Genomic DNA, 51,920 nt, shown 5'->3' with positions numbered 1-51,920 from the left:
AAGAAAGAAAGAAAGAAAGAAAGAAAGAAAGAAAGAAAGAAAGAAAGAAAGAAAGAAAGAAAGAAAGAAAGAAAGAAAGAAAGAAAGAAAGAAAGAAAGAAAGAAAGAAAGAAAGAAAGAAAGAAAGAAAGAAAGAAAGAAAGAAAGAAAGAAAGAAAGAAAGAAAGCGAAAAGTTGTCATGGGATTGGAGCAAGTCAACTTTGGTTTATTTTATCTGTGAAGAATTGCATTACATCAAGATTGCCTTGAAAGGCAATGTGGTCTAAAATGTGGTCCATCACAAATTAAGTTTAAAAAACAAAGCATCTCTTTGAGACAAGGAGAACAAGGAAGCAAAAGAACTTATCAGCTTGGGGAAATGGTGTAATGCTAACAGACATTTGAGAGAAAACCATGACTCAAGGTCCATTTTAGTTCTCTATTTCATATCAAAGAGAATAATTTTCTACTGGAACAGATCAAATAAACATGGACAAAAAAAGGAGTGCTTGGGGGGAATTCTGTCAATTTTTGGTTTTCCTTGTTCAGTTGGCCCATTTCTTCTTGCATCACTTTCCTTTCTTCTTTCATCTCTTTCATTTCTCTTTCTCTTCCCCACTTTTCCTCTACCTCTCTTCATTGATTTTTGAAGTCTTTTTTGAGCTCTTCCAGACTCTGGGTACAATCTATATTTTTCTTTTGGACTTTGGGTGTGTTTCCTTTGCTTTTGCTGTCCCCTTCTGTGTCTGTACCTTGCTCTTTGTCTCCATAAAAATTGTTTAGAGTTAGGTGCTTTTTTGGTTGTTTGCTCAATTTTCCTATTCGATTATAGGTAGGCTCTGTTTTCTGGGAAGCTGGGGTACCCTCTTAAACTTCAGTCTTTCCTTGGTGCTATTTTCAGTCTTAACTTGATCAGGTCAGGGGCTGATCAAATGCTAGCCCCAGGCTTAGGTTCAAGTTTTTGGTCTCTAGGTATTCTTGATTCAATCAGACACACCCTTGATTGCCCTGTCCTGGAATTCCACCCTTAGTTTGGGGCAAAATCGATGCCAGGGAGGCTCCCCCTGAGAACTATGTCCTCTCCCCAAACCATGGATTATATCCTCATTCCAAGCCCAGACTGGGATTCCTGGCCTTCAACCCAGATTGCCCTGGGCTGGGACTCCAGACTTTGGAGGGGGAATTCTTGCCTGAATGTAGATTGGGCTAACTGGACTTGAGGCCCCTTCCTCCTGAGACTCAGCTAATGGAATCTCGTGATGAACAAGGAGATTTAAAAAAAGAAGCCTTAATGACATTCAATGAATCCAGGACTCAAGAACTAAAGATTAAAATGACCTATCCTGACTTTGCCTGTCTGGTTGGCCACTACAAATAGCTGAGAAGCTGGCAGTGGCCCCGGGTTCCAAAAAGCTACAACTGGAAGGCTTTCGAGAGGCATGAGGCCAATTTCCTCAAGTTGAGGGAGGAATAAGTGATTCCCAGAGATGGGAGAGTGAGTTGCCCAAGGCCACTGAAACTACAAATCGTTGGACTGGGCTTCAAACAGAGGTCTTCTCTGTCCAAATCCAAGGCTCTCTCTAGCAGGCCATGTGTCTTCCCTCCTGGTGTGGTCTTGGAGGTACAGTGGAGAGGAGGGGAGGAAGCAGAGGCTCGAGATCGCCATAATTTCTTTTCTTTTTTAATGACTAGGAAAGTCGATGCACAAAAGCTAAAGCATGGAGTTTGGCATCCATCCCCACTAAGATCGTGGACTAAGCTGTTCAATAGATGGGTGATGAGCACTTAGAGAAGGAGAAATCAGGAAGAACCGATGCCTTGACTGAGTCAGGCTGGAATAATGATAACAGCCAGCATTTAGAGAGCCCTTCAAATTTTGCAAAAAAGCCCTTTACAAATATTACCTCCCTCGATCCTCGCGGCAATTTGGGACCAAAGTGCTGTTGTTATCCTCATTTTAAACCCGGGGAAACTGACGCAGACAAGGGGGACTGATTTGTGCAGGGTCGCTCAGCTAGGAAGTCTATGGCTGGAGCGGAGCTCAGGTCTTCCTGACTCCTAGTTCAACACTACCCACACTATCTATAGGCTTCTGAGTTCAACACAGTCCTGTTCAAGAATCCCCCCTATTCCTCCTTGGTCATCCAGCCTCTGCTAGGAGACCTCTAGGGCCTGGCAGCCCATTTCACTGAGGAACTCTTACTGCTGGAGAAACAGTTAGGTGGCTCAGCAGATTGAGAGCCAGGGCTAGAGAGGGGAAGTTCTGGGTTCAAATCTGGCTTCAAACACTTCCCAGCTGTGTGACCCTGGGCAAGTCACTTGACCCCCATTGCCCAGCCCTGACCACTCTTCTGATTTGGAACCAACCCACAGTATTGATTCTAAAATGGAAGATGAGGGTTAAAAAAATAACTCCAACTACTGGAAAGATATTTCTTCCCAGTTGAAGGAAATCTCTCAGATGGTCGGTGTATGGCTGGATTTTTCTGCCCTGATTGGTTCCCTCTTAAGAGATTTCATCTCCTGGATGATGCCTGCCACCCACCCTCCAGAGTCATGACCTCCAGCTGTCTTGGCATCCTGGGTTCCTTGTTTGAGATACACTTCAGCTTATCAATATCCTTCCTAAAATGAAGTGCCTGGAACTGAATGCAGTACTCTCATGGAGTCTCACCTGGCAGAAGACAGAGGGATCATCCCCTTCCTGGACCTGGGGGCAGAGCTCCTCCAGGCAATGAAGGGCAGCCTAAGCTCTTCCTTGGCACTGTTATTTTCTTCTATTTTAAAAAAAACCTCCCCTTCCACCTCAGATTCAAGACTGTGGATTGGTTCCAAGGCAGAAGAGTGGTCGGGGCTAGGCAATGGGGGTCAAGTGACTTGCCCAGGGTCACACAGCTGGGAAGTGTCTGAGGCCAGATTTCAACCCAGGACCTCCCCTCTCTAGCCCTGGCTCTCAATCCACTTACCCACCCAGCTGCCCCCCCAGTGCTATTATTTTCTTAATTCATATAGAGTTCACAGTCCAGTAGACACCATCCCCTCTAATCTATTTCACATGAATGATTGTCCACTCTACCCTCTTCATTCCTGCTTTTGTTAATCAATACCTGTTCTAAGTCCTTCTCAGTGCTAATATCTCCTTTTTTGAGGTCCCTCCTAGCTCTGGCCTTCCCTGTTCTAAAAACCCTACCAGCTCTGACTTCCCTGTTCCAAGGACCCTCCTAGCTCTGACTTTCCTATTCCAGGATCCTCTTAATTCTGACCTTCCTTGTTCTAAAGACTCTCCCAATTCTGACCTCCCTGTTCCAAGGACTCCTAGTTCTGATGTTCCCTGTTCTAAGGACCCTCCAGGCTCTGAATTTTCCTGTTCCAAGGACCCTCCAGGCTCTGACTTTCCTTGTTCTAAGGATCCTCCCAGTTCTGACCTCCCTGTTCCAAGGACTCTCCTAGTTCTGATCTTCCCTGTTCTAAGGACCCTCCAGGCTCTGACTTTCCTTGTTCTAAGGACCCTCCAGGCTCTGAATTTCCCTGTTCTAAGGACCCTCCAGGCTCTGAATTTCCTTGTTCTAAGGACCCTTCAGGCTCTGACTTTCCTTGTTCTAAGGACCCTCCAGGCTCTGAATTTCCCTGTTCTAAGGACACTCCAGGCTCTGAATTTCCTTGTTCTAAGGACCCTCCAGGCTCTGACTTTCCTTGTTCTAAGGACCCTCCAGGCTCTGAATTTCCTTGTTCTAAGAACCCTCCAGGCTCTGACTTTCCTTGTTCTAAGGACCCTCCAGGCTCTGAATTTCCCTGTTCTAAGGACACTCCAGGCTCTGAATTTCCCAGTTCTAAGGACCCTCCAGGCTCTGAATTTCCTTGTTCTAAGGACCCTCCAGGCTCTGAATTTCCCTGTTCTAAGGACACTCCAGGCTCTGACTTTCCTTGTTCTAAGGACCCTCCAGGCTCTGAATTTCCTTGTTCTAAGGACCCTCCAGGCTCTGACTTTCCTTGTTCTAAGGACCCTCCAGGCTCTGACTTTCCCTGTTCTAAGGACCCTCCAGGTTCTGAATTTCCTTGTTCTAAGAACCCTCCAGGCTCTGACTTTCCCTGTTCTAAGGACCCTCCAGGCTCTGACTTTCCTTGTTCTAAGGACCCTCCAGGCTCTGAATTTCCCTGTTCTAAGGACCCTCCAGGCTCTGACTTTCCTTGTTCTAAGGACCCTCCAGGCTCTGAATTTCCCTGTTCTAAGGACCCTCCAGGCTCTAACTTTCCCTGTTCTAAGGACCCTCCAGGCTCTGACTTTCCTTGTTCTAAGGACCCTCCAGGCTCTGACTTTCCTTGTTCTAAGGACCCTCCAGGCTCTGACTTTCCTTGTTCTAAGGACCCTCCAGGCTCTGACTTTCCCTGTTCTAAGGACCCTCCAGGTTCTGAATTTCCTTGTTCTAAGAACCCTCCAGGCTCTGACTTTCCCTGTTCTAAGGACCCTCCAGGCTCTGACTTTCCTTGTTCTAAGGACCCTCCAGGCTCTGAATTTCCCTGTTCTAAGGACCCTCCAGGCTCTGACTTTCCTTGTTCTAAGGACCCTCCAGGCTCTGACTTTCCTATTCCAGGATCCTCTTAGTTCTGAACTTCCCTGTTCCAAGGACCCTCTGGGCTCTGACCTTCCCTTTTCCAAGGACTCTTCTCACTCTGACCTTCCCTGTTCTAAGGCCTTCTAGCTCCAATATTCTGGCTTCAATTAGAAATGGTAACACAGTGCTTTTCTCCCAGGTAAGCTCCTTATTAAAGCGAACATGTCACAGAACAGCTTGTTTTTCTTTTCTCTTTTAGAATTACGTGGAACAGGAAGACCGCCTGCCTGCCTGCCTGCCTGCCTGCCTGCCTGCCTGCCTGCCCGCAACACTGTCTTGCTCAACCCTGGTAGGGGTTGACTGTTATGTGACTAGCATTATCTCAGAGAGAGGCCTCCGCCTGGTAGGGAATGTCTGGCCTTCGAACGCCTCACCCTGCCCAGCCCAGCCTGGCTTGTCTTCCTCTTAGCGTGGGCCCCACCGAACACGACTTCTGTATCTGCTGCCCAGCTTCTCCTTCCTTGCTCCAGCCCGCTGGGTCTCTCTTGAAGGATTCAGTGAGATCAAGAGGGCCAAAGCCTTGGGTCAGTTGTAGGGACTCAAGGGATTGTTTTCCTTCACAAACTCCCCAGAATAGGCTGGGCCACCACAAGTAGAGGAGACAGAAGAGGAGGAGGAGGAGGAGAGGGAGGGGAAAGGAGAGGAGGGAAAGGGAGGAATAAAGGAGAAAGAAGGGGGAGAAGAAGAGGAAGGAGGAGGAGGAGGTGGGGAGAAATCAGGGAGAGGAGGAGGAAGTCAAGCTGCATGGAACCTTGGGATACTCCCAAGGAGCCCAAGCTTCGCCTTGGAGCTCTGCACACCCCAGAGCTCTCCAGGTGACAGTGGGCTCCATGGCTGTGATGTAAGAAGGGTCTTGGGATCGCCACTGCTTTAGGTGACCCAGAAAGCAATAGGAAGGCAAACAGTGCCAGGGAGCGGATAGGAGGCAGCTCAGTGTTGGGGAAAGATGGCAGGATTTGGATTAAGTGGCTCTGCCACTCACTAGCTTAGGAAAATCTCCCCAGGATCTCAGTTTTCTCCTTTTTTTTAAGCCCTCACCTTCCATCTTGAAATCAATACTGTGTATTGGCTCCAAGGCAGAAGAGTGGTAAGGGCTAGGCAATGGGGGTCAAGTGACTTGCCCAGGGTCACTCAGCTAGGAAGTGTCTGAGGCCAGATGTGAACCCAGGACCTCCCGTCTCCATCCACTGAGCTACCCAGCTGCCCCCAGTTTTCTCCTTTTTTAAATGAAAAACAGATGACCTCTCAGGTCTCTTTATCTCTCTGTGAGAGATGAAGTTCAGTAAGATGGCGGACTTCTTTCAAAGAATCACCAAGAAGGAATCAGGGAGTCTTTCCATCAAATCAAGTTAAGAGTCAGGTTCCCAACCTAAGCCCTATTTCAGATAGGTAGGACTGAAACAGTTCTAGTTTTGATTGGTTAAAACTCATTTGAATAATTAGGATAATTGGTTTTGTAAATAGCATGTTCCCATTAGCTAGCTTTCAGGATAAGATTTTAACTCTTAGGGGCAGCTGGGTGGCTCAGTGGATTGAGAGCCAGGCCCAGAGATGGGAGGTCCTGGGTTCAAATCTGGCCTCAGACACTTCCCAGCTGTGTGACCCTGGGCAAGTCACTTAACCCCCATTGCCAAGCCCTTACTGCTCTTCTACCTTGGAGCCAATAGACAGTATTGATTCCAAGATGGGAAGTGAGGGTTTAACAACAACAACAAAAAGATGCCTCTTTTCTGGAGTGCAGAGGATGAGAGGAGCTGACAAAGGGGCTCGCCACCTCATTGGTCTGCCTCTCTCTTTGCCTTCTCTCCTCCCATTGTTCCATCCCAGGTACCAGGATTCCCACGAACATCTCTCTGCTTCAGAAGAAGGATGGAGATCATCATACTAAAATGCAAGTAGCCATGGGGGCTCCAAGGATTTATGTGGCATCGAATTGGATCCTCGGAACAACCCCAAGAAGCAGCACGATGCCCTGGAGAGAATGCTGTTCTTGCAATGCCCAAGACCTGAATGGGAATCTCACTTTGGACACCTGTTGGCTGTGTGGCACCGGGATGATCACTTACCTTCTTTGTGCCTTAGTTTCCTGGTTTGTTAAATAAGGGGGTTGGGCGAGATGGGCATTGAGACTACCTAAGCTACAATTTCCTCATCTTTAAAGAGAGGGACTGTTCGAGTGGGTGATTTTGAAGGATCCTTTCAGTTAAATTGAATAAGAAAATAGCACCAGTTAGCATTTATGTAGCACTTCAGGTTTGCAGTATTATCTCACTCAGCCCTCAGGACAAGCCTTTGATCGAGGAGCTGCTGTGCTGCTGTTCAGTCATTTTCCATCATGTCTGACTCTTCCTGACCCCATTTGGGGTTTTCTTGGCAGAGACACCAGAATGGTTTGCCATCTCCTTCTCCAGCTCATTTGACAGATGAGGAAACTGAGGCAACCTGGGTTAAGTGATTGCCCAAGCCACATAGCTAGTAAAAGTCCAAGGTCATATTTGAACACAGGTCCTCCTAACTCCAGGGATGGCACTCTATCCACTTTGTCATCCAGATGCCTAATCATAGTGCCTTGGTAGTATTGTGAGCCCCATTTTACATATGAGGAAACTGAGGCAAAAGGTAAAGGCAATTGCCATGGGTCACTTACCTAGGCAGTGTCTGAAGCAGGATTTGAACCTGACTTCAAATCTAGAAATCAATCTCTATGACTCTAATAATATACTTGTGTAGATGTTACTATTATCCTCATTTTACAAGTAAGGAAACTGAGGCTCAGAGAAGTACTGATCCTCACTGTACTTATTCTGAATACACTTACACATGTATCTGCAGAATGTAAGCTCCTAAGCAGATGAGCTCTTGCTTTCTTTACCTTTGTATCCCTCCCTGCACAGTGCTTGGAACACAGCAGGTGCTTAATAAGTGCTTGCTGGTTGACTTGAACTCATAAAGCAAGTTAGGAACAGAACTGAGATTCGAACCCAGGACTTCTGGTTAGCTATCCAGGGCCCTTTTTAGGGTGCCACACACCCAGAAACACACAAGCATGACACATAGAAGCCTACACAGGATGACACACAGCGGCCCATGGAACATGATATACACATAAAGGGACCCACCCAGCAACACACAAACACAACACCCAGGAGGATACAACATCCACACAGGGAGCTCCCATTCCCTGGGAGAGATGCCCACCCTCTGGGAAGGATCTAGGGAGCCCCACAGACACGCCTAGGCTCCTGCAGGCACTCACATACACATGGGCACAAGTACAGGCAGAGGAACGGCTCACCCACTCAGGAACACCCCAGGGAGGCAAAGACACCCAGAAATCTTTGCTTCCCTTCCTCTAACAGGCTCTAAACTCCCCCAGAGCACACAAGTTATAGGAGAGGGCAGAGGACAGCCACAGAAAGACATACAAGAAACTTCAGGGAAACCCATACAGAGGCACAGCTGGGTAATCTGGAATGAGGAGGTCCTGAGTTCAAATCTTACCTCACAGACACTTCCTCTATGTGTGTCCTTGGGCAAGTCATTTAATGCCAGTCGCCCAGCCCCTATCACTCTTCTGCCCAGAGCCCATTCTCAGTATTCTAAGACAAAAGGTGGGGGTTTTAAAACGAAGGAAAAAAATGAAACTCCGGCAAAGATATGAAAAAATCAAGACGTGGAGGAAGATGGAGATAAATGGATGACTTCAATCATGTAAATGGAAAGAACCAAAAAAGATCTATTCTAGGGTGGCCCAGCTTGGCCCCAAGAAGAAATGGCTCATTTCCTGCTCCCTTCTTTGTAGAGGCAGGCGACAGGGATGACTGAGAGATGCTGCCTGGCTCGTGGCAAAGGAAGCGGAGAAGGAAGACCAAGGAGGGGAAGGGAGAGGACAGGAAGCAGCCTGGAAATGAATGCCGACAACGACCCTAATAGTACTAGACCTTTATTTGGGGCTTTAGAGCGACCAAGTGCTCCATGGAAAGTCTTCCTTTCATGTGCTCATGGAACCCCTACAAGCTAACGTAATACTGTCCTTGTTCACTGCAGAAGAAGGAGAGATCCAGAGAGGGGAGACAGGCTGCCCAGGATCACACAGCAGGGAATGGTGGAGTTGGGGCTCCAGAGCGGATCTTCTGGATCCAAGTCCAAGAAAAGGACTACGCGGCGGGCTTGATTTTGACATACACATCGGCATAGGGCTCCGACAATTTCTAGTCAACGAAAAGAAGGGCAATGAGAAGTGCAGGTCCAGTGGCTCCATGGTTGGACCCCAACACCTCTCTCCCTCTTGACCCCTTACCTGGCCCCTAGAAATACAAAAGCTGGTTTACAGAAGTCACACAGAGGCTACCTGACCTCAGAGTCATGGGCAATATAGGATAATAGACCGGGGTCTTAGAACAGAAAATATCAGCATTGAGAGGAGTCTTAGAACAGGGAATACAAAAGCCTAGAGGACATGTAGAACAGGGAACGTGGGAGATAGGAGGGCCCTTAGAACAGAGAATGTCAGAACTGGAAGGAGCTTTAGAACAAAGAAAGTTAGAGATAGGAGGACCCTTGGAACAGAGAATGTCAGAACTGGAAGGAGCTTTAGAACAAAGAATGTTGGAGATAGGAGAACCCTTAGAACAGAGAATGTCAGAACTGGAAGGAGCTTTAGAACAAAGAAAGTTAGAGATAGGAGGACCCTTGGAACAGAGAATGTCAGAACTGGAAGAGGCTTCAGAACAAAGAATGTTGGAGATAGGAGGACCCTTAGAACAGAGAATGTCAGAACTGGAAGGAGCTTTAGAACAAAGAATGTTAGAGATAGGAGGACCCTTGGAACAGAGAATGTCAGAACTGGAAGAGGCTTCAGAACAAAGAATGTTGGAGATAGGAGGACCCTTAGAACAGAGAATGTCAGAACTGGAAGGAGCTTTAGAACAAAGAAAGTTAGAGATAGGAGGACCCTTAGAACAGAGAATGTCAGAACTGGAAGGGGCTTTAGAACAAAGAATGTTGGAGATAGGAGGACCCTTAGAACAGAGGATGTCAGAACTGGAAGGAGCTTTAGAACAAAGAAAGTTAGAGATAGGAGGACCCTTGGAACAGAGGATGTCAGAACTGGAAGGAGCTTTAGAACAAAGAACATGGGAGATAGGAGGACCCTTAGAACAGGGGAAGTCAAAGCTGTGAAGGCTCATAAAATAGAAAGACTAAGAGCTGGAAGTGTCATTGGGACAGAGAATGTCAAAGCTGGGGGAACTCTTAAAACAGAGAAAGCAGTAACTGAGGAGGACTTTAGAACAGGGAATGTGAGAGCTAGGAGGGATCTTAAAATGTCAGAATAAGACTATGGAATAGAAGGGCCTTACAGCAGAGGACACAGACTAACAAAAATGGAGGGAACTTAGAACATGGAAGAACATCGACCATGGAAGGTCAGAGTTCTAAAGGTCCTTTAGAACTCCGACCTTAGAATATGAAAGTTAGAAGGGATCTTAGATACAGAATAATGTGGGAATGTAAAAGCCAGAAGCATCCTTAAGGGAATACCCGACCCTGTCCTTCCTCCCCTCTACAGAATGCCTATCCAGCTGGCATTTGAACATTGTTGGTGACGAGGAACTCCCTACTTCCCAAGGTAACCCAACCCATTGTCTTTAAAAGACAGCTCCGGTGGCTCTGCTAAGTCTTCTCTCCTCCAGGCTTGATGCCCCAGTTCCTCTGGGTCATCCTTTCCAGCCCTTTCCCCTGCCTGGTTGCCCTCTTTGACACACGCTCCGGCATGTCAGTCATGCATACGACTGGACACGAGCTTTTGGATAGGGTCCAACTGAGCCGGAGGGTTTTCGCAGCACCAGCTCTTGATCCGGACACCCCCCTTCGACTCCTCTGGTGAGATAATCAAGGGATACCCGGGATAGTGTTCTTCCAGCAGCTTCAAAGACTTCGTTCTCCCTATCCACATACCTCATAGAGTGACTCTTCTTCTGGCCCAGGGATCCTGGGAAGTGGAAAGTGATTATCTCTGCCAGGCAGTTCTCTCTGTACAATAAAGAAGAAGTCAGGTGACGAGTCCAGGAAACAATCTGTCTTAGAATCGAGCCTTCCTTGGAATCCTGGGAACTCTGCATCACAGACTCTTGAGAATCACAGCACCTCCACATTTCAGACATATGCTCAGACTGACATTCAGAGCCTCAAGGGATCTTAAATGTGTATATTTTAGCCCTGCAGGATGGAGCTCAGAGCCCAATTCTCTGACGCAAGGGTCTCCCCACTGCCCAAAACTGTCTCTCACAGCCAGTTTCCCCAATTGCCCCTGAAGAATCTGGGGTGTTTGTCACCCAGCCCAGCAGCAGGCTACCCACATCTTCATTCTCCATCAGCCTGACACCTTGGCTAGTCACCGAAGTGAGAGCACACAGCTGTTCTCCAGGGCTTTGGAGGTCATAGCGCCATTTTGTGGGGTTGTGACCGATGAGGAAAGGTAAGGGACTTGCCCAGGGTCATACAGTTAGGGAGCGTCTGTGATGGACTCTGAGCCCCATCTCCCGGCTTCAAGGCTGAAAGCATTTACTTATTTCTTTTCCCCCCAGAGGAAGAAAATTAAATATAATTGATTTAAAGTTTTTCTAATATATAAAAGATTTGCTTGCTAAACAGCTTCATAATAGTTAAATCTCTGAAAGCAGTTATTAAGTGCCTGCTGTGTGCCAGGCACCATGTTCAGTGCTGGGGACACAAAGACAGAAACAGTTCGTGCCCTCAAGGAGCTCCCAATTTAATGTAGGGGCCAAATGGAAGCAACCACAGAGAGGATAAGCTGGAGAGAATGGATGGAGAGAAGGCGCTAGAATTAAGGGAGACCAGAAAAGCCTTCTATTCAGGAAGGCCCTCAGGGTTCCTGCCTTCAAAAAGCTCCATTCTAATGGGAGCTAAATGTTAGCTGTTGGTATTATTCGTTTTACTTTCTTTAATTCATTTAGACTATTTCCCATGGTTCCATGGTTCCTCTTCTTTCCCTTCCGTAGCCAACGCGCCATTCCTCTGGGTTGTACATGGGCCACTGATCAAGACCCATTTCTATACCATCGATATCGGTTAGCTGTTATTATTAATGATTATAATATTGATACTTTACATGTGTTTTCCACACGTGACCTCAGCTGGACCCATGCATAGCAACCCCAAAAAGGCAGTTCTTTAGGTATTATCACTCAATTAACCCATCAACTAGCATTTATCAGGGGCAAACTATAATCTGGGCACTAAGGCTACAAAGACAAATTAGGATCCCCATTTTACAGATGAGGAAACTGAGGCTCAGAGAATTTAAAGGAAGTGCCTTTGGACAGGCAGCTACAAAGTGTAAGAGATGGAACCTGGACCTTTGTGAACTTCAGAAGAAAAGAAAGGGATCCTGGAGTTGGCCGGGGGCAGGGGGGGGGGGGGTTGGAGAAAGAGGCCCAACAGGGAGGGAACTATGTGACTGCAAAGGAAGATGGCTAGGCCATGGACTGACTTTGAACCCTGACTCTACTACAGGGCAGCCATGAAGTCCATGGACAAGTCACTGAACCTCCATGAGCCTCAGTTTCCTCAACTGGGAAATAAAGAAGTTGGGCTGGAGGGTCTCCAATGTCCCTTCCAGCTTGTCCTTCTTTGATGTAGGAGATTCATTGCCTCTCATTCATTGGGGAATTTCATCTGTCTTCCCACTCCCATCCCAAGCATTTCTAAGCCTTCCTTCCAAATAGATAAAAGGAGGGAGGAGTAGAGGCTTGGGGAAACTCCTTTAGACCCCTTCCAAGACCCACCTCCCTCTGAACATACCTGATAGATGGGGTTATCCTGTGGGCCCTGGGGAGACAAATTGAAAATGTTCACATCAGGGGTTGGGGATGCCACTGCATGTGAGTGTACCCCAAGTCCTCATTTAGGCCAAATTCTAAACCCTCGGACCCTGGCCCTGTGCATCAGGGAAAGTCAAGGTTTGGGCCTGAGGACAGCAGTGTATCTCCCAGAGGCAAATAACCAAGGAGAGCAGACCCCAAGGGAGTAAGGGAAGGAATCCAACCAAGAGGAGCTGAGACCATGCCACAAGGAGAGGACCAGTCCTTGGATGGGGAAGGGGTTGGCTTCATGTCCCACAGAGAGAGGAGGAGAATCCCAAATCAGGAGGTGGAAAACATCAGGCACTGGCAGACAACCAAGAGATGGAGAAAGAGCAGAAGGACGCCTGTAGCTTTTCCACCTCTGTAGATGAGAAAAGGGGCCCCAGGGAGCTTTCTCCACCTTTGGAAATGAGGGAGGAACCAATGGAGCTTTTGGTCTAGGCGTGACGGGTCTCTGGCGATCTGGAAAGAAAGAAATCCAGTATGTCCAGAGGCAGAAACTGGCCCTGGGGAGAGTGTCCTTGGAGATCATTTTGTTCAGCCTCCTCATTCAGGGAAACTGAGGTCCAGAGAGGCAAAGGAACTAGCCCATGGTTCATACTGTAAAATCTAAAATGATGTCCCAAATAATAAAAATCTTATATTTTATGAGGTTTATGAGAATCATTAGAAATCAAGGAATAAAGAGGATACAAAATAAAAATCATGTGCCCATGGCTGGTTAGCCATTTTCAAATTTTCCCCACCTTACCACCATCACCGCTGATGCTACATCATGCAAAAAAGAGAGAGTAAGAGGTGTTACCACCAGTCAAATACCAATAACGTGACCTTGCCAATGGGGAGGCACAGAAGAGATTATAGGGAATTGGGGGAAATACTAAGGACTGCTGGGGAATGAAGTCAAAGGTTCAAAATCTCCATTTATACAATACAAAAAAAGTTAGCAGGGCCACCAGGACTCGAAAGCAACATGATTCTCACGCCTGGGCTCTTAATATAACTTTCTTTGGAAGGGAAGGACAGGAGTTTTCTTTTGTTTAGGGGAGGGGGGTCCTGAACTGTTCCATCAGTGGCTTTACTTACCCTGACTGGGCTCTGGAGGAGGGTCTACTTTCCTTGGAGGAGAGTCTGCTGTGCTTGAGGGGGGGTCTGCTTTTCTGAAATAGAGGAAGAGGAGGAGGAGGAGGAAGAGGAGGAGGATGTTCCTGTCCCCTTCTGGAAAGCTTAATGCTTCAACCCCAGGACTAGAAAGTATATAAATGGGACCCAGACCTTCTAACTAGACACAAGATGGAGAAATGGCAGGAATACGAGCAGAGTGATTACCTTCTGTCTTTGAAATCTTCCCTGTCCTTCAAGGTCAACTAGAATACTACCTCTTCCCTGGAGTCCTCCAAGACTCACCCAGAATATGGCCATTGCGGTTCCCTGATAACCCTCAAATGGCATTCTAGTCATGCTTCTCATTCCATACCTTGTATACGTGGACCAGAATTTCTTATTTCTTTCTGTGACTGTAACTGTGGCTTTCTCTTCCAGTTGCAACCCTCCACCACCCTCCAGTCTGGCTTCCAAGGACCTCATGGCGTGATTGAGAGAGGGCACTATAGCCTGCTTTGGGATCCTGGCTGGGTGACTTCCCCATCTCTGAGCTTCCCCCATAAAATGGAAGAGAATAAATCTATACCGCCTCCCTCAGAGTGCACACTATCCATTGGGATGTAGAAAAGTCTTAGAGGACCCCAAAGAACAAGAGCAGCAGAAGCTGTCATCATTCACAGTCTCTCCCAAAACTCCTGGGGCCAAAGGACTGAGACGTGAACCTCAGACATTGTTGGCGTCTTGGGATCATCTCTTTAGAGCAAGAAGGAAACTTTGAGGCCATATAATGCAGGCCCCTACTTTTACAGAGAAAGCAAATCAGGCACAGGGTGAGTAAAGGATTTTCCCAGTCACCCAGAGGAAAAATTTGAATCCAGGACCTCAGATGCTACATCCAGCCCTTTTTCACTGACCCTCCCTGCCTTGGAAGAGAGCACAGGAGATTCTGGCTGACTAACCAATGAGGCCTTCCTCCCGTTCCAGAAGGTACCTGTACCTTTTCCTGATGACCAGGAAATATATCAGTCCTGTGATAAAGGCAACAAAAGCCAGAACTCCAATCACAATACCAGCAATTTCCCCAGCAGACAGTGAGGAATCTGGAATATGCAGGGGAAAAGATTCAGATGGGGATTCAATGGGGATTCAGAAGCATCCCTTCAGGGTGTTGTGGGCTCAGCCCATCCCCAACAGGTGGGAGAAGCCCAAGTACATGTTGGGGAAGGAGTCAGGGACATCCCAAGGGTGATCTGGCAAGCCTGTGGGGATGGAGGCAGGGCAGGAGAGCAAAAGTCATCTCCTGAGGTGAGCACCCAAGGATATATTTGGGGGGTCTGATGGACCCAGAGATATTCTGAGATACATGTGAGACCTTTTCCCAAAGCATGTGGGCACAGAATCATCTCTTGAGAATGGAGTACCCCTCCTTCCTTTAGGGAGCAAGGAAGGGATTCTGATTGGTTAGATCACGTGTTGTGCCCATGAAGTTGGCAGTAGCACAGTAACCCCCCCAAAGCACAGGAGTCTGGGGCAATTTCCCCAATTTGTCATGACTTCTGACTTACAGCTTCCTGTAAAGATCCCCTCCCATCTCCACATTCCCAATCCATGAGCAGGAAGAGAAGGTACCCGAGATCTTTATTTCCCCAAGACCCAAGGAAGGTAGAAAGAGAGCTACAAGTCCAGGGACTCACCAACCACCTTGATGGTGACTGTGGCTGAGCGGGACAGTTGAGTCCAGTCGTTCCATGCCTTGCATGTGTAAGTTCCCTGGTGGCCCCAGGTTATGGGCCATAGAGTGAACACGAAACCATCCTTCTCAATTGAGTTGGAGCCATTGAAGGACCAGTGATACTGGGCTGACGGCCAAGAATGTGCCTCACAATATAACATCACCATTAAGTCAAGCTTGACCTCGATGCTGTTGACTATGTTTGACCCAACTGTGATATTGACAGAGTCAGGTCCATCTGCAAGTACAGGAGGGAAGCAGGAATAAAAGGCTGCAGGAGCAGTTGGGGCAGCCCAGGAGGCAGAATGCCAGATTTGGAGTTAGAAAACCCAGAATTCAAGTCTTGGATGTACTCCTGGACAAGTCCCTTCTTTTCAGGCCTCATTTTCCTCAGTTAAAATTAGGCGATAGGACAAGATGATCTCCAAGGTTCTTTCCAACTCTCACTTTTATGATTCTGTGGTGTCTGGTCTAATCTATTAGAGGTGGGAGGCAGGAAATGGGAATGAAACCTAGATACACTAAGGAGAGCATTGCACTTGGAGTCAGGCAACACCTGAGTTCAAATTCTGTCTCACTTACCCTGGTTAAATCATTTGATCTCCCTGAGCCTCGATTTCCTTAACTATTGTCAGAGGTTGATAACTCGGAGCTCGTCTAGATAAAGATCTGAGTGCCCTCAGTCAAGAGGTGGTAACTCAAAGTCTGCCTGAGAGTGAGCTCAAGTGCCCTCTCCTTCCCCTTCTTTAGGCCTCTCATACATGTCTATTGCTGGCAAAGACATGCTGTTGCTGACCGTTCCATGAATCTTGGATGGTGTTTGAGTCATAATCTTACCCCAAGTGCTTATCTGCATTTCTTGGAAATATTCTCTCACCCTAATTCCTGGAATCCTTATCCTGCACCAGGTGTCATATCTACCATCCTTATTGCACTTTCCCAAGGACTGTCTCAGTCCTTTCCCAGGGATCCATCTCAAAGGAATGCTTTGACTCTTTGTGATCTGTATCTTTAAAAATCCTTAGCTGCCTGCAATAAACCATATTTGTCCGCCATCAGTGGGCAAAACCCTTCCGACTCCACACTGTGCCTGTTATATTTTTGATTCTTATCTTTTCCCTTGTCCTTACTTACAGGTAAGGTCCCTATAATTTCCACCTTTGTTATTCCTCTATTATTTTCTTTCATCCTTATCAGGGGAACTCGGGTCCCAGTCCTGCCTCCCCTCAGGGGCTTTAACAACTATAAAATAGGGATGAGAACTCCTAGGGTTGCAGTGATATTCAGCTGAAGAGCATACGTAAAGTGTTTTGCAAACCTTAAAATGCTCTCTAAGTTCTAACTATTATTGTTATTCTATCTGTGTGGTGTTAGGTCTCTTGGAGTCTTTGGGCCTCAAATTCCTTATCTACAAAAAGGCGTTGGACAAGATAAACTCTAAATTATTCTCTTGCAGCTCAAAATCTAGGATCTCTTCTTTTTTTTTTTAACCCTCATCTTCCATCTTGGAATCAATACTGACTCCAAGGCAGAAGAGTGGTCAGGGCTAGGCAATGGGGGTTAAGTGACTTGCCCAGGGTCACACAGCTGGGAAGTGTCTGAGGCCAGATTTGAACCTAGGACCCCCAGTCTCTGGGCCTGGCTTTCAATCCACTGAGCCACCCAACTGTCCCCCAAAGATATCCATTTTTGAGACATCAGTAATAAATAAAAGTATGGGACAGGATCACTTACAGTACACAGTCAAAGTTATTGGGTCACTGTTGGAGGAGCTGATCAAATTCCGAGTGGTGCATTGATATTCCCCAGCATCCTCCCTCCGAGCCTGGGCTATGGTCAGTGTTCGGTTCCCCTGAGACAGCACCAGCTGGTCACTCGGCCAGAGCTTCTGCTTGTCCAAAAACCACTGGACCTCGATCTCAGTATCTGGAGTTACACAGGTAAAGTTTACCGCACCCTCGTCCTCCACAACAGATTTGTTACTGACCAAAAGCTGTGGCTTGGTCACCTCCTCTAGAAAGAGAAAAGACAATGCCTCTGAGGTTCCAGGTTTTCTCCCTGGGGCCTTGCCTCGGGGGCCTTCAAGATCATCTGATCCAGCTCCTCTCCTTCCATAGAGGAGGAAACTATGATCTGGAGCCATGAAGTGACATATCAAGGTCATATAGATAATGAAGAGTAGAGCCAGGCTTCCACCTCTGGTCCTTGGAATCCAAGCTCAAGGGTCTGTGCCTGACATGTTCACTTGGTTTAGCCCCTTCTCCCTATCACCACCCAAACAAGACTCATTTTCTACCTCTCTGATTGACCCAGGGAAAGGAAACCAGGAATTTCCTACTGGAGGTAACTGGGTGAAATGTCTCCAAGCAAGCAAAGATCTGGGGTTAAGAGCAAAGAGTCCAAGACTGGGAGTCAGGAGGCATGAGTTCAGGTCCTGGTTTCACTAGTAGCTTGGAGAGTCTCCTTTTTCTTCTGGTTCCATTCTCCTGATCTTTAAAATGAGATGATGACCTCTGATCTCACCTTAGAACATGGGTTCTAAGCTCTGACATTCCATGATCCTGGGGACCCTCCCACCTCTGACATTCCCTGTCCTAAAGCCTTTCCCACTTCTGACATTCTCTGTTCTAGATTGGTTCCCAGCTCTGACATCCCCTAACCTAAGGTCCCTCCCAGCTCTAACATTCCTTGTTCTCCCATTCCACTTCTTCTATTCCAAGGACCCTCCTAGCTCTGATATTCCCTTTTCTAAGGACTCTTCTCACTCTGACCTTCCCTGTTCTAAGGACCCTCCTAGCTCTGACTTTCTATTCCAGAATCCTCTTAGCTCTGACTTTCCCTGTTCTAAGGACCCTCTTAGCTCTGACTTTCTATTCCAGAATCCTCTTATCTCTGACCTTCCCTGTTCTAAGGACCCTCCTAGCTCTGACTTTCTATTCCAGAATCCTCTTAGCTCTGACTTTCCCTGTTCTAAGGACCCTCCTAGCTCTGACTTTCTATTCCAGAATCCTCTTATCTCTGACCTTCCCTTTTCTAAGGACCCTCCTAGCTCTGACTTTCTATTCCAGAATCCTCTTAGCTCTGACTTTCCCTGTTCTAAGGACCCTCCTACCTCTTTCTATTCCAGAATCCTCTTAGTTCTGACCTTCCCTGTTCTAAGGACCCTCCTAGCTCTGACTTTTCTATTTCAGAATCCTCTTAGCTCTGACTTTCCCTGTTCTAAGGACCCTCCTAGCTCTGACTTTCTATTCCAGAATCCTCTTAGTTCTGACCTTCCCTTTTCTAAGGACCCTCCTAGCTCTGACTTTCTATTCCAGAATCCTCTTAGCTCTGACTTTCCCTGTTCTAAGGACCCTCCTAGCTCTGACTTTTCTATTTCAGAATCCTCTTAGTTCTGACCTTCCCTTTTCTAAGGACCCTCCTAGCTCTGACTTTCTATTCCAGAATCCTCTTAGCTCTGACTTTCCCTGTTCTAAGGACCCTCCTAGCTCTTTCTATTCCAGAATCCTCTTAGCTCTGACCTTCCCTGTTCTAAGGACCCTCCTAGCTCTGACTTTCTATTCCAGAATCCTCTTAGCTCTGACCTTCCCTGTTCTAAGGACCCTCCTAGCTCTGACTTTCTATTCCAGAATCCTCTTAGTTCTGACCTTCCCTTTTCTAAGGACCCTCCTAGCTCTGACTTTCTATTCCAGAATCCTCTTAGCTCTGACTTTCCCTGTTCTAAGGACCCTCCTACCTCTTTCTATTCCAGAATCCTCTTAGCTCTGACCTTCCCTGTTCTAAGGACCCTCCTAGCTCTGACTTTCTATTCCAGAATCCTCTTAGCTCTGACTTTCCCTGTTCTAAGGACCCTCCTAGCTCTGACTTTCTATTCCAGAATCCTCTTATCTCTGACCTTCCCTTTTCTAAGGACCCTCCTAGCTCTGACTTTCTATTCCAGAATCCTCTTAGCTCTGACTTTCCCTGTTCTAAGGACCCTCCTACCTCTTTCTATTCCAGAATCCTCTTAGTTCTGACCTTCCCTGTTCTAAGGACCCTCCTAGCTCTGACTTTTCTATTTCAGAATCCTCTTAGCTCTGACTTTCCCTGTTCTAAGGACCCTCCTAGCTCTGACTTTCTATTCCAGAATCCTCTTAGTTCTGACCTTCCCTTTTCTAAGGACCCTCCTAGCTCTGACTTTCTATTCCAGAATCCTCTTAGCTCTGACTTTCCCTGTTCTAAGGACCCTCCTAGCTCTGACTTTTCTATTTCAGAATCCTCTTAGTTCTGACCTTCCCTTTTCTAAGGACCCTCCTAGCTCTGACTTTCTATTCCAGAATCCTCTTAGCTCTGACTTTCCCTGTTCTAAGGACCCTCCTAGCTCTTTCTATTCCAGAATCCTCTTAGCTCTGACTTTCCCTGTTCTAAGGACCCTCCTAGCTCTGACTTTCTATTCCAGAATCCTCTTATCTCTGACCTTCCCTTTTCTAAGGACCCTCCTAGCTCTGACTTTCTATTCCAGAATCCTCTTAGCTCTGACTTTCCCTGTTCTAAGGACCCTCCTACCTCTTTCTATTCCAGAATCCTCTTAGTTCTGACCTTCCCTGTTCTAAGGACCCTCCTAGCTCTGACTTTTCTATTTCAGAATCCTCTTAGCTCTGACTTTCCCTGTTCTAAGGACCCTCCTAGCTCTGACTTTCTATTCCAGAATCCTCTTAGTTCTGACCTTCCCTTTTCTAAGGACCCTCCTAGCTCTGACTTTCTATTCCAGAATCCTCTTAGCTCTGACTTTCCCTGTTCTAAGGACCCTCCTAGCTCTGACTTTTCTATTTCAGAATCCTCTTAGTTCTGACCTTCCCTTTTCTAAGGACCCTCCTAGCTCTGACTTTCTATTCCAGAATCCTCTTAGCTCTGACTTTCCCTGTTCTAAGGACCCTCCTAGCTCTTTCTATTCCAGAATCCTCTTAGCTCTGACTTTCCCTGTTCTAAGGACCCTCCTAGCTCTGACTTTCTATTCCAGAATCCTCTTAGTTCTGACCTTCCCTTTTCTAAGGACCCTCCTAGCTCTGACTTTCTATTCCAGAATCCTCTTAGCTCTGACCTTCCCTGTTGTAAGGACCCTCCTAGCTCTGACTTTCTATTCCAGAATCCTCTTAGTTCTGACCTTCCCTTTTCTAAGGACCCTCCTAGCTCTGACTTTCTATTCCAGAATCCTCTTAGCTCTGACTTTCCCTGTTCTAAGGACCCTCCTACCTCTTTCTATTCCAGAATCCTCTTAGCTCTGACCTTCCCTGTTCTAAGGAGTCTCCTAGCTCTGACTTTCTATTCCAGAATCCTCTTAGCTCTGACTTTCCCTGTTCTAAGGACCCTCCTAGCTCTGACTTTTCTATTTCAGAATCCTCTTAGTTCTGACCTTCCCTTTTCTAAGGACCCTCCTAGCTCTGACTTTCTATTCCAGAATCCTCTTAGCTCTGACTTTCCCTGTTCTAAGGACCCTCCTAGCTCTTTCTATTCCAGAATCCTCTTAGCTCTGACCTTCCCTGTTCTAAGGACCCTCCTAGCTCTGACTTTCTATTCCAGAATCCTCTTAGCTCTGACCTTCCCTTTTCTAAGGACCCTCCTAGCTCTGACTTTCTATTCCAGAATCCTCTTAGCTCTGACTTTCCCTGTTCTAAGGACCCTCCTAGCTCTTTCTATTCCAGAATCCTCTTAGTTCTGACCTTCCCTGTTCTAAGGAGTCTCCTAGCTCTGACTTTTCTATTTCAGAATCCTCTTAGTTCTGACCTTCCCTGTTCTAAGGACCCTCCTAGCTCTGACTTTTCTATTCCAGAATCCTCTTAGCTCTGACCTTCCCTGTTCTAAGGAGCCTCCACTTATGTGGCACCACTTCTAAGAAAAGCAGGAACCTGGGTCTGGCAACATCCTGTAGGACTCACCAACCACCTTGACAGTGACAGATGCTGAACTGGACCTTAAAGTCACTCTGTTTTTCACTGAACACGTGTAATTTCCTTCATCAGTCCTAGAGGCACTGGAGATGAAATAATTGGTCTCAGAACCCAACCAGGAAGATTCATTGAAAAGCCAGGTATAGCTGGGGTCAGGATTTGACTCAGTCAGACACTGCAATGTGACGTTGGAGTTGGTTTTAACTGCAATGATGTTGCCCCAAACAGTTCCATCCTGCGACGTAATCATGACTTGGTCTGGCCCATCTACAAAAACAACAACAACAACAACAGAATGTCAGGGCTCCTCCTTATCTTGCTAGGCCCTTCCAATGTGGTCATTGTTCAAGGCCTTGTCCAGCCTTGACCCTCTTCTATCTTCCTCTTCATGAAACGCCATGGTGACCTTGTCCCTTCACAGCTTTGTGGAGCCATTGAAATCTATATGCTTGGCCCTGAGGCAGGGCTTGGTCCCTCATTCTAGAAAGAGAGGAGACAATGCCTTTGAGGTTCCAGGTTCTCCCTCTGGGAGAGCCCCCATTTCCAACTGTCTGCTAGACAGACACACATAGATGGCATAGGGAAGAGCACTGAGCTCAGAATCAAGAAAATCTTCTCTTCTCAGTCCCCCACCATAAAGGACAGGATTCCTTCCCCCTTCCTAGTGCTCACAACCCTTTGGGACCCCTTCTTTTGTCTCTACAGTTCTCCCACTCTCACCTGATTTATGTCTGCGTATGTGTGTATATACATCTCTTTCCTCACATTTGACTGCAAACTCCCCAAGTACAGGATTTGTGTCATAACTCCCTTTGCATCCTTGCCCCCAGTGAAGAGTCTGAATGTAGTAAGTGCTTAACAGATGCTGGTTAAACCACATAGAATAGATTGGAATTTAATAGATCAGGATTGAAATTATTTAAATATAATGAAATGAATGGAAAAAATCAATATGAATTCAATTTAAATAAAATAAGTGAAATGGAATTAACTGATTCTTCGTGATTTCATTTGAGGTTTTCTTGGCACAGATACTGTAGTGGTTTACCATTTCCTTCTCCAGCTCATTTGACAGATGAGGAAACTGAGATAAACAAGATTTGAAATCAGATGAGTTTTCCTGACTCCAGGCCATGGTACTCTATGCATTATGATGCCACCTAGCTGTCCTAGCAAAGAAAAGGAGCTTAAGAAAAGCCTGTTTCCTTTCTTCCTTAGTATATGTGCTCTTTGAGAGCAGGGGTTATTGACTCATTCTTGGTGTGCCCAGCTCTTAGCACACTGCCTAGAACACTGATGGCGAACCTATGGCACATGTACCAAAAATGACATGCAAAGTGCTCTCTGTGGGCACATGCACCACCCACATCACCCCCAAATTATGTTACTAGAAAGGCAGAGGGACTTGGGCAGAGCTTCTCCCCTCCCCCTCTCCACTATGTTTGATGATGTTTTTTTCACATCACCTGCCCCTCTGCTCAACAACCCAATGGGAGCTCATAGGGGGTAGGTAAGGTAAGTGGCTCATAGAGGGCAGAGCTGGAGGGGAGAAGAGCATTTGGGCCACTCCTTCCACCTTTCTACACTCACTGAGGACATTCCTCACTTCACCCACCCATCCACCCAGCAGCCCAATGGGAATGCTTTCTCCCTCCCATGTGTGCAGTAGGGAGGGGCAGGGGGCACCTGGCACTTGGGTGGGGCACAGCATGCAGTCTCTAAAAGGTTCACCATCACTGATAGTAAATGCTCATTGATCAATGCTGAAATGTCAAATCGAATTAAACAGCAATTTATCAAATGGAAAGGAATTGAATATTGATATGAATTGAATTGAAAACCATTTAATAAATAAAATCGAAATGTATTTAGCTGAACCGAACTGATTGAATTGAATTATTTAGGTAAAGAGAACTGAAATGAGTTGCACTAGCTTGAAATGAAATTAAATTGACTCTCATTGAAAATAACGGAATGGAATCAGAGAATTGAAATACATCTAACTGAATTGAACTAACTGATTAAAAGAATACCAAAGAAGACTGATATTAACTGAATTGAATTGAAATGAAATGAAATGAAATTTAAATTATTTGAATTAATAGAAATAAACAGAATTTAATTTGTTAAAATGAATTGAGGTAGCTTATTACTATTACTACTGCTATTATTATTATTATTATTATTATTATTATTATTATTATTATTATTATTATTATGCTTGTCCCTTACTGGCCTCAGTCACACACTTTGGTCCATGATAACTTTCCAGAGCAGAGGACAGTTGGCATCTCAGCTTGCTTGGCTAAATGGATATAGTTCTTTCCCATTACTTTGAGCCTGCTCAGGTCCAGATACCTTCTTCCTCCCCACAGGGACCTTGCCCAGCTGAGTCCACTATCTGCTGTTTCCTATGCCAAAGGGCATGGGATTCCTGTCCCAGAATCCCAGGAGGCTTATCATCTCCCTCATTCCAAATACCCAGACAAGGGCAGGATTCAAACTTGGATCCATTGACGCCAGAACGAATGTGCTCCTTTAATCAAACCACTGGATGTGGAACCAGACAACCCAGGCTTGACCATCTCATGCTCATGGACTTTGGGCCCCAGTTTCTTTTTCCATAAAATAGCAATTGATCCCCAAGGTTGTGTGTTACTTAGAACATTCCCATGGAAGGAATTACAAAGCAAGGTTCATCCGAGCAACAATCATTGGCAGAACTTTAAACACGAGAGAGTCAACCTTTTACCCTTTTATTCTTAAGAAGTTTTTCTTCACCTCCAGGAAAAATCTGCCTCCCTGCCTCTTTCCTCCCATCACTCCCATCCATCATAGGTCTAGAGTGGGAGGAATGGTTAGAGTCCCCTGAGTCTTCACCTTTGAGGGAAAAGGAAACTGAGGCCCACAGAGATTTGGAGACTTATTCAAGGTCACAAAATGTGATCGTTGGACTCTCTGATCCCTAAAGTCCTTCCCACTCTAATCTAATCTACGTCAAGTCAACACTGATTTATTAAGCACCTACCATGTTCTAGATGCTGGGCTAAGTGCTGGGGATAGAAAGAGAGACAGTCTACAAGGAAAAACACAAAGAGAACAATCCACAGTCTAATGGGCGGGGTGAGGGCAGAAGGGGACACACAAACAACTAGCTGGTATGTTGTTGTTCCGCCATTCTTCTTTTCTTTTCTTTTCTTTTTTTTAAACCCTCACCTTCCCTCTTGGAGTCAATACTGTGTATTGGCTCCAAGGCAGAAGAGTGGTAAGGGCTAGGCAGTGGGGGTCAAGTGACTTGCCCAGGGTCACACAGCTGGGAAGTGTCTGAGGCAAGATTTGAACCTAGGACCTCCTGTCTCTAGGACTGGCTCTCAATTCACTGAGCTACCCAGCTGCCCCCACTTCTTTTCTTTTTTTAACCCCTTACTTTCTGTCTTAGAGTCAATGTTGCATATTGGTTCCAAGGTAGAAGAGTGGTAAGGGCTAAGCAATGGGGGTTACATAACTGGACTAAAGCCATGTTCAGTTGTTTTTCAGTGCCAGTCATGTCCAACTCTTCATGACCCCATTTGGGGTTTTCTTGACAAACATCCTGGAGTGGTTGGCCATTTCCTTCTCTGGCTCATTTTACAGAGGAGGAAACTGAGGTAAACCAGTTGTGTCTGACTCTTTGTGATCTCTGTTTGGGGTTTTCTTGACAAACATCCTGGAGTGTTTGGCCATTTCCTTCTCTGGCTCATTTTACAGAGGAGGAAACTGAGGTAAACCAGTTGTGTCTGACTCTTTGTGATCTCTGTTTGGGGTTTTCTTGACAAACATCCTGGAGTGATTGGCCATTTCTTTCTCCATCTCATTTTTTTCAGATTAGGAGACTGAGACCAACAGGAATAAGTGACTTGTCCCTGGTCATACAGCTATGAAGTGTCTGCGGCTAGATTTGAACTCAGGAAGGTGAGTATTCCTGCCTCCAGGCTCAGCACTCTTAGCTGCTGCACTACCTGGATGCACTGAAGATATTTGCAGGGCAAACGGGAGATAATTCTGAAGAAAGGCACTAACATGAATGAAGTCAGAAGAAGTCTTCTTGCAGAATTTTAGGGGTACGATAGTACGCCAGCATTTGGGGGAGTGGAGGTGGGAAGGATTCTAAGTGGCAGAAGGGAGAGCATTCCAGGCAGGGGAGAAAACTCCTACAAGACAGAGACAGACACTGAAGGCCAAGTTTGGGGAACAGCAGGGTCATCTTGGGATGTATGAAGGAAGAAATATATAGCAAACCTGGGAAAGTAAGAGCTTCCTAAAATCCGTTAAACTTCTATAAAGCACCAATTATGTGCCAGGCATTGTGTTAGGGGCTGACGTGGGACAGATACGAAGACAAACTCAAATGGCTCCTGGCCTCAAGGAGCTTCCTTCCATGCTATTGAGAGAGATCTGTACACATAAGCATTTTTGAAGAGCGTCATAGATTTAAAATTTGAAGGAACCTCAGAGGTCATCAAGTAGACTCTTATTTTGTAAGGGGGGCAGCTAGGTGGGTCATGGGATAGAGCATCAGGCTTGAAGTCAGGAACACTCATTTTCCTGAGTTCAAATATGGTCTCAGACACTTCCTAGCATCTCGACCCTGGGCAAGCCCTGTGCCTAACCCTTCCCACTCTTCTGCCTTGGAACCAATACTTAGATCCTAAGACAGAAGATCATGGTTGGTTGGTTGGTTGGTTGGTTGGTTGGTTGGTTGGTTGGTTTTAATGAGAGTGCTGTAACAGATCATCTTTAAAGCCCATGGCCTTGCCCCATTCCCCCTCAGGTCCAATTCAGCTCTGAGACTCAGCAATCTAAGCCATCGCAGCCCTGCCATTGCCCACCTAACATGCCAGCCTTATGATGGGCACCTCACTACCTACTCAGCTCAGACCACTATGGAAGGGGATGAGGTCCAGGCCAGGGTCCCAGGAGGGAAGGGGAGGCACTCACAGTAGACCAACAGGAAGATGCTCTCACTGCTCTGGGCGCCCACCAGATTCCAGGCTTCACACTGGTAATAGCCTCTGTCCCTCCTGGTGACATTGTGAAAGGTGAGGGTCTTATTATCCGGAGACAGAGACAGTAGCGGACTGGGTGGCAGCTCTGTGTTGTTCAGGAACCACTGGATGTTGACACCCACATCCTGGGAGACACACGAGAACTTCACCGAGGTCTGGAATTCAATGACGTCTCCACCCTCCCTGAGGATGTCGGGCTTCGATGGCTTCACTGGAACAAGAGAGGGAGAGAGGCTGAGACGAGGTGCCGGAGGAGAAGGCACACATGCAATCCACATGGCCAGACACTCAGTAAACATTTACTAAATTAATACTATGGAAATGGGTCTTGATCAATGACCCATGGAAAACCCAGTGGAATGGCTCGTTGGCTACTGGAGGGAGGGCGGGAGGAGGCGAGGGAAAGAGCATGAATCATGGAACCGTGGGAAAATGTTCTAAATTAATCCATTAAATGCAATTTTTCAAATTGAAAAAAATTATTAAGTTCCTACTGTGTGCCAAGCACAGAGAACTAAAAGAAAGTCCCTCCCTTCGCAGAGCTCTCAGTCTCATAGGGAAGACAGACCTCTAACAGCTATGGAGAAACCTGATTTGTATGGGATAAATGACAGAGGGAAGACACTAGAATGAAGGGGTGTTGGGAAAGGCTTCCTATAGAAGCTTGAATTTTATCTGGGACTTGGAAGACACCTCTTGGAAGGATTTGCAAGCCTAAATCTAAGATATGGGAAGGACCTTAGAGGGCATCTGGGTCAACTCCATCATTTTACAGAAGAGGAAACTGAGGCCAGAGTAGATAAGTGACCTGCCCAACGGCACACACGAGAAGAGCTGGGTAGCTTCATAACCACTCCCAAGGGCCTAGGAAAGTTCCTGGTCCATAGGAGGAGCTTACCAAATAAATTCTCATTGACTGACTGATTGACTATCTGAACCTCCACTTCTCCAGCTGTGAAATAGCAATAAGAGGCCCCATTAATATTGGCCTCCTTGGGCCTCCCTGACCACGCTGCTTCTTAAATGATAAAGTACATCATCTCGTAATAAGAAAAGCCCTCCATCTGGGGTCGCAGGATGTGAGTTTGAAGTCCAGCTTTGCCACTTACTACCTAGTTGACACTGACTATATCATTCCTCCTCTTCAGCCCCAAATTCTTCCTACACACAATAAGAGGGTTAACCTAAAAGCTCCAATGATCTCTCAATCACAAAACCCAAAGGCCTTTTTCTAATCATTCTCTTGGAGCTCTCTGAAGCCTTTGCTATCCATCGCCTTCTTTTCCTTGATTCTCTCTTTTCTCCATTTCTGAGACTCTATTCTCTCGTCCTCCTCCTTCTCCTTCTCCTCCTCCTTCTCCTTTTTCTCCTCCTCCTCATCCTCCTCTTCCTCCTTCTCCTCCTCCTCCTTCTCCTTCTTCTCCTCCTCCTGCTTCTTGTCCTCCTCCTCCTCCTTGTCCTCCTCCTCCTTGTCCTCCTTTTTCTCCTTCTCCTCCTTGTCCTCTTCCTCCTCCTCCTCCTCCTTGATGTTCTTTGCTAGATCCTCATCCAGGTCCTGACTGCTGACCAAGAATATTCCCCAGGATTGCTGCTCTCCTGGCTGCTCACCTCTTCTCCCTCTGTACCTTTTCCCTTGGTGATCTCCTAAAGTCTCGTGGATTCAGTTATCTCCATGTAGATGATTGTCAAATCTATTGACTCAGCCCTAACTTCATTGCTGACCTTTAGTTCCAAATCCCAGTTGTTTCTTGGACATTTGGAAGTGCTAGTGCCCCATCTCTAGTGCAGACCCTCTTCATTCCAACCCATCCTCCATTCATGATCAAACCATGTCATCCCCAAACCAAATGAACTCTAGTTCCTTCCCATCTTCTCCAGATAGTCTTCTGAGCCTTCGACGGCTTCCACGACCTATTGTTCCACTTTCCTGGTCTTCTTACACCTGCTTCCACGACCTATTGTTCCACTTTCCTGGTCTTCTTACACCTCATCCCCTAACAGGTACTCTTCAGTCCAGCAACGATGGTCTCTTGGCATCCTCTCTTTCTGTCCCCCGTGTCTAGAATACTCTTCCTCCTCCACTATGACTCCTGACCTCTCTGACTTCAAATTCCAGCTAATTTCCCTCCTTCTCCTCCATGAAGTGCCTCCCAATCCATCTTCTAGTTCTAGTTCTAGTGCCTTCTTCTGTTTCTTATTTCCTCTTTATCCTGTTTGCTGCAAAGATCCTTTAAGTGCTTTCAGAATTATAAATTCTCCAAGGGCCTTATGTGCCTTTTGCTTCTTTTTTAATTCCTAGGGCTTAGAATAGTGCCTGGCATACAATAAATTCTTTTTTTTTAATTAACCCATATTTTCTATCCTAGAATCAATACTGTGAATTGTTTCCAAGGCAGAAGAGCAATAAGGACTAAGCAATGGGGGCAAAGTGACTTGTAGTAGGGGATAAGCATGTCAGGCTAAGTGACTTGACCAAAGTCACACAGCTAAGAAGTGTCTGAGGTCAGATTTGAACCCAGGACCTCTCATCTCTAGGCCTGGCACTCAATCCACTGAGTCCCCCTAGCTGCCCCCTCATACAATAAACTCTTAATAAATTCTTCTCGAAGGGCAGCTAGGGGGCTCAGTGTATAGAGAGTGGCCTCAGCTGTGTGACTTTGGTCAAGTCACTTAGCCTGACCTGCTTACCCCCGACTTCTCTTCTGCCTTGGAACCAACACTTAGTATTAATTCTAAGATTGGAGATATAGGGCAGGTAATCATGGCTGCAATCTAGACGCCACATGCTTCCTCTCCCTGGCACCAAACGAAATAGACTACATCAAAGGAGCATAAAAATCACCTTTGGCAGAACAGGACTCCCCAGTACTCCCCAGTACCCCACAGAGGCGAAGGTACATGGGGTTTGAACATTTCCACACTATAATAAGAAGGAAGAAAAGCTTGCACAGAAACATGAACTGAGCCGCCCTTCAGCCCCCACACCTCCCCCACCAAACCAGAGCGAGCTACCGGAGCTCTCACTGGGACACCGAGTGAGTGGGGAATGTCTCTGTCTGGGGAGGGGGGGGACTCCAGGGTCCTTGGGATCTGGGGACTGCCAGGAAACAACGTCTCAGAGAGGTTTCACGTGAGAACCCCGGCGCTGAGCACCGGCTACGGAGCCTTACTCAGGGCGGTTGCGCTGAGCATCTGGGCGGAGCTAAACACCAGGGGTGGACCATACGCTGATTATCTGGGCGGAGCTGAACACCTGGGCACATTGGCTGTGATCAGGGGCCCAGCACTCTAAGAAGCCTCGGAGGCTGGGAAGAACTAGTCTGAGGCAACCTAAATTCACAGAAAACCCGTCCATATCACCCAGACCCCAGACCAAAAAGGAAAGGGGAATAAAACCACCAAAGGGATGGCTCACATGGCCCAAAATCAAGCCTCCAGGAAAAAGGGGAAAAGGTGACTATTGAAAACTTTTATGGTGGAAGTACCCAAGGAAAAGAAGAGAATGAGGAGGAAATCCAAAAAAAAATCAGAACATGCCTCCCAAAATAGAAACTATCAACAAGCTCTGGAAGATCTCAAACTGGAACTTATCCAAAAGATGGAAACCTGGAAAGAAAAATGGGAGAAAGAGATCAGCAGTCTGACAGATAAGACTGCTCAATTGGAAAAGGAGTTCAAAGCATCCAATAGAAGGGCAGACAAAGCTGAAAAGCAAAACCAGTCCCTAACGACCAGAATTAAGCAACTCGAAGAAAGTGAGATCATAAAACAGCAAGAATCAATAAAGCAAACCCAAAAAATTAATGAATTAGAAGAAAACATAAAATATCTCACTGAGAAGGTCACAGATTTGGAAAACAGAGGGAGAAGAGACAACCTCTGAATTATCGGTCTCCCAGAAAAACCAGAGATGAACTAAACTTGATATTATTCTACAGGAGATTATAAAAGAAAATTGCCCCCACGTTCTGGAGCAAGGGGGCAAAATAGAAATAGAAAGGGCTCATAGAACACCCTCTATACTAAATCCCCAAAAGACAACCCCTAGGAATGTAATTGCCAAATTCAAGAGTTTCCAAGAAAAGGAGAAAATCCTATAAGAAGCCAAGAAGAGGAGCTTCAGATATAAGGGGGCTCCCATAAGGATCACACACGACCTAGCGGCTAACACAATGAGACCACAAAGCATGGAACATGATATTTAGAAAGGCAAGAGAGCTGGGTCTCCAACCAAGAATCAACTACCCAGCAAAACTGATTATATACTTCCTGGGGAAAGTATGGGCATTCAACAAAATAGAAGATTTCCAAGCATTTGCTAAGAAAAGACCAGAACTTAGTGGAAAATTTGATATCCAAGCACAGAAAGCAAGAGAAACATGAAAAGGTAAATATGAAAGAAAGGAAAAATGAGATAAATCTTATCTTTTTCTTTAAGTCAAACTCTCTTCTATAAGGACTACATTTACATCAAATTATATATATTAATATGTGGGGAAAATGTTTTGTGTAACTCTCATAAATTGTATCATCATAAGAGTAGTTAGAAGAAACATGCATAGGGAAAGATTGGGGCATTAAGAAGATTTGGGGAAAGTGGGGGCAAAGAAAGGAAAAGGGAGGGGGGAACCATCGATAACACTAAGATTTACTTCAAGAAATGGGGGGGGGGACTTAACAGAATACTCTTTCCCATATAAAGATACACATGGAAAGGGGAGGGGAAGAACTCTCATATGAGAAGGAGAGGAAGAGAGCGTGAAGTGGAATTACTTAAACCTTACTCTCAGTGAAATCAAATCTGAGAGGGAAGAACATCTAGATCCAGAGGGATCCAGAATTCTATCTTATCCAACAGGATAAGAAAGAAAGGAAAATGAAGGAGGGGGAGGGAGGAGAGAGTATAAAAAGGGAGGGAAGGAGAGGGGGGAGGGGAAGGGAGCATAAAAATGGAGGGGCTAGAAAGGGAAGCATCTCAAGGGAGGGGACTAGGGGGACTGACCTAAAGTAAATCACTGGTTCAAAAGGAGATAGCTAAAGAAGAAAGGTCAGAATTAGGGGAAGATATCAAAATGCCAGCGAATCCACAAATGACAATCATAACTTTGAATGTGAATGGGATGAACTCACCCATAAAACGTAGACAAATAGCAGATTGGATTAGAACCCAAAACCCTACCATTTGTTGTCTTCAAGAAACACATATGAGGGGGGTTGACACTCACAAGGTTAGAATTAAAGATTGGAGTAAGCCCTTTTGGGCCTCAACTGATAGAAAGAAGGCAGGAGTTGCAATCATGATATCTGACAAAGCCAAAGCAAAAATAGACCTGATCAAAAGGGATAGGGAAGGTAAATATATTCTGCTAAAAGGGAATATAGACAATGAGGAAATATCACTAATCAACATGTATGCACCAAATGGTATAGCATCCAAATTTTTAATAGAAAAACTAGGAGAATTGAAGGAGGAAATAGTAAAACTATATTAGTGGAAGACTTGAACAAACCACTATCAAATTTAGATAAATCAAACCAAAAAATAAACAAGAAAGAGGTAAAAGAGGTGAATGAAATCTTAGAAAAATTAGAGTTAATAGACATATGGAGAAAAATAAATAGGGACAAAAAGGAATACACCTTCTTTTCAGCACCACATGGCACATTCACAAAAATAGATCATACACTAGGTCACAGAAAAATGGCACTCAAATGCAGAAAAGCAGAAATAATAAATGCAGCCTTTTCAGATCATAAGGCAATAAAAATATTGATTGGTAGGGGTACATGGAGAGCCAAATCAAAAATTAATTGGAAATTAAATAATATGATACTCCAAAATCAGATAGTTAGAGAAGAAATCATAGAAAGAATTAATAATTCCATTGAAGAAAATGACAACAGCGAGACATCCTTTCAAACCTTATGGGATGCAGCCAAGGCAGTACTTAGAGGAAAATTCATATCCCTGAGTGCATATATTAACAAATTAGGGAGGACAGAGATCAAGGAATTGGAAATGCAAATCAAAAAACTTGAGAACAAACAAATTAAAAACCCCCAGGAGAAAACTAAACTAGAGATCCTAAAAATTAAGGGAGAAATTAATAAAATCAAAAGTGATAGAACTATTGCACTAATAAACAAGACTAGAAGCTGGTACTTTGAAAAAACAGACAAAATAGGCAAAGTACTGGTCAATCTAATTAAAAAAAGGAAAGAAGAAAGGCAAATTAACAGCATCGAGGATGAAAAGGGGGATCTCACCTCCAATGAAGAGGAAATTAAGGCAATCATTAAAAACTACTTTGCCCAACTATATGGCAATAAATATACCAACCTAGGTGATATGGATGAATATTTACAAAAATATAAATTGCCTAGACTAACAGAAGAAGAAATAGAGTTCTTAAGTAATCCCATATCAGAAAAAGAAATCCAACAGGCCATCAAAGAACTTCCTAAGAAAAAATCCCCAGGGCCTGATGGATTCATAAGTTAATTCTATCAAACATTCAAAGAACAGCTAACTCCAATACTATACAAACTATTTGACATAATAAGCAAAGAGAGAGTTCTACCAAACTCCTTTTATGACACAAACATGGTATTAATTCCAAAGCCAGGCAGGTCAAAAACAGAGAAAGAAAACTATAGACCCATCTCCCTAATGAATATAGATGCAAAAATCTTAAATATGATACTAGCAAAAAGACTCCAGCAAGTGATTAGAAGAGTCATCCACCATGGTCAAGTAGGATTTATACGAGGGATGCAGGGCTGGTTCAATATTAGGAAAACAATCCACATCATTGACCACATCAACAAGCAAACCAACAAGAACCACATGATTATCTCAATAGATGCAGAAAAAGGCTTTGATAAAATACAACACCCATTCCTACTAAAAACACTAGAAAGCATAGGAAAAGAAGGGTCGTTCCTAAAAATAATAAACAGTATATATCTAAAACCATCAACTAATATCATCTGCAATGGGGATAAACTAAATCCATTCCCATTAAGATCAGGAGTGAAACAAGGATGCCCATTATCACCTCTATTATTTGACATTGTATTAGAAACACTAGCAGTAGCAATTAGAGAAGAAAAAGAAATTGAAGGCATTAAAATCGGCAAGGAGGAGACCAAATTATCGCTCTTTGCAGATGACATGATGGTCTACTTAAAGAATCCTAGAGATTCAACCAAAAAGCTAATCGAAATAATCAACAACTTTAGCAAAGTTGCAGGATACAAAATAAACCCACATAAGTCATCAGCATTTCTATATATCTCCAACACAGCTCAGCAGCAAGAACTAGAAAGAGAAATCCCATTCAGAATTACCTTAGACAAAATAAAATACTTAGGAATCTATCTCCCGAGACAAACACAGGAACTATATGAACACAACTACAAAACACTTTCCACACAACTAAAACTAGACTTGAGCAATTGGAAGAACATTAACTGTTCATGGGTAGGATGAGCCAATATAATAAAAATGACCATCCTACCCAAACTCATCTATCTATTTAGTGCCATACCCATGGAACTTCCAAAAAAATTTTTTTACTGATTTAGAAAAAAACATAACAAAGTTCATTTGGAAGAACAAAAGATCAAGGATATCCAGGGAAATAATGAAAAAAAAAAGGAAGGGGGTCTTGCAGTCCCAGATCTCAGACTATATTATAAAGCAGCAGTCATCAAAATAATTTGGTTCTGGCTAAGAGACAGAAAGGAGGATCAGTGGAATAGACTGGGGGCAAGCGACCTCAGCAAGACAGTATATGACAAACCCAAAGATTCCAGCTTTGGGGACAAAAATCCACTATTTCATAAAAACTGCTGGGAAAATTGGAGGACAGTGTGGGAAAGATTGGGCTTAGATCAACACCTCACACCCTACACCAAGATAAATTCAAAATGGGTGAATGACTTGAACATAAAGAAGGAAACTATAAGAAAATTAGGCGAACACAGAATAGTATACATGTCAGACCTTTGGGAAGGGAAATACTTCAAAACCAAGCAAGAATTAGAAAGAGTTACAAAATGCAAAATAAATAATCTGGAATACATCAAATTAAAAAGTTTTTGTACAAACAAAACCAATGTAATCAAAATCAGAAGGGAAACAACAAATTGGGAAAAAATCTTTGTAGAAACCTCTGACAAAGGTTTAATTACTCAAATTTATAAATAACTAAATCAATTGTACAAAAAATCAAGCTATTCTCCAATTGATAAATGGGCAAGGGACCATGAACAGGCAGTTTTCAGCCAAAGAAATCAAAACTATTAATAAGCACATGAAAAAGTGCTCTACATCTCTTATAATCAGAGAGATGCAAATCAAAACAACTCTAAGGTATCACCTCACACCTAGCAGATTGGTTAATATGATAGCAAAGGAAAGTAATGAATGCTGGAGGGGATGTGGCAAAGTAGGGACATTAATTCATTGCTGGTGGAGTTGTGAACTGATCCAACCATTCTGGAGGGTAATTTGGAACTATGCCCAAAGGGCGATAAAAGACTGTCTGCCCTTTGATCCAGCCATAGCACTGCTGGGTCTGTACCCCAAAGAGATAATGGGCAAAAAGACTTGTACAAGAATATTCATAGCTGCACTCTTTGTGGTGGCCCAAAACTGGAAAACGAGGGGATGCCCATCAATTGGGGAATGGCTGAGCAAATTGTGGTATATGTTGGTGATGTAATACTATTGTTCTAAAAGGAATAATAAAGTAGAGGAATTCCATGGAGACTGGAACAACCGCCAGGAAGTGATGCAGAGCGAGAGGAGCAGAACCAGGAGAACATTGTACACAGAGACTGATACACTGTGGTACAATCGAAGGTGATAGACTTCTCCATTAGTGTCAATGCAATGTCCCTGAAAAATCTGCAGGGATCTAAAAAACACTATCCACAAGCAGAGGACAAACTGTGGGAGTAAAAACACTGAGGAAAAGCAACTGCCTGACTACAGGGGTTGAGGGGACATGTCTGAGGATAGACTCTAAATGAACACTCTAATGCAAATACCAACAACATGGAAATGGGTTTGAGTCAAGAACACATGTGATAACCAGTGGAATTGTGCGCAGGCTATGGGAGAGGGAAAGGTGGTGGGGGGCGTGGGGGGGGAAAGAAAATGATCGTTGTTTCCAGTGAATAATGTTTGGAAATGACCAAATAAAATAATGTTTCAAATAAAAAAAAAAGATGGGAGATATAGGTTTAAAAATAAGTCAATAATAAATACATGCTTATTGAGGACTGCTGAGAGGGCAATGAATAAATAATCATGATATTCATTGCTATTCTCCTAAAATGATATGGCAATTATTTTCAATTTTGTTTCATTCACTTACTAATTTATTATGTATAATATCTAATTGCAGCATAGTTACTCCACATATTGAATAAACATTAAAATGAAATAAGTAACCAATGCTAGCCAAACAAACAAACAAAGAAAATGAAAATCAGCCCCAGTGAAGGTGGGTTCAAATCCTGGGTAAGCATGGGAAAATCTTCAGAGCACTGGATCTTATCTCTTCCTCTGTAAAATGTTGGGGTTGGACACAAGGAGTGCTAAAGTCCCTTCTAGGTTTTTATCTATAATCCTGTGAGTGAGAGTGAGGCAGCTAGGCCTTTGCTCCCAGGCACTGAAAGCAAAAGGCATTTCCATACCTTTCACTACTGGAAATCATTGGACTAAGTAAGCACAGGGTAAACCAGAAAATTGCCTAAAATTGGAAGCTCCCATAGTGCTTTTCCCCTTGTACCAAGGGCTCTTCCCTGGGGCTCGCCTTACTCTCACCTCCCAAAACGTTGAGTCGAGAGAGCCTCGTGCCACTTGTCCCCAAGAACAGGAGCTGCCAGTCCAAATTTACTTAAATAGGGTCAAGGAAAAGAATAAAGAAGAGGGAATGGGAAGGAACTCAACCAAGGACCTAGACAAGGTCTTAGAGCAAAGGGATAAATATTTCTAAGAAATGAAAAGCACATTCTGCTCAATGGAGAGCAAGGAAATGAATTCTAAGGGACTTCAGGAAATTACCTCGACCAACAGCCAAAAATGCAAAAACAGGTCAGAAGAGAAATCAATTTTTAATTTTGAAAGAAATAATTACCAATGTAGGCAGCAAGATGGTGCAGTGGATAGAGTACTGGGCCTAGAGTCAAGAGGACTCATCTTCCTGAGTTCAAATCTGGCTTCAAACTCTTAATAGCTGTATCATTCTAGGCAAGCCACTAAACCCTGTTGGCCTCTCCTCATCTGTCAAATGAGCTGAAGAAGAAAATGGCAGACCACTCCAGTACCTTTGGTCTCAGCTACTTATTAGCTGTATTACCCTGGACAAGTCCCTTTTCCCTGTTTGCCTCCATTTCCCCATCTGTCAAATGAGCTGGAGAAGAAAATGGCAAACCACCTCACACGGGTCACAAAGAATTAGACATCATTGAAAGGACTAAGCAACAACAAAATGTTAATTTATAAGGGGAGACCAGCTTTAGAGAACATTGGAAAAATCAATATGGACTCCAATGAGGGGTTCTTCATCTTTTTACATCAATAGACCCCTTGGGCAGACTGTTGAAGCCTATCGATTCCTTCTTGGAGTCATGTTTTTAAATGCACAAAATGAAATACATAGAATTGTAAAAGAAACCAATTCTATCAAAGTGTAGTTTTCAAAATATTTTTAAATTATTTCATGGACTCCATTATAAAAATAAGTAAACATCCATGTTCATAACTTGGAGTCCATGAAATAATTTTAAAATGTTGTGAAAAAATATTTTAAGAAAAACAAACAAGAATAACATACATGGGTGGTTCTGATGAACAGAAATTTCTTTGTCTTGTGTCTTCTTTCTGTACTGAAGTATGTGTGTGTATATATAATATACATATTGTTATAATTAAAATTAATATATTGACCAGTTATTATTTTTCATAAAGCTTATTAATAGAAAAGGTAGATAAGCATAGATTTAAAATCTCTTCCTTACTCTAAATCCTGACCACATGTCCTAACCTGCAATAAATAATCTTCCTGTCTCTCTCACCTGTCTGCTCCAGCCCCACATCCATGCCAAAAGATGCTCAGGTGGGCTCTGCCTCCTTTCTTTTATTGACATTCACGGGTGTAATTCTGGTACTTGAAGAATGTTGGTGAACCTGTCAGCTACTCAGGAGAGGGAGGGGATGAGATCCCTTCCACACAATATTTTGTGTGTGTGTGTATGTGTGTGTGAGAGAGACAGAGACAGAGAGAGAGAGACAGAGACAGAGATACAGAGAGACAGAGAGAGAGACAGAGAGACAGAGACAGAGAGATAGAGACAGACAGAGAGATAGAGACAGAGAGAGTGTGTGTGACGGTGATGGCTAAGATCATGCATAGCATCTGCAAATAATTCCTGGTAGATATTCATAATTTTTTTTAAATAACCACTGAAAATGTTTCAATATCTTCTTATAGAGATTGGAAATTCTGAAAATAGTGGACCAACCATCTCTCTCTTTTTTTTTAAGCCCTTCCCTTCCCTCTTGGAATCAATACTGTGTATTGGCTCCAAGGCAGAAGAGCAGTAAGCGCTAGGCAATGGGGGTCAAGTGACTTGCCCAGAGTCACACAGCTGGGAAGTGTCTGAGGTCACACTTGAACCCAGGACCTCCCATCTCTATGCCTGGCTCTCCATCCACTGAGCCACCCAGCTGCCCCCCACCATCTCTTTTTAAATAGAGGGTTTTTTATTCCTATATAGTTTTACTTTGTCATCAACTATCTTTTTTACTCCCGACAATACTCAATTCTTCTGCCAGTGACTTTAGAATGGATCACTTACTCCCAAGAATATTATTTAAAGAAATGGGTTCTTATGGGTGCAAAGAACAAATCCCCTAAAAGTGGCCCTTATATTTGAATCTGCTCTGTTTGCAGTTTAATTTGCTCCTGGGTCCTCAGGCCAATTAGAATCGTGCAAACCTTCTAGGGGAGGATTGTATTCATTGAGGCGGAACTAGGGTGTTGGAAATGTCGGATCGTCCTCGGAGGAAAGCCAGCAGGGATAGAAATATGTGTGAAGGAAGAAGGGCGCCCCCCCCAAGTTCCCCAGCTCCAAAGCGAGCGGCTCTCACCAAACACTTGGAAACTTCCGTTTGCGGACATCAGCGGGCCCTCCCTGCTCTTCACGAGGATGCTGTAGTGCCCAGAGTCGTTCAAGTATACTTCATTGATGATGAGGGAGCCGTTGGCTGGCAGGCTCTCCCGGCCCGTAAACGCGGAGCCCTCGTTGTGGACCCCCGTGTCGGCATTGTAGGACATGATGGCGTGTATAAAATCCAGCCCTCGATACCAGGTCAGGGTCGAATACCTTCCCTCCTGGAGCCCATGGAGGGAGAGAAGGACGGTCTCACTCACAACAGCAATGGACGGCTGGGAGACGATGGAGAGCTGCGCGGCCCCTTGAAAGCTCCACGAGGCAAAGAGAGAGGCTGGGAGAGGGGAACGAGACCAGGACACCAGTGAGACTCATTGAGCAGGGAGAGGTCTGGGCATCCACCCACCTTGGCCGCTTCCTTGGAGACAGAAAACCGTGCCTAGGGCAGCCAAAAGGAGCGGAGGAGGAGGTGGCCTTTTGGAGATACTCTGTGAGGGAGTGCCTATGTGAGATTTTGCATGTGCGTACTCCAGGCTCAGCCACTTGGGTCTGAATGATAGCTTTGAAGTCTCAGGTTCTGAGTACGAATCCCTGTTCTGCTATTTGCTTCCTGAGTAACTTCGAACAAGTCTCGTCACTTCTCTGGACTCCGATGATCCTTAACTATAAAATAAGGGAGGGGGTAACCTCTAAGAGATTGTCTAGCTCTAGCTATGTACCTGTGAGATTCTCCCATAATCCCAGTCTTCTGCAAGTCCTTTTCCTAGATTGACTCTCATTTTGCTGAACTACAAAATGATGGGGGATGAGAGTGGGAGGGGAAATAGACGGCTTCTAAGGCTCCTCTCAACTCTGACATCTCTGTTTTAAAATAGATTCCAGGGGGCAGCTGGGATGCTCAGCGAATGGAGAGCCAGGCCTAGAGACAGGATGTCCTAGGTTCAAATCTGGCCTCAGACACTTCCCAGTCGTGTGACCCTGGGCAAGTCACTTAACCCCCATTGCCTAGCCTTTACCATTCTTCTGCCTTGGAAGCAATACATAATATTGACTCCAAGATGGGAAGGTAAGGGTTCATTAAAAAAGTAATCTAATTAATTAATAAGTATATAGACAAAGGAATGAACAAACAAACGAATAAATAAATGAAAAGTAAAAATAAAATGGATTCCAGCTCTCAAGTTCCATGTCCTAGGGCCCCTTCCAAGGATGAGATTAGCTCTGGAAGGGAGACAGAAGAGGGAGAAAAAGAAAATGAATCATGGAAACAGGAAAAATATTTTTAAATAAAATTTTAATTTTAAATTAAAAAAAGAAATCATTAGCAAGAAAACGTACACACACACACACACACACACACACACACACACACACACACACACAAAGATTACCACTTCTAAGACCCTTCACATTCTGTTTTCTAAAATCCCTCTGTAGAAGTGAAATTTGGATGCCTCAGTTTACCCCTGCCCTTTGAGTTGCCCCTTTACCAGGCACACCTGTTTTAGTTTGAACGATGAACTTTATTTTTTTTAAGCCTTACCTTCCATCTTAGAATCAATGCTGTGTATTGGTTCCAAGGCAGAGGAGTGGTAAGGGCTAGGCAATGGGGGTGAACGTTGGACTTTAGAGGTATTTGGGGACCCTAGTGTGGGTGGGTTTTGTGGACTTGGTGGACCAAGTCAACACCTCCCAACGATGCCATTCCACATTCCAAGATTCTTCCCAGTTCTGACTTTCCATTCTAAAGCCACTCCCCATGCTGGCTCTGGTGGTCCAAGCATCTCTGATTCTAAGCACAAACAGAATCAATAGGGAGCAGAATATTGGATGCTGTTGCTAGGCGATATCTTCAAGCACAGAACACAGAATTTTGGTCTCAGGAAAAAATGCAAAGACCATTTCTTACAAGCCCCTTGTTTTATAATGGGAGAAACTGAGACAGACAGACAGACAGACAGACAGACAGAGAAAGAGAGAGAGACAGACAGAGGAGACAGAGAGAGAGAGACAGAGAGACAGAGACAGAGAGACAGAGACAGAGAGACAGAGACAGAGAGACAGAGACAGAGAGAGAGAGAGAGGAACGAGTTTGCCCAACATCACATTCTTGGAGAGAAAGGAGAGAACCCAGCAGGAGTGAAGGTGAGGAGAAGCTCTGAAGGACTGATCTTGGGATCCAGCCAGCATTTCTGGAATTCTTCCTCATCCCCTGGACTCAGGAGGCGTCTGGTAATGAACCAGCTGCACATCCTGCCCTTCCTGGGGGCTGCATCAGGGGGCCCAGAGAGAATGATGGATCCCAGAGGATCTGCTACTGGAGCCCAAGTTCTGCCAGCATATGGACTGGTGGCTCATCCTCTGAGAACCAAATTGAAAAGGGAGGGGAGAGTTCAGCATCACAACAGAATGAAGACACTTTAGGCTACACCTGCTCTTAAAAGCCATTTACGCAGTAGTGTGTACACATTTCCATCCCTTCTTGGCCACTCTTTATCCAGTCTTAGTCTTTCTCTCTATAAAAAGGGGGATAAAAACATTTGAACTATTTAGCCCTGTTGGGAGAAGAAATCTACAATCAACAAGACCTACTCTTGGAGTAAAGGAAAATGAAAAAAACAAGCAATTCAAGAACCCGGAATAACAAAAAGGGTAATCTGGGCCCTTTGATTTAGTTTACATATCCAGGATTGACTCTCCTGACTGGTTCAGAGAAAGGAAGAGAATTGAAAACATTCCTCCATCTAGAAAGACCCAAGCTTGGGCCCCAGGAAGGAAGGTTAATCATGGCCTCCACACACCCATTGCCATATCTACATCCTGTCCTTCACCCAGGAAGAGGTACAAACTCCAGAATATGTTCGAACAGAGGCGGAATTTCCCATTTTTAAGTATTTCTCTCTTCATTTTCAAAGACAGAAGAGTTAATTTTACAGTCAAATCTTCATGATTTTTTTCAAGGACTTTTATATCAAATATAAAGTTTAGGGAAAGGTAGGAACAAGCAAGTGGTTTATAAAAAAGTGAAATTCTCAAAACTTTTAAGTTTGGAAAACCAAATTTAAGGGATTATTTATGCTAAATTGTGTTGCCTTGTTACTAACAGATTTTGGCAGATTATAATCAGGAACCTGTACAAGTGATTTGGAACCAGAGAAAGAAAACCCCCTTCAGAGCTGCCCAGAGACTGAAACCAAGTCCAGAATGCCCAAGAGAAGATATCTGGGGATCAGACAATTCCACGAGACATCTGGGACTCCAAATATGCTGATTAAATGTTGGGAATGTGCTCCTGGGAAACAAGTCAACTTGGCGTGTGTTAGTATCCGTGATAATGATTATATTGCTTTGGCCTTTGGTTTCCTGGTCTTTATGTTGAGGCTTCCTTGGTTTCTTTGGGAACATAAAATCTCTCTTCTCAGAACCATAGGAGAAATTAGGAATTAGAATTAGGAGAAAAACTGATCGTATTTTTTGAACCCAACCCTACAGCACTGGGAAGTTGGACCGCCCATCCACAACTGTTCTTTAGAGCCCCTTAACCAAGAACCTGGGTTATATTGACCAGAAACAGTCAGATTCTAAGAATGATGTAAGGAAGGAGTTTTCTCATGAGTGTACATCTCAAGCAACCTTTATGAGTTATCTGAAAATCTATCCATCCATTATTGTTTCCATCTCCTGGTTATTTACAGATTCTTGGGGAGGGCTCTTTCCTGAATTCAGGGAATTAAACCTGGTCACCCTCTCACTTCACCCTCCCGACTTGGAAAGTCCCTAATCTCTCCTCCAATTAGAAATCAGATTATCTAATGTTGTGTTATTTACTTTTAATTAATTAGCCTTATTTTTCATTGTTTTTAGTGTATAAAAAGTCTGTCTCCTCCCGTATCAGGGTTGGTACCTAAACTGAGGAAGCAACTTGGTCTCAATTTGTTAGGCAGTTGGCAGCCATTGCATGATATATCGATACACTCAGAAGATTGAATCTTTGTTTCCTCAGTCATTTCATCTTTTGCTGGATACAGGATCAGAATCATGGAATGTTGTAGATAGAATCATGGAATCAAAATCCTAAACATTAAATTCAAAGAATCTTGAAATCTTTTATCATAATGTCAGAATTTTAGAGGTGGAAATTCCTTAAGTAATTTAATTTAAATTGTTTCATTTTAAATAAATTAATTAAAATATTAATTTAAATTAAAAGCATGTGATATTTATATTATGATTGAAAACTAATAAAGTAAATTATTATACAATTTAGAATTTGGAAACTATAGTATAACAAAGTAAATAATAAAGTAATAATGATATTAAATTATAATAAAATAATAATAATAATAAAATGGGCCCAAAGAAGAACCTAACTGACTCAGAGCTACACATTTATTTGTCTTAATGTCAGAGTCAGGAGTAGGATCCGGACTGGGGCTCTTTCTTTTGCCCTTCAACCAATCATTTCCACTTCTCCCCCAAGTCAACTTTCTTATAGTAGGACCATTCACCAAGAGACAAAATCTAATTCTTTCTTTCTTCATCACCCAAGACCTTTCCTTCTCATTAAGACCGATGATGCCCCCAATTCTCATTTTCCCAAGCTCAGTCTCTCACCTGTGAGAAGAAACCTTTTCCAGGAGCTGAAGCCTCTGTGGGGAATATCCATGAGTTCTAACACCAGGTTCTGGCCCACCTGGATCTCTTGGAGTATCTGTTTAATGATGGACAAAGATGGGGAGGCTGGTCCCAACACCAGCCCTAATGAGTTCCCTGTCCCAATTCACCAGGAAGTACCTCCCAACTTTTATTCTTTCTCTTTCTCTGAGGGACTAAAATAGCTTCTCGTCTCTTCCTCTAGGTTCATTTCTTTCCCTTCTTTAAGAGTTTTATGGTCTTGGACTTTGGTTCTGGTCTTGTTTCTGGAATCCTTGTGGTTTCCTCCCTTGGAGTCACCAAGTTCTTCCCATTGCCTTCCTCTCTCAAATCCCATTGGATTTACTTACCCCAGGGCAGGGAGAAGTAGAGAGTTTTGGAGAGGTGAAACCAACTGAATTCCCTTCTGAACTTCCCCTGAGATGGAAAAGTAGAAGTTTGGGTCATGGGCCAAGTAGATATGTTAATAATTTACTTCCCCTAACAATGATAAATAATGTGAGAACTCTTTAATGGATTTATAGTGGGCGTGCCCTCCGTCTGCCCATCTCAGCCCCTTCATGACATTTCAACCTGAGTGGTGTCTGCCGACATGAGAGGAAGGAAGGGAGATTTGTCATCTGTGGTACATGTAATGCCTCCTCTGGGGCCACTCCCCCCCCCATTCACTGGCACTCCCACTTACCCATTAGATCTTCAGAAGATTGACTCTCTCCAGTTCTACTAGATCCCTTACTGGTATGATTACCATTAACAATCGGCTTTTAGCAAATTGGCCACATTATCCTTAGCTTTTAGCAAAGGCTTGTTCTAAGATGGTATATAGCCAAAGAAATTGTGCTCATGTACCCACAGATGCAAACAAAATATATGAGAATAATGGGCACAAACTCAGCCTACGATGGTAATGAGACATACATTGAGGGATACAAGCAGGAGCGTACAGGTAAAGTATGAGCAACTTTTAGCAACCAACTTTGAAAAAATTTATTCACAGTAGACTCTGAAGTTTAATCTGTATCATGAACACTTTCTTCATTGTGTTCTGAAGTCTAAACAATCAATGAAATGATAAAGCAAGTCCTGATTTAGAGCATTCACCGGTTTTTCAGGTATAAATGCTCATGCTAAAATTTTAATAATTACTTCTCCAAAGCCAATTCAAGCTGACTCCCGGATACCCCTGGGTATAAGTGTGGCAAAGAGTAGTTCAAAACCCTCAGTGCTTATTGAAGTCCTTTCTCTTTTCAGAGTCCATACACAAGTCCCCATGGGCATGATGCCTCTAGTACCCTTCTCTTCCAGGACAAATCATGATGCTTCCTGAAGATATCTCTGTTGGTCCTCATTGAGTCTCTCTGCTCCCTATGCTGATGCTTCCTTTGCCCTCACCCATTGCCATTTCAGGGACCCTGAAGCTGCTCCCTTATAGCTTCCTAAAGCCAACATCTGACCATGATCTCGTCCTCTTCGATTTAAGGAACATTCAATGGCTCTCCATGACCCAGAAGTCCAAGTTCAGATTCCATAGCCTCCACTGAAAATTTCTATGGACTTGGCTCAGCCTTCTCTGATATCCTCAAGTGTCTCATAAGTTAATCTCCTCTCCACTCTTCCAAATACCAGTCCTCCTAGCTCTGACACTTCCCTTAGTCTTGTGGCTCAGTGGAGGGCATGGAAAGACCCTGAAATGAGAAGGAGGGTGATTTGGATTTGATGGGGGGGGGTCATATTTGTTATTACATTTTGAGTTCCAAATTGTCTTCCTCCTTCTATCCCCCACCCTCACATTAGAGAAGATCAACATTTGAGATAGAGAGTCAGACAGATATAAGGATAGATAGATAGATAGATAGATAGATAGATAGATAGATAGATAGATAGATAGATAGACAGACAGACAGACAGATAGATAGATAGATAGATAGATAGATAGATAGATAGATAGATAGATAGATAGATAGATGTGGAACCACAATACATATTTCTATATATCATTTCTTTCTCTGGAGGTGGATAGCATCTTTCTTCATAATGGTTGACTGGAGTGATCATATTACTCAGAATCACTTGGTCATTCAGTTTCTCTTCAGGTTCCTGGTACTCTCTGATCCCTTAAATTGGAGATGTGATTCACAACAGATTACAGACAAATGCTGGTTGATTAGGATATAATCACCCCCCAAGTAATCCAGCCACCTGGATGTTACTTCCTCCTGGAGAAAAACAAATGGTTTTGTGCCCCTGGGATTCCCCTCAAATGAACCATTCCCTCTTTGCTTTGAGGCACTAGATAGCAAAACCCTGTACTAACAAGAGCTTATGGTCCTAAATGGAAGCACCCAGCAATCTTCCCTCTCCTGGATTTCCCCTACAAAACTACAGAATTGCTCTCTTATGATTAGAAACTTCTACTGGGCTGAAGTGTCTGGGATACTATACGCAATCCCTTTCCACTTAGAAGTCCATCTGATCTAGACCTACCAATGCATTCTAGACCAAGTTCAGTCCTAGGGAAGCCTGACTTACTGAAAAGGTTAGGCTTCCTTTCCTCCACCCTTCAACTTTCTTTGATCCCCACCCTAACACCTAGGGAACATTTACTTAAAGTCCAGGTTTTAACTCCTGTCCAGAGTTCTCAAAAGAGGAGAATGGACATATGTTCATTGAACGCTATGCATAAAGGATAGGGCAAGTGTTTATTTCCATATACAAAAGAAACACTAAGCACAGACACAAGTTCCCATTGACAGAAAATCTTAAAATAAGATTCAATTTCTTATTCTATAATTTTTCCTGAGTTCTTATTAAAAACATAAAGCAGTAGGGCAACTGAGTGGCTCAGTCGATAGACAGCCAGGCCTAGAAAATTAGAGACCTTGGGTTCAAATCTGATGATTTATGTGAGTTTGTCTTAACTTTGCTAAAATTATTCATTGTTTTAACTAATTTCTAGTAGTTTGTCAATCAGCAAGCATTTATTAAATGTCTGGAGTGTATGGGGTGCTCAGGGAGGGGTAGTATCTCTGGTATGGAGGGCTTGTTGTGCCCTCTTAGGGCAGCTCTCCAGCCTCTGACCCTCACCTAACACCCAGCTCTCACTTGTGGCTCCCAGTAGCTGCTAGCATGCGGCAGCGGCCACACCCCGGGCAATGGATTCGACAGGCCGGCTAAACCTTGTGAGGGTAGCCATTGGGTCATCGACCCCTGGTGAACCAGGGCTTTGCTCACCCAGCATGTGAAGACTGTTTTGGCAGAATAGATGGAAGAAACCAACAAGAAGGTTCAACGGCTGAGAGGGCGACGCAGCAAAGCACTGTGGAGTGCTTAGGGCATGTTGGAGCACAAAAGACAACTCTGCCATCCAATGCAGCTGAGGAAGTCTCCAGGTGTAATGACTTTTCATGCCAATGGACCCAGGCTTCCAATGACGAGAGACTGGGACTGTCTCTGTGCATCGACTTTTCCACTTAAATCTCCTTCACGCACAAGTGTCTTTGTGCACGCTCATCTATCATAGATGAAAACGCACAAAAACAATTGTCATCCTCAGTTACTGAGAGACTACTACTATTAAATGTCTACTATGTACCAGACATTAAAAAGTACTAGGACTACAAAGAAAATGCAAAAGATGGTCCCTGTTCTCAAGGAGCTCACAGTCTGATGGGAGAGGTAATTTAGAAACAATTATGTACAAACAAGTTATAAATAGGGGGGAAATGGAGATATTTAACAGAAAGAAGACACTAGAACAAGGGTGAGGGGGTCAAGAAAGACTTCATTTAAAAGACAGAATTTAAACTGGGACTTGAAGAAATCTAAGGAAGCCAGGAGGTAGAAATGGAGAGGGAGGGGGCAGTTGGGTAGCTCATTGGATTGAGAGCCAGGCCTAGAGATGGGAGTTCCTGGGTTCAAATCTGTCCTCAGACACTTTCCAGCTGTGTGACCCTGGGCAAGTCACTTAACCCCCAGTGCCTAGCCCTTACCACTCTTCTGCCTTGGAACCAATACACAGTATTGATTCCAAGATGGAATGTAACAGGAAAGAAAGGAAGAAAGAAAGAAAGAAAGAAAGAAAGAAAGAAAGAAAGAAAGAAAGAAAGAAAGAAAGAAAGAAAGAAAGAAAGAAAGAAAGAAAGAAAGAAAGAAAGAAAGAAAGAAAGAAAGAAAGAAAGAAAGAAAGAAAGAAAGAAAGAAAGAAAGAAAGAAAGAAAGAAAGAAAGAAAGAAAGAAAGAAAGAAAGAAAGAAAGAAAGAAAGAAAGAAAGAAAGAAAGAAAGAAAGAAAGAAAGAAAGAAAGAAAGAAAGAAAGGAAGAAAGAAAGGAAGAAAGGAAGGAAGGAAGGAAGGAAGGAAGGAAGGAAGAAAGGAAGGAAGAAAGAAAGGAAGAAAGGAAGAAAGGAAGAAAGGAAGAAAGGAAGAAAGGAAGGAAGGAAGGAAGGAAGGAAGGAAGGAAGGAAGAAAGGAAGGAAGGAAGAAAGAAAGGAAGGAAGGAAGAAAGGAAGGAAGGAAGAAAGGAAGGAAGGAAGGAAGGAAGGAAGGAAGGAAGGAAGGAAGGAAGGAAGGAAGGAAGGAAGAAAGGAAGGAAGGAAGAAAGGAAGGAAGGAAGGAAGGAAGGAAGGAAGGAAGGAAGGAAGGAAGGAAGGAAGGAAGGAAGGAAGGAAGGAAGGAAGGAAGGAAGGAAGGAAGGAAGGAAGGAAGGAAGGAAGGAAGGAAGAGAAAGAAAGAAATAGAGAGGGAGAATATGAGAAATGATCAGAGCAAATGCCCAGAATCTAGAGATGGGGAGTCCTGTGTAAGAAACATCAAGGCGAACAGCGTCACTGGACCCAAGAATATGTTGTGTGAGAATAAGAAAATAGAGGAGAAGGGCAGCTATCTGACTTAGTGGATAGAAAGCCATGGATAAAGAAAGGAAGTACTGGGTTCAAATCTAGCCTCAGATACTTCCTGGCTGTATGATGTCACTTAACCTCAATTCCCTATTCCTTTACTGCTCTTATGCCTTGGAACTGATACTTAGTATAGATTCTAAGAAGGTAAAGGTTTAAAAAAATGGAGAACATAAAAAGGAAAATGTGGTGAAGATGCAAGAAGGAAAGGTTGTAAAGAGCTTTAGAAGACAGGATTTTATATTTGATCCTTGGGTTAACAGGGAGAAATTAGAGTTTATTAAACAAGGAGATGGCATGGTCAGACCTTTGCTTCAGGAAAATCACTTTAGTGGCTGAATGAAGGTTGTACTGGAGTGGGGAGAGACTTGAGGCAGATGGAGCCCTTAGTAGGCTATTAGTGCACCAGTTCTGCTGTAAGGGGATATGGATCTGTACCAGAATGGGGGCAGTTTCACAGGAGAGAAGGAGGTGGATTTGAGAGATGTTGTGAAGGTGAAATCTGTTGTTTCACCTGGACAACAGATTGGCTCTAGGGGTGAGAGATAGTGAGGAATCCAGGATGACTTCCAGGTGAGGAGAAGGAGGTTTTCCAGGAAAGGGAAACTGCCTGGGGTGGTAATGGCGAACCTATGGCACAAGTGCCATAAAGTGCCAAAGATGGCATGCAGAGTACTCTCTGTGGGCATGTGACTGCCCTCCACCTCCACCTCCCTCTCCAGAGTTCGTTATTAGAAAGGCAGAGGGCCTCGGGCAGAGCTGCTCCCCTCCCCCTCTCCATCACACCTGATGACATTTTCTCACATCCCCTGCCCCTCTGCCCAGCAGCCCAATGAGAGCATTTTCTCCCTCCCACTTGGTGGGGGTTGGGGCATGGCACTCTGTCTCTAAAAGGTTTGCCATCACTAGCCTAGGGCAAGGTATGAAGATGGGAAATCATCTCTAAAGGACGAGGTCACCTGGCACCCAACATTATAAAGCTAGTGTTGGGGAAACCAAAGCCTAATATATGTCAAGACTTTTTGCAAATATTGGGGAGAGGGGCAGAGACTGGACCCCAATTCAGTTGTAATAGGGGACTTGTAAGGAACAGGTCCTGACAAGATGGTGGATTCTTCTCAGAAGCAGGTATAATGGAGTAAAAAAAAAAAACTGAGTTGTTTCATATTCCCAACTTAAGCCTCATTTCCCCACATCCATGTCAGCAGGATTTTATGAGGAACACAAAGATGGGTTCTTCCTTTAAGAGGCTAACAGGTAAAGTTACTTTTGCTTTGATTTGGTTACAACTCGTGAATAATTAGAGTAATGAGGCATTGTTAATTGCAGTCCTGGGGCCTAGATTGTAACTCTTAGTAATTGGCCAATGGTGAACGAGGGGAGGGACTGGGATAAAAGGAGTCTGGGCACCCCATTCTAGGTGCTTGCTTGCTAGTTGTAACACTGGTTTTTGAGTACCCATTCTCGGGAGGATGAAATAAAATAGACTCTGCCACATTAACGCCTCCATCATCGAGATTCTTTTGAGCAGGTGGTCTTTGCTCTCAGAACTCCCAGGTGAGGAAACTCCCTTCACCAGTGCAGGTTAGCACCGTCTCTGTAATGCAAGTTTTAGAGAGGCGCAGGGAGCACTGGAGTTCAGTGATTTGCCCATGAATCTCTTGTCTAATGGGCATCAAGAGACAGTATCTGAAGCCACGTCTTTCCGGATTTGAGGCCAGATATCAAGCTACCACATCCTGGGGTGCCATTTTTATGTAGATGTAACGGAACATCGTTGTGTGGTAAGAAGAAAGGAAGGCATCCTAGATTCCCCACTAACCCTGAATCTGAATTCCGTCCTGTCTCTGATAGATCCTGCCTGGGCAATGTGTCATTCGATATTGCAGAGAGCCAAGTCAAGAATGTAAGCGCGTCCATTTATATCAGTGGAGAGAGTTTATGTGCAGGGAATTTCCTACCCTACTGAAATCATAGGATCACCCCTCTTGCCCCCAGAAAGGAAGGAGAAATGTGATTTAGCCAAAAAATCATCATCTAAGTATGTGTAGAACACAGAAAACAGAAGCAGGAAAAACAGATTCACAAGGACCTAAATTAATACTCAGAAGCGGCAGATCTCCACATAGATGCAATGAGCTTAATTGGCTCCAAGGGGCAGATGTGGAAAGAGACTTCCCTCCTGCCATTCTGGAGGTGGGGAGGAGAGAGGGGGGAGATCATGAAAACCAGAAAATCACACTTTATTTTAGAGAGGCTGGCGGCTCTCCTAACCATGTTTCAGACTGCTTCTTTTCCTTCTTTGCCAGCAAAAAAGGGGGATCTTTCTTATTTGGGGGGACTATTTTGGCCATTCTAGTGGATATCATGAGGCTCTCTTTATTTTGTTTTCTCCTATTATAAAAAAGCCTGATCATTTTTATATACACAGTGTGTATTGTCTCCTCTAGACATCATCTGCTAGTGTCCCTTGTTGTTCCTTTGAAAGTCTTATTAGTATACATTGGTTTCTTATAGATTCGTTGGTTTAGGTTGAGATGTAGGGTTCTATCTATTTCAGTCAGGTGGAACTACTAGTAGTAGTAGATAGAGCGCTGAGTTTGGAGTCCAGAAGACTCATCTTCATGAGATCAAATCCAAGCTGATTCTCTTCCTAGCTATACGACCATGAACAAGTCACCTAACTGTGTTTACCTCAGTTTCCTCATCCATAAAATGAGCTGGAAAAGGAAATGGCAAACTAGCTGAGTGACCCTGGGAAAGTCACTTCACCCTGTTTGCCTCAGTTCCTTCATCTGTAAAATGAACTGGAGAAGGAAATGGCAAACTTGCTGGGTGACCCTGGGAAAGTCACTTCACCCTGTTTGCCTCAGTTTCCTCATCTATAAAATGAGCTGGAGAAGGAAATGGAAAACTAGCTGGGTGACCCTGGGAAAGTCACTTCACCCTGGTTGCCTCAGTTCCTTCATCTGTAAAATGAGCTAGAGAAGGAAATGGTAAGCTAACTGGGTGATCCTGGGCAAGTCACTTCACCCTGTTTGCCCCAGTTTTCTCATCTATAAAATGAGCTGGAGAAGGAAATGGAAAACTAGCTGGGTGACCCTGGGAAAGTCACTTCACCCTGGTTGCCTCAGTTCCTTCATCTGTAAAATGAGCTGGAGAAGGAAATGGCAAACTTGCTGGGTGACCCTGGGAAAGTCACTTCACCCTGGTTGCCTCAGTTTCCTCTTCTATAAAATGAGCTGGAGAAGGAAATAGCAAGCTAGCTGGGTGATCCTGGGAAAGTCACTTTACCCTGGTTGCCTCAGTTCCTTCATCTGTAAAATGAGCTAGAGAAGGAAATGGTAAGCTAACTGGGTGATCCTGGGCAAGTCACTTCACCCTGGTTGCCTCAGTTTCCTCATCTATAAAATGAGCTGGAGAAGGAAATGGAAAACTAGCTGGGTGACCCTGGGAAAGTCACTTCACCCTGGTTGCCTCAGTTCCTTCATCTGTAAAATGAGCTGGAGAAGGAAATGGCAAACTTGCTGGGTGACCCTGGGAAAGTCACTTCACCCTGGTTGCCTCAGTTTCCTCATCTATAAAATGAGCTGGAGAAGGAAATGGAAAACTAGCTGGGTGACCCTGGGCAAGTCACTTCACCCTGTTTGCCTCAGTTTCTTCATCTGTAAAATGAGCTGGAGATGGAAATGGCAAGCTATTCTGGTATCCTTTTCAAGAAAATCCCAAAGAGGATCACAAGGACTTGGACACTGCTGAAACAACAAAATTTCTCCTTGAATAGTCATTTCCTTCAGGAATCTTGCTGCAGAATTATTCAGTATGGGTCCATATGTAAGTATGAATGTATAATGTATTCATGTATATATAAACACATTTAAGATTAATACCCTCTTAG

At 44.2% G+C, this 51,920-nt stretch overlaps 1 protein-coding gene across 1 annotated transcript; it reads right to left on the bottom strand.

Annotated features, from left to right (window-relative positions):
- Positions 1-8,520: 8,520 nt before the first annotated feature.
- Positions 8,521-44,407, bottom strand: CEACAM20 (CEA cell adhesion molecule 20). Its single transcript, XM_056826217.1, has 13 exons — positions 44,390-44,407; positions 43,091-43,187; positions 38,454-38,810; positions 26,220-26,498; positions 21,231-21,509; positions 17,050-17,328; positions 15,278-15,553; positions 14,581-14,683; positions 13,566-13,639; positions 12,880-12,941; positions 12,418-12,444; positions 10,552-10,626; positions 8,521-8,804 (listed from the first exon to the last, which is right to left on the bottom strand). The coding sequence occupies exons 1-13, from the start codon at positions 44,405-44,407 to the stop codon at positions 8,751-8,753; spliced, it is 1,980 nt and encodes a 659-aa protein (XP_056682195.1). The 3' UTR covers positions 8,521-8,750.
- Between the last annotated feature and the right edge of the window lie 7,513 nt (positions 44,408-51,920).

Source organism: Monodelphis domestica, chromosome 4 (genome assembly GCF_027887165.1).
Source record: "Monodelphis domestica isolate mMonDom1 chromosome 4, mMonDom1.pri, whole genome shotgun sequence".
Classification (NCBI taxonomy): Eukaryota; Metazoa; Chordata; class Mammalia; order Didelphimorphia; family Didelphidae; genus Monodelphis; species Monodelphis domestica.
This window is presented reverse-complemented; position numbering and strand designations above follow the sequence as displayed.

What these genes read in the sequence shown, in the direction of transcription:
- CEACAM20 (XM_056826217.1), bottom strand. An exon ending in TGTCACTGTCAAGGTGGTTG is followed by an intron (nt 17,329 to 21,230) that starts GTGAGTCCTACA and finishes TTCTCTTTCTAG; the next exon opens with AGGAGGTGACCAAGCCACAG. An exon ending in AGTCACCATCAAGGTGGTTG is followed by an intron (nt 14,684 to 15,277) that starts GTGAGTCCCTGG and finishes TGCATATTCCAG; the next exon opens with ATTCCTCACTGTCTGCTGGG.